Source organism: Mya arenaria, chromosome 6 (genome assembly GCF_026914265.1).
Source record: "Mya arenaria isolate MELC-2E11 chromosome 6, ASM2691426v1".
NCBI lineage: Eukaryota > Metazoa > Mollusca > Bivalvia > Myida > Myidae > Mya > Mya arenaria.
The window spans coordinates 69,447,421-69,519,509 of record NC_069127.1 but is presented as its reverse complement, the minus strand read 5'-3'; the positions used below and the strand labels follow the sequence as shown (position 1 = coordinate 69,519,509).

Here is a 72,089-nt window from a genome sequence, read left to right as displayed (position 1 = left end):
TTGTGAAAAAGCGATGCCGTACTGTATTGTGGTTATGTTATTATCAACTATAAAACTACGTAGCAAATGTCTACTCAACTTTTGCCATTAGTTACTGTTCTTGGCCTGATATAAGAAAGTGTTTCGAATCATGTTCAGTATTTTTTGGTGAGTCGTTGATCGAATCTTATCAAGTGTAATGAATATAGTTAAAAACGTTATCGCCAGGGGTATTGCTTGAACGGTACGGCCCCTTGTGCGTACATATAGGCCTTACTAGAATATAACCATATAGACGTATAGCTAAACGTAGAAAGTCCATTTACGTTGTATTTCGCAACCCGTAACATCTTTATTAAAAAAAAAACTGCATTCATTTTTATATTCAGCTCAGGCCTAATATGTCCAAGTGTTTTCTCTTAAGTCGATAACCATTAGGCTGAGGTCACTATAATTATGTTCAGCGCAGGCCTTAAATGTCCCTCAAAAGGTCTCTTAAAGCGACAATCAGTAGGCGGAGGTCACTATTTGTTCAGCTCAGGCTTTGTTCCCCATGTTTGTGTCTTCTTAGGTGACAACCAGTAGGCGGAGGTCATTTAATATACAATTCAAGACTATAATGTCCCTATAATGTAGGTCCGTAAAATGTAAGGCGACAACCAGCAGACGGAGGTCACTATATGTCCAGCTGAGGTCTAGTATGTCCCTTATATATTGATGATACGGCGACAACCAGTAGACTGAGGACATTATGTGTGTGTTCAGTTCAAGACTATAACGTCCGTATGATGTATTTTATAAGGCAACAACCAGTAGGCGGAGGACACTATTTATATATCCAAGGCGATAACCAGTAAACGGAGGTCATTATGAGTTCCGTTCAAGACTAGAACGTCCGTATAAGGGTCCGCCAAGGCGATAGCCAGAAGACGGATGTCATTATGCCTATAACGTCCGTATTAGGGTCTTTCAATGCCAGTAGACGGAGGTAACATTATGTTCAGCTGAAGTCTAGTATGGACCAGAGGACGGAGGTTTTTATGTGTTCAGCTCAAGACAAGAACGTTCGTATAAGGATCTTCCAATTTGATGACCAGTAGACGGAGGACAATAAGTATACAGTTCAACACTAGAATGCCCCTTTAATGAATTGTAGAAGGCGACAGCCAGTAGACAGTAACTATATGTTCAGCCGAGGTCTAGTATGTCCCTATTATGTGCCTATTTTGGCGACAACCGTTAGACGGAGGTCATTAAATATACAGTTTAAGTCTAGAATGTCCATATTATGTATTGTATAAGGCGATAACTAGTAAACGGAGGCCGTTAAGTATACAGTTTTAGACTATAATATCCCTTTAATATATTGTATAAGGCGACAACCAGTAGGCGAAGATCACTTTTTGTTCGACTGAGGGATAGTATGTCATTATTATATGTCTATTGGGGTGACAACCAGTACACGGAGGTCATTGTTCAGCTGAGGTCTCGTATGTCCTTATTATGAGCCTATTAGGACGACAACCAGTAGGCGGTCATTGTTCAGCTGAGGTCTCGTATGTCCATAATATGTGCCTATTAGGACGACAACCAGTAGGCGGAGGTCATTGTCCTCTGTACCTATAAGGACGACAACCAGTAGGCGGAGGTCATTAGTCAGCTGAGGTCTCGAATGTCCTTATTATGTGCCTATTAGGACGACAACCAGTAGGCGGTCATTGTTCAGCTGAGGTCTCGTATGTCCATAATATGTGCCTATTAGGGCGACAACCCGAAGGCGGAGGTCATTGTCCTCTGTACTTAAGAACGACAACCAGTAGGCGGAGGTCATTGTTCAGCTGAGGTCTCGTATGTCCATAATATGTGCCTATTAGGGCGACAACCAGTAGACGGTCATTGTTCAGCTGAGGTCTCGTATGTCCTTATTATGAGCCTATTAGGACGACAACCAGTAGGCGGTCATTGTTCAGCTGAGGTCTCGTATGTCCATAATATGTGCCTATTAGGGCGACAACCAAAAGGCGGAGGTCATTGTCCTCTGTACTTAAGAACGACAACCAGTAGGCGGAGGTCATTGTTCAGCTGAGGTCTCGTATGTCCATAATATGTGCCTATTAGGGCGACAACCAGTAGGCGGTCGTTGTTCAGCTGAGGTCTCGTATGTCCATAATATGTGCCTATTAGGGCGACAACCAGAAGGCGGAGGTCATTGTTCAGCTGAGGTCTCGTATGTCCATAATACGTGCCTATTATGGCGACAACCAGTAGGCGGAGGTAATTGTCCTCTGTACCTATAAGAACGACAACCAGTAGGCGGAGGTCATTGTTCAGCTAAGGTCTCGTATGTCCATATTCCGTACCCATTAGGATGATAACCAGTAGGCGGAGGTCATTGTTCAGCTGAGGTCTCGTATGTCCATATAATGAACCTATTAGGAAGACAACCAGAAGGCGGAGGTCATTGTTCAGCTGAGGTCTCGTATGTCCATAATATGTGCCTATTAGGGCGACAACCAGTAGGCGGAGGTCATCGTCCTCTGTACCTATAAGAACGACAACCAGTAGGCGGAGGTCATTGTTCAGCTAAGGTCTCGTATGTCCATATTCCGTACCCATTAGGATGATAACCAGAAGGCGGAGGTCATTGTTCAGCTGAGGTCTCGTATGTCCATATAATGAACCTATTAGGAAGACAACCAGAAGGCGGAGGTCATTCTTCAGCTGAGGTCTCGTATGTCCTTATTACGAGCCTATTAGGACGACAACCACTAGGCGGAGGTCATTGTTCAGCTGAGAACCACTAGGCGGAGGTCATTGTTCAGCTGAGGTCTCGCATGTCCAAAATATGTGCCTATTAGGACGACAACTAGAACAGGGTTGCCAGCACTTTGGTGAAATAAAATTCCCTGACTTTTCCCTGACTTTTCACTGACCAATTCATGTTTTTCACTGACCAAAATCGTCAAACACATAAACGGCCTCCTGACCTCCCCTATAGCCGTCCAATCCTCCCATTATATTTTTGCATGTAAACTTGTATTTATTTTCCAAAATATAAAACATTTACATTGTACATCAAAGTAATGATTCAAACATAGTGTTCTACTATTCTTAACTATTTCTATTCAAACACAGTGTGACTGTTGGTCAGTGAAACATGTGAAACATTAGCATGAAAACAAGAACATAGGGCTCATTTTGGCATATCATGAAATAATCACTATAAAATTAAAGACTTTGAATGAGTATGGTAAGTAAGTGTGAAAAAAAGTTAGTGTGAAAAACATAGCATTGCATAATTTAACCAGTTTCCATCATGTTTGCAAGACAAATCCTCTTGTACAATTTCTTAGTGTCAAAGCAAAAAGCAAAGCAGGTTATATGCCAATATGGTAGTTTGGTATACATGTATACTGACTAGATTTTGTTAGTAATTAAAAGCCCTTCTAGTGATCATGCACAGAAAGAAGTGAGAGTGATAAAGTCAAATATTAAATGCCTAAAGACTGCCATAGCCAAGAAAGACCTTCAATGCGTATATTTTTCGACCTTTGAAATAATTTTTCCCTGACTTTTCCCTGACTTTTCAGGATTTTCATTTTTCACTGACCAAATTTCAAAATTCCCTGACAATTCCCTGACCTTGAAAAAATACCCAATCTCCCTGACTTTTCAAGTCCGCTGGCAACCCTGTAGAAGGCGGAGGTCATTGTCCTCTGTTCCTATAAGAACGACAACCAGTAGGCTGTCTTTAGTCAGCTGAGGTCTCGTATGTCCTTATTATGTGCCTATTAGGAGACAACCACTAGGCGGAGGTCATTGTTCAGCTGAGGTCTCGTATGTCCATATTATGAGCCTATTAGGAAGACAACCAGTAGGCGGAGGTCATTGTTCAGCTGAGGTCTCGTATGTCCATATAATGAACCTATTAGGAGACAACCACTAGGCGGAGGTCATTGTTCAGCTGAGGTCTCGTATGTCCATATTATGAGCCTATTAGGAAGACAACCAGTAGGCGGAGGTCATTGTTCAGCTGAGAACCACTAGGCGGAGGTCATTGTTCAGCTGAGGTCTCGTAGGTCCATATTATGTGCCTATTTAATAGGACGACAACCAGTAGGCGGAGGTTATTGTTCAGCTTTGGTCTCGTATGTCCATTTTATGATCCTATTAGAACGACAACCAGAAGGCGGAGGTCATTGTTTAGCTGAGGTCTCGTATGTCCATATTATATGCCTATTCGGACGACAACCAGTAGGCGGAGGTCATTGTGAAATTAGTTCAAGACTACGGCTTCCGTATTAGAGTCTTCCCATGCGACATTATATTTACAGTTTAAGCCTGGAATGTCTCTATAATGTATTGTGCAAGGCGGCAACCAGTTGGCGGAGGTCACAATATGTTCAGCTGAGGTCCGGTATGTCCTTATAATTTTATCATGTCTCCTATGGCTTCAACCTGCAGGTGGATGTCACTTTATGATCAGCTTAGGTCTAGTATTTCCCTTAAATGTACCTATTCCTATTAGGGGGACACAGTAGACGGATGTAATTATTTGTTCAGTTCGAGACTAGATCGTCCGCATTAATTTCTTCTCAGGAGAGAGCCAGAAGACTGAGGTCATTACATATACAACGACTAGAATGTCTCTATAATGCTTTCAATAAGGCGACAAGCAGTAGGCAGGTCTAGATAGGTTCATCTTTGACTCGATATTTAATATGTTATCCGAGGACATTTGTTCTTACAATGTGGTAATTGGGTGTGATGTCAAAAAATGTATGGCATTATTCTATTAACATTTTGTCCTTCTGTCCATCAGCAACTGTAGTACTACCATCACTTCATATCCCTTAAAAGGGCCTTATTATTTTCGTTTAAATGATGCTGTTCATGGGTCCGTACTTATGATACGTTTTTAATGTGGTGAAATGGTGTACACCTTAACTCCAAGTAAGGAGGCTAAATGTTTCACTAATATTGCTCTTTTTGGTGACAACCAAGAAGCAATCATTAACCTTAAATCTTATGCAAATGGCCAAGTGATGAAATACAATTGCGAATGGTACAACGTTATTATTATTTTAATGGTTTTATACATAATATTTATACAATCAGTCATCAAGTTATAACATATGTGATAGACTGTGAATGGCAACACGAGACAGAGAAGGATAGAAGGGAGAAAAAAAGATGAACGGATAGAAATAGATAGAACAGACACACTAAGAAGGAAAACAGACGAGTAGAATATACACCTCCAGTTAGAGAGGTAGAAGAAGCATGCATAAGCACAGGCAAAGAAACACGAAGAGAAATATAGCGGTAGAACAAGCATGCACACACACTGATTTAGATGGAGATCACGCACGCACATGTGCTTATATACACACCCACTCACACACAGATAAAAAGAGGCAGATAACATACAAATGCATAAAAGGTAGACACACACACACACACACACACACACACACACACACACACACACACACACATTGTTGTGGTAAACAGTAAAAGTACCCGTTTCCTTGTTTGCCTTTAACTTCAATTAATTTAATTCATTAGGTAGACAATTATGCATGGTGTTTATTGTCATATAAACCATGCAAACATGCAACAACAAATGGACGTTTTAAGAAAAAATGAAATTTCATGCCGAAAAATAGCTAATATATGTCAATGAGCAAAGACAAAATAAATACATTTTTGAAATGTATGAAACTGATTTCCTTAGCATCGATAAATGTAAAATGATTTCACTGCATATATGCACAAAAGATAATTCCTTTAATATTGTTGATGCCCGGCAAGCGTGAGGTTTGGCGCTACTAACTGGTTTAAATCCTCCTCGAGTTTCACTCCCCGTAAAAAAGGGAAATTACGACATCAATCATGAAATGGATTCACTTTGGTTTTTCCTTCCGATAGCTCTGAAACTCCCTGTGCATGATGACCTCCATCTCCTCCTTAGTGCAACTCACATCTGTTGGACATAAAATATGTAGATTACATAAGGATGAGACTTTCAGAACATAACAGTTATAATTAATAATATTCAATAACAATCATATCTAATTTACTTTATAACTTTTCATTTACTACAAAATCTTATATAGAAAAAATTTCAACCAAATAAAACCATCTTAGTATCACACTATTTTTAAAGACCAAGGAATACACAGACCAAAACAGTTATTTCCACATACGACTTGAGATATCACTATATTAAGTTATTCCTACACAATCCATGGAGCCATTTTTTATGTACATGGATTTACAGTTTAGGTAGGCTAGACAGACAGACAGACAGACAGGTCATAGTGTTTCCTTTATCGACTCTGACAAAGATATTTTCTCAGGACGTAATAAGAATTGCAAAATTGCCCCCCCCCCGGTTTTATAAGTTTATACCAAGATATAAAAAATATATTAATATATAAAAAAAAATGGAGGGGGGGCAAATGTCCGCCCCCTCGAACATTGAGGGGGGGCAAATGTCCGCCCCCTCGAAAACGGCGGGGGGGCAAATGTCCGCCATGGTCCAAAAGGGGGGCAAACATCCGGGGGGGCAAATGTCCGGGGGGGCAAATGTCCGTTTACCATACATGACCCTTTAGTCAGATTAAATACTGTCAGTGTTCTATTAAATCAACATTACTTATCTGATAGTCATGAACACTTCACACACACACACAAATGTGTAAGACAAGCAATTTCACACCTCTAAAACTAAGACATTTAACTTGCACATGTGGTCAACAAGTGCTTGGAGTTCAATCTCTAACGCATATTTCAAAACATTTACAAGTGTTAACTTATAAGAATGATAAAATCTGAAGAGAATCTAAATTCTAGCAGGGACCCAGACATCAAACACATAGTCTATGTGTTTTATTGTGTCTAGTTTCAGCTTTTCAATATATCCAATGTATCCCTCTACTACACATCAATCTGTGGGGGCATATAATATAATCTTGTATTCCTTTTACAATACCCTTATGGAATAGAATCAACTTTCATAAAGCCCTGATCACACAAGTGTGATATCAAGAACATTTCACAAAAATAGGATACAAATAAGACACATATATTGCCTTAGAAGGATCAGATAGCATATATCCTAATAATTTTAGAACTAAAACCTCTTACACAAAGGATAACAAAAGCCAAATCTACCCATAAATGTTATCAAATTCAGTAAGACAAGTCAACAAATGTACCTGTTTATCATCATCAATAGGACCAAATCCACTATGTTGTATGGCTCTCTTGGCTCTCTGTGACAGCCCAGTGAAGATAGTGTAAAGATTGCTTGCCTGTTTGCCTTGCATAATCTTTAGTAGGTATGCCTGAAATAAATAATATGAGGTTGGTATATTGTAAATATCTCTTTCTTTGGATAGTGTAAACTAGACCTATTAAGAATATGAGTATTATCCCTGCCACACTGAATTAAAAGTCATAAGTACCATATACTACGTTTGGAAGCATTGTGTGCCCTGCACTGTTGTCCGGCCTTTTTCTTATAAAATAAGCGCAAAGTTTCATTGCTGTTTCTCTTAGGCTATTATGCTATTAATTATTTCATAACAGAAAGACAATGTGATATGTACTTGATTTAAATAATTCACTATGTTAAGCAGGAGTATAATATAGACTCTGTACACATGTATCATGTGTTACATTGGACTTATTATAATTCAATAAACAGCCAAATGGGCAGAGTGTATAATAAACATGTATGTACATGTATAAATATGGTATGTACAGTAAAATCAAACAATCTTGGTTCAACATTCAACAGCAAGAGTTGAAATGTAAAACTATCAACAATTACATTACCTTGACTTCCTTAGACAACAAGAACTGCACTAGGGTTTCATTCTTTTCTTTCATGTTTTGCAACCTGCAAGGTAGATTTTAAATTGCATTAACCAACCAAGAACAAATATAGTTTGAGGCAAACCATGTTATTCACTGTTTATCATCCAAATATTATTATCATTTTTTATTGCCATGGCACCTTACATTTTGTGCCTGAATCAAGACCATATCAACAAACTTAAGATTAAAGAACCTTCCAGAAGTAATAATACACTTGTTTTTGTGTATTCAACGTTTTACTTAGAATTTGTGTTCACACAGCATCCAAAGAATTGGCCTCATACAAATATAATTTCATTATCTCTATAGAGCCATCTTCGTTAACTTTTAGAATATGTTTAGAGTTCTTGCACAATCCGGATTTTTTTTTTATGTGAAACTTTATATAATTTATCAATAAAGGCTAATCTTTTTTTACCTTTCTTTGAAAGCACATCCTTCGGTCTTTTTTGCCTTGAATTCCCATTTCTCTGGTGTTTCTCCATGATGCTCTCTTGATCTTAAAAGGATCAAAGATCAAAAGCTTATGGGTCTAAACTCTGACACAAAAAAATGATGGTATATAATGAAAAGTATTTTTGTACTTGGCATATTTGGATGTGGGCTCACCCATAGGATTAATGTACACCAAACATTTTACATCTGGAACTATGATCTGAAAAATGGGTCAGTTGATCAGGATACCCCCTGAATGCCACCTGAACATAGGAATGGCAGACTAATTCTTTGAAAAGAAGCCATTACTCCAAGATTATGGTACACTGCATGCATATTTCTCTTATCCTGCTTTACCAAAGTATGAAATTTAGAAGTTACACTGCTGACAAGAATAAGTAACAAAGGGCAATAACTCTGTTTATCTGAAATATAGTTATGGTTCTTCTTGTATCAGGAAATCAACTCCTTGTGCTTAACTGATGTATAAAGTTTAATTAAATTTCACCTATTAGTTCAAGTTTTCAAGTTTTGCTCTGGACAATAAAAAATACCAAAGGGCAACATCTCTGTAATAGGTTGAATTAGAGTTATGGTTCTTGTGCACTGCACTTCCTCTCCTTGTGCTTTACCATTGTATGAAGTTTAATTTAACTTCATTTGTAGGGGATAGAACCATGGAGTACAATGGAGTGTTCATAAAGAAAACGTATGCTGAAAAAACACCAACAGAAACACAGCAAACGGGTCTTACAAGAAACATATTGTCTAATGTCATTCTTACCATTAATACCCAATGAACCTGATTTTCATTGACTGCACCAATCAAAGCATCACACTGATGCAAGGGAATCTAAAATGATAGGAGCATGGTTAAAATTCAGACTAATAGCAAATTTGATTTTCATATCAATATCATTCATATGTTTTAAATAGTTGTAATCATTTGCAGCATAATTAAGCCAAAAATATGACAAGAGATTACGTGTTAAGTTTTATGTTAAACTAATGCCCCACATGTATCCTTTAATTCATTTTGGATTTATTTGGGTAGCAAAATGCCACGCAGATACAAATAACTCTTATCATACTTTTTACCGCATAAAAATTCCTGATGAAACAACATATACCAAAAAATCAAATTAAAAAGTAAACAAGGACCCCGATGTGACAAAACCGGGTTTCAACTGATTTCTTCTATTTTTGTAACACAGACCTTGATCCTAGGGGCCCAAACACAATCCCATGGAAGTCCTCCATAAACTATTCCTACATATCAAGTTTGGTCACAGTATGTCAACCATAACTAAAGTTATTTAGTACCAAACGGTTATCTATTTTTAGTAACAGTGACCTTGACACTAGTGGGCCAAAAGGCAATCCAATGAAAGATCTTTATAAACTTGTCCTATATACCAAGTTTGGTCACACTATGTCAACCATTACATAAGTTATTCAGTAATAACCATTTTTCCATTTTCTGCGAAATATTTAGTCGAGTGAATGAAGGGTATAGAAGGTATTAAAATCCCAACTTGCCCTACTTGAACCTGCCCTAAAACTTTAACTTAAGTTCCATAAGGGGCCATAACTTGTATTAAAGATAATATGGAGTTATGTAACCTTATTGTGTAATAGTCCCGAACAACTGTGTGAAGTATTAATTAAGTCAATTGAATGAAGGATAAAGAAGTTATTAATAAATATCCCAACCTGCCCTAAAACTTTAGCCTAAGTTCCATAGTCAATCAGGGGCCATAATATGTATAATTGATAATATGGAGTTATCTAACCTCATTATGTGATGGCCTTGAACAACTGTGTGAAGTATTAAGTGAATTGAATGAAGGGTATTGGATTTTTAAGTGAAAATCCCAACTTGCCCTAAAACTTTAACCTGGCCCTAAAACTTTAACCTAAGTCAATCAGGGGCCATAACTTGTTTTTACATACATGCCATATTTTCTGGAGACCATTCAGGGGGATTTGTTCAGAAAGGCTGAAATTTAGGGGGATTTTTGGTAGTATTCAGGGGGATTTTTTTTAGCAGGTTTAAGTTGGCGAAATTTCAAAGTATTTTGAGACGAAAGTATGAAAAAGTGTATTCACATATATTTTGCTATGAAAACCTCTAACATTTTCATTATACAGAATTATTTTATGTCATGATTTATCATATTCTTATGATACACTGTCATGTCATACTGTAATACTGTAAATTAAATTTACCTTCCTCCAAAGTCTTTTAAAAAATTCTGCTTAATACTATCAGCTATGATGACGTTCAGACACTAAGAGAATGGAATGAACATCATTATTTCTTCCTTTTCCAAAATAGTAATATTTCTTTGCCTTTGATCATTACTTCAAATTAATTGATCACTTGTTGTTAAGGTTTCCTTTTGGCATTTATCAAACCTTTTTTTAACAGTAATTTCACCCTTGAGAAGTTGTTTCTTTACATTCAGTTTCACTCACATACTGTGGTTTCACTTTGTCATTATTGCCTGATGTAAAATCTCTAAAAAAAAGATTTTTTTTTTTTTTTTTTTTTTTAAATTCCGGGGGATTTTTACCTCCCGCCGGGGGATGGATCGAAATTCAGGGGGATTCCCCCCCCCCCCCGCCGGGGGATATGGCATGTATGTATTTAGGATAATATGGAGTTATGTAACCTCATTGTGGGATGGTCCTGAACAACTGTGTGAAGTATTAAGTCAATTGAACAAAGGATATAGAAGTTATTAATAAATATTCCAACTTGCCCTAAAACTTTAACCCAAGTTCCATAGTCAATCAGGGGCCATAATCTGTGTAAAGAATAATATGGAGTTATCTAACCTCATCATGTGATGGCCCTGAACAACTGTGTGAAGTATTAAGTCAATTGAATGTAGGGTATTGGATTTATAAGTGAAAATCCCAACTTGCCCTAAAACTTTAACCGGACGCCGACGCTGGGGCGAGTAGTATAGCCCATCTATTCTTCGAATAGTCGAGCTAAAAACCCTTACCAGTGACAGAATAGCATTTGCATCTATGATGTACCCCTCCTGAAAGATAACAATAGGGCTAAGATGGTCCAATATGGCTCTACTTTGAGGCAACTTCTCCTTTGTAGAAAGATTCAGGTTGCACTTTACACAGTGGATACATTGTAAAAAACAATATTGTACAAGTGTACAAAGAGTAATTTAACAGTGAAAGTTTAAAGATACACACCATAAACATTAACTTATTAAAAGCCTGGCAATTAAACAAACATCTGCCTGAATTTCTTCAACATTGAAGCAGTGTTGGTTTATACTTATTATTTTTCTCAATTGTTAAGACAGCATTAAACAGAAACCAATAGTCTGTTTTTTGTTTTTTATTAATTCATTATTGCTGCTTATAAAAGACCGCTCAAAGCTGATATAAATCTACTACTGGATGTTTCTCAGGCAGCTGTGAGTTAGGAAAGTTACAATGGTGAGGGCTCAAATCCACAACCCTTTTAGTTAGAGGCAAACACCCTTACCACTGACAACTCTCAGTTCTAAAATTCGCAACATCTTTTTCAAAAGACTTTACAGACAATATACACTTATAGCTGTGCTCAACAATTCAGTAATAGTCAAAGATATAGTACTTACAGTTGTCCACAGGCCAGAACTTGACGACTGCAGTCTGAAGAAGAACAGTAATTCCTCTTAAAATAGAACTATCAACCTCTATGAAGATGCAACACTAATAATTACACTGTGTATTATTACCAGACATGCCTCACACCAGAAGGCGGTGGAGCAATCTGCAGGTGTTTCATCTTGATCACGGCCAATGCACCCAGGATGTAACCTCGAACCACATCTTATGATTTATCACACTCCCAGTATTGTCTGTAAATAATACCATTCTGTAATTGAAATACAATTATATAAATCCTAAATCAGTATTTAAAAGCAAAATTCAAAGGTCAGTTGTTTTTACCAATTGAGGGCAATGTTCTGAAGTTTTCTGTTTCATTGCTGTTATTGTTATGTTTATACCTTTCATCATGAGGATCTGTGCATAAACAACTTGTTGGTGTCTTTTCTGCCAGCAGTTTTGGGCCTACTGGCTTCTTTGGTCCTCTACTGACTTTTGGTCGCCAGTCCTCATACCAAAATGAACTTCTTCTCCTCTGAAAGAAATGGAATATTATTATATTACTGACATCATAATTTCACAAGTGCATAATATCTACTTATAGATTATTCTTTATACAAAACAGTACCAAATTATGCAAGTAATTCTTATATGGTCAGATATTAAAGTTACCTTTGGCACTTTACGCAAATTATATTCGCCCCTCTGTATTGACTGTCCTTTTGGCCTTCGGGCAAATGTCCTGCCAGCACATTTTGGCCTTCGGGCAAATGTCCTGCCAGCACCTTTTGGCCTTCGGGCAAATGTCCTGCCAGCACCTTTTGGCTCTCGGGCAATTGTCCTGCCAGCACCTTTTGGCTCTCGGGCAAATGTCCTGCCAGCACCTTTTGTTGTCTGTGCTTCTGCTGCCGTCCCTTGGTCTACCAGAGATTCCTGTCAGATTGGAATACTTTTATTTCAACATACAATTAACATGAAATAAAATTTCTGCTTTGTATAACATTTCTGTATTTGAAAAGGTAGTCAGATGGTAATTGGAGTTAAAAAATAATTCTATTATTAATTTAAACTGTTAGACTGAGGCAAGAAGTTCTCTGCAAACTCCTGTGCAAGAAATCATAAAACAATGTCACATATGAAACACAAATTAATAACAAGATATAAAATTTGACAAACTGTTAAACACTACAAAACACTTAACCTTACATAATCTTGAAAGTTGGATTGGTTTGTGTTGGTAGCCCTCTGTTGTTGCCTTAGTACCCGGGGCTTAAATGTTGACAAATAATAATTAGTAAAGGTATCAGTTTTCCAACTAGCCTTTCCACTTTTACAAGAAGAATGAATTGGGTATTACAAAAAATCGTAACAAAATATGTCTTTATAATGTTTAATACACATTATTAATCATATATGATCAGGGTTTAGTGTAAGGATATCTTGCACCTGAAATATTAACAATATATTCATATTTGCTTAATATGTCCAGCCTCATAAGCTACATAAAGCCAAAACAATGCACCATCGATCTGAACATTGGAAATTACATATTGTAACATTTTATAAATACCCAGTAGTTCATTCTGCACAGAGTGCAGCGAAATCTCTCCCCATCTCCCAGTCTCTCAACATCTGCTTCAACACAGTAATTGGTGAAATGATAGGACCTACCACAATCAGCACATGGAATCTGCAACAGATAGCTATTAACTAGGAAATTTAAAAAAAAAGAAGAAATGAGTGAAGGTAAAAATATTCTTCAGCAAAAATTACTTACACAAAAGGACAATTTGGTACATTATTCGAGTTGTATATGATTACCGTTTCAATATCATCATCCACAGTCATTCCACACTTTGGGCAGCAACCAGTGAGGAACACTAAAAATAATAGGACGAAGCAAGTTTTAGGTTTTATCTGGCAAATTCTAACATACAATTTAAATGCATATCTATAACACTAAGTTTGCATTATAAAAAGGTAATTCTGCAAAAAAAGTACCACAGTTCTTGCAAGTTGCAAAGTTTCAAGTTAAAATCAATTCCTTCCAGGAGTTTAAGAGTTTGCTCCAGACTAAAGAAAAATATATAAATAATAGGAATCGGAAGAATAATGATAAAAACGATACATCTCCATTTCATTTAAAGAAGAGACATAAATACTACCAGTTCCTAAAGAAAGTTAGAAAAAGTGTTTTGATTACCTGCATATAATACGGTGTGCACATACAATTCAACTACAAAGTATGGTGCCTTTAGTAATTTGGAATCTCTCATAGATATTGAACCTCAACATATCATTAAAATACCTTCAAATACCATAACCTTCTTCGCCACTTTCCGCCTCATTATGTTAAGATCAGCCAGGGTAATATGTACAAGGCTGTCAGCAGCACCAGTCATGTGTTTCTCAGCAAACTAAACAATGTAAATTTCCAGCAAATTAAATATAAAATGTACAGAACATTATACTTAATATAGAATATTTTAAACAAATCAAGAAACCAACATCTTATTACACAAGATAGAACTTCAACTACAATAATAATGACCCTGGTTTGATCACCTTAGCTTTTGGTAATATAAAACCTGTTGCTTCATTATCAAAGTTTCAAAGTTTATTGGCAGATCGGCATAAAATAGCCTTTGGCCAACATAAATATGGCAAAAACATAAATCAACAAGAGATGTTTGTCAAACATTATGCTCCCCCCCCCCCCGAGCGCCATGTTGTCAGGATTATATGGACAATTGAATGAAATATGCATGGACCGAAATGACAGCTGATTTGTCGCTGACATTGGATGCCGTTGAGGCAGTTTTAAGATTATGACCATTCAAAGTTTGAGGATAGAGTGTGTTATGACCATGACCTTTGACCTCAAAATCCATAGGAGTCATCAGCTGGTCACCAAAAATCTAAATGTTAAGTTTGAGGGCCATGGTTGCAGGCATTGACAAGTTATCACACAGACAAGCTTTTTTTGTTCAAGGTCACTGTAACCTTGACCTTTGACCCAATGACCCCTAAAATCATAAGGGGTCATCTACAGGTCAGACACAACTCTAAGTCTAGTTTGAGGGCCATGGGTGCAGGCATTGTCCAATTATCACTTGAAACATTTTTGCATTCAAGGTCACTGTGAACCTAACCTTTGACCCAATGACTCCTAAAATCAATAAGGGTCATCTCCTGGTCAGGCCCAACTTACATGTCAAGTTTGATGATCATAGATTCAGGCATTGTTGAGATATCACTGGGAGAAGATTTGTTAACTTTTTTTGCGTTAAAGGTTACTGTGACCTTGACCTTGGCCTGATGACCCCCAAGTCAAGAGGGGTCATCTACTGGTCAGGCCCAACTTCCATATCAAGTTTGATGACCATAGGTCTAGGCATTGTGGAGTTATCACTCGGACAAGCTTGAAAACTATTTTACCATTAAAGGTCACTGTGACCTTGACCTTTGACCCGATGAGCCCTAAAACCAATAGGGGTCATCTACTGGTCAGGCCCAACCTTAATGTCAAGTTTGATGACCATATGTCCAGGAATTGTTGAGTTATCACTCGCACAAGCTTTGGTCTACCGACGGACCGACCGACATGCCTGTGCAAAGCAATATACCCCTCTTCTTCGAAGGGGGGCATAACTATAAAGAGGAACCGAATAATAATAAATATACATCATGTAATTAAATATGACAATATAAATTGTTAAACACTTAGAAGGAAAAAGCATAAATAAACAAAGGTTAACATAAGGAGGATTACTATTGTACAAGGAAAGTATTTCTTAAATTCATGGCTTCTTTAATGTAGATTGCTATCTTCGTTTGTCTTTTGCTTAACATTAGTCGTTTAAACATATTTAAATTTGGCCATGATATATTTCCTAGATATTTTAAGCGTAAGAGTCTAAATTTACTACAGGATAATACAAAATGGTATTCATTTTCTATAACATTAGCGTTACAGCATTTGCAAAGTCTGTTTTCTCTTGCAATACCGGTATATCTACCGACTTCAATTTCTAGCTTGTGAGCAGACAACCTCATGGAAGAAAAATGTTTGCGTAAATTATCGTTTTCAATTCTATCAAGATATTCTTGGTATTCAAAATTTGTTTTCAGTGAGCAATATGTTTCTAATTTAGTCATGCTATTTATCGATCCGCGCCAGTCTTGGATAAACTGGTCACGGAGTCTAGCTTTTAACAAAGGAAAGTATTCGGCATTTACAACAAAATTATCAGTAAGAAAATTTAATCCTAAATGGTTTATAATAGATTTCATCTTAGTCGCCCAGCAAGGGCCATTAATATTATTACACTGATCGAGATACATATAATTCATTGGAGAGTCACCATTTTTCATAATCTTTAACCAGAATTTGATTGCGCTTTCCTTGCAAACGATAGATAATGGTATTTCTCCAAATTCACCGTATACAGCATAGTTAGGAGTCTGTTTTTTGACACAAAGTAAATGCTTTAAAAATCGAATTTGCAGTTTATCAACTTCTTTAAAATTATAAACTCCCCAGACTTCTGACCCATATACAAGAATAGGCACAATCATAGTATTGAACAATGATAGCTTGGTCTTAACATCTAATTTGATTCGATCGAACAAAATCAGGAGGCTATTATATGCTCTAAGGGCTTGATCATGTAACATCTTAACAGCACTAGACATATTGCCTGAATACATAAAATTAGTACCTAAGTACGTAAAATTATCAACAACTTCAATAATCTCATTATTTATAAAGAACTCAATATTTCTATATTGCTTCCTTTTTTCAAATATAAAAACTTTTGTTTTGTTAACATTAATTTTCAAACCCCATTTGATAGAGTAATGAAAAATAGAGTTAATCTGAGCTTGGAGACTGGCTGCATCAGTAGTAAAAAGCACAATATCATCAGCAAAAAATATCATATACATAGATAGCAGTTCAAGGTCTTTAGTACAGAGTGAGTTGAAATCAATATTTTCATATATATCATTTATAAATAATATAAATAAAAGGGGAGATAAAGGCTCCCTCTGTTTCAAACTGATTGTAACATCAAACATTTGAGAATAGCTATTGTCTCTAGCTATTTTTATACAGGATTGGATGTCGCTATATATACATGTACACTTTATTTTGTTGATCATTTTCCAGCTGATACCTGATTTAATCAATTTTACCCATAATGCATCTCTATTAACTGTGTCAAAAGCTCTTTGGTAATCTATGAATGCGCACCACAGTTTTGAACCTTTGTTAAGGACTTTTTTGTATAGAAGCGTTAAGAAGGAAAATTGCATCAGCTGTTGAGTGACCATCTCTAAAACCAAATTGACCATCATAATATTTATTGTTATTTTCACACCATTTCTTAATTTGATTTCTTAATATTAGTGAATATATTTTGGCAGTAACATTTATTAGAGTAATGCCTCTATAATTTGCCGGATTAGTATTATCCCCTTTTTTAAAAATAGGGACAATTTAAACGCCTTTAGTCCAGCATTTCGGATAAACACAATTATCATATATATAGTTAAACAGAGTACAAAGATAAGGCGAAATAAAATTGTTACTGTCAATGAAAAAATCCACAACATTTCTATCGAAATCACAGGCTTTGTGGCGCTTCAGTGACTTTATGGTTTTGACAATTTCTTCTAATGATATTTCGCAGTCGAGAAAATCAATGGAGAGAGTTTCGTCTCTCGATACATTATGGTCTCTAATGTTAAATTGACCCTCAGCTTCATTTGAAACGTTTGAAAAATGGTCAAAAAAAGAATTTTCAGATACATTAGTGGATGACTTAGCAGAATTGCTGAACTTTTTTATGTATTTCCAAAATTTATGAGGTGCTGTTTTACTTAAAGATGATATCTTTTTCTTTTCTACCCCATAAAATATATGTTTAGCTTCGCGTTTTGTTTTAGAAAATTTACTCCTAGCGTTTACAAACTGTAATTTATTATCATCAGTATGATTATGATCATAAGTGCATTTCGCTGTCAAGAAATCACGTTTCGCGCTTTTACAGCTTTCATCAAATCAAGATGCTATTTTGGTATTTCTGTTTCCAGTAGATTTGCGGCTACAAAGTTTTCCCGAAACAATTTAAAGATATGTCATACATAAGATTTGAAAAGTTTTGCAGACAATCGTCAATCGAGGATTGATTGGATAATAATTTTGTATTTATATTATCAAACAGCTCAGACTTGTTTGTTAGTGATTGCAAGAAAATATTTCTTCGGGAAGTATCCCACATAATTTTGTCATATTCATGACAAGTATCATTTAATTCAAGTTCAGTGCAATTTAAAGAAAAATAAACTGGACAGTGATCCGAGAATTCTGTCAAGTCCATAACATACATTTTATTTATAATTTCATAACTATTGTGATTGCAGATAATATAAGCCACAAGTTGGTTTATTTCACCACGATCCGTGAAAAGTACAGTTACCTGCCTCTAAATGGCCATTGAGTATACAAAGATCATTCTCTTTACAAAGTGATAAAAGTCGTGTGCCAAATTGATTGCATATTTTATCATTATTACGTCTGTGTGGTAGGTTACTTGCAGTTTGACTGTACTCTGGTAAATCAATATATCGGTCAAGGTGTATTTCAGGTATATAGTCTGGGAGCTCACCCGTGCGTGAATTTAGGTCACCTGTCAAATACACATCGATTCCTATGTAAAACCAATGGTTGTTCCATGGGATAACTTTTAATAAATCTTTTACTGACTACAATATTAAATCCAGAAGTCACAATACAGCATAATTATAGGAATATAACTATAACCTTTTAAAACAAATTAATAAAAATGTTGTCAGCTTAGATGGCTCACTGAAAAAGGAGAGTTTGAGAATTGTTTTAAGTTATATTCAATTATGTCATTAAAATCCTAGTAATAAAAGTCTAAGAACCATAGCTGACAAACATCTTACAATCAAACAGAAGATGCCACAGTTAAAACTGTCTGTTTGTGATGCATGTCTCACAAAGGATGATCTCCATTCCCTCTGTATGACATGTTCTGGCTCCCCAGCACATAAAGCAATGTAACCACTGAAACGAGGCATGAAGAAAAGTTCTATATACAAGTTAAGTTGGAATGCGACAAAACCAGGAATTCAATGATTGACAGAAGAACTACAGCCTTCATTGTTTGATTCCATTCCTACTGTTTTTTTTTCAACATTTAGTAACAGCAACATTGAGATTGACCCAAACGGAATCCCATGAAAGTCCTCCATTAATTCTTCCTATTTAGCAAGTTTGGTCACAGTATAATGTCAACCCTAAATGAAGTTTTTTTAGAACCAACGGTTACAGTGACCATAACCTTGACCATAGGGGCCCCAAAGTCAATCCCATAAAAGTCAAAGAACTATGGTTGTTGGAATAGCTCCTAGAATATTTTTCATAATGGATTATGTATGCTATATATATGTAAAACTATAAACATTAGCCTATAAAACACATTAAGCAATAATTACAAGGTGCAAATATATTATTAAGTGCAAATCAGGTTGAGATATTTAACACATTGCTTTCTTGATGGTTCCACATTCAAGCACCTCCACCGCCTGTATGGGATTGTAGAAGAACACTTTCTTCTCCTCCACATCCAAAATCTGTAAATGTACAGTAGTCCATAACAGTAACTTAATGTATGGTTACATACTTGAATAAAAATCTGGTATATATTAATGTTTAAGCCTTCCAGAAAACTTGTTGTTGAAGACAACAGGAAAACTCGATCTTTCCTGATTAAACTCACCACAAGCATCCAATGAGCTTCTCTACAGTAGGCACCTACCACGAACATGTACTCATATATCTAAAACGAAATAAGACATTATTTTAAGTTGAGACAAATGAAACAAATGAAAACATTAATGTATTTCAAGATTCAGTAAAGTTCATCCATCCGCAACTTGTCATTAGTTGTATATGGGTTATTTTTTTTATTAATTTTGATAAATGTATAGAGAGCTTCTACAACTGAACTGTTTAATGAAAGAAGTATACAGTGATGAGTAAGTGCAGTTCAAATGCCATATATTCTCATAGAAACAGAAAAATGCCTACATTTGGTGGGTCCCTTGGGCGGAATGTCTTGTTCATGATCGCGTTCATGGAAATACTGTCGACGTGCAGCATTCTGCCTACTTTGCCCTCAGTCACCTCCAAACACAGCATATGCAAGTATGCGTCAATTATCTGTAAAAAGACTGTGATGTAAGTAAATCAGGATAAGATAATCGATTCAACTTAGACTAATTAAGTACCTCTACAACTCATTGTTGAACAAAAGATTATTACATGAATGTACAGGTTGACACTGATCAGGTCTTTACATAGCACAAGAGACATGCTTACTATTTAAATTCTGGTTTTCAACTTTGTCTTGAAATATTTTGCTTAAGAGGTTTTGTTTTCTGTCAACATTTTCTTTTTGAAGCTCACATCTCCATGGCAATATCTTTTAACATGTTAAATATCATGAAATTTTCTAAATTTAGAATGCAAACAACTCTCTATTATGTTATTTAGACAGTATTTCTCTGACAGCAGCTGACAAATATACATACACCAACTCATTGTTAAGTAATGTAATATCTCACATTGTCAGCCAGCCATTCTGGACTTTGGAGTGAACGAATGTCGGTATCAGTAACAGTCGTTCCATACACCTTTGCCACAGGGATGTCAAAGTCACAAGGATGATCCCAGAGGAGCTGCACAGCATCTGATATAAATAGTATCATAGTTATTACCGAAATTGTGTCAGTTCAACACAGTTTTAAGATTCAACATGGTATCACAACTTCCAATAAATATCAAATTAAAATTATGTTTGTCCTCTAAGTCTCAATATTTACAACTCAACTTCCATTCCTTAAATGAACTGCCTTTCGGCAATTGCGTTTATCAATCGATGAACGCAACATCTTCGGATATGTTCGGATTGCAATTCATTGCAAAACAATATACATGAAAAATATTGATACTGTTATTGTTTGAATTGTGGCAGCAGGTCCCGTAAAATATAAATCAACATTTTAGAAAGTATTTTTTTTAAATTTTAAATGAATAGTCGCCTTAAGTGTTTGAATTTTATGTTAAAAGTGATTTCAAGTGGCTGATCTTTTCCCGCATTATTGTTACGTTATTTGAGAAAAATAGTTCCGGTTACAGTCAGGGCATTATATTTACAGAATGGGTAGGAAGGAGTTACTGAAAGGTTTTCTTAAATGAAATGTAGTTTTTTTTTAAAAATTATTGAATAAAATAATAATGAACTATTGTGTAAATATAAGTACTTTGGACTCAATACACTTTGACCAGCCCAATTGCGTTCTTACCCCGATAATGACATCAAGCCCGCAATTCATTCCTTAAATAAAGAATACCTTGCCATCGTTGTATGAAAAAATGATGCATAACTCATGACACATATGTATCAAACAGTCCTTAAAGCTCACAATGAACTTGTTGTACTTAAGTGATTAAATCTTCAACTCAAAACATTCTTTACTCACGACTGTTCTCATCTTCACCAGCTGCAAATTCATTTTGTCTTTATTCTAAAGGTATAACAACACTTGGCCCTCCTGCAAACAGTGTAAGGGTCAATGTTTAAACAAATCAAGTGCTCAAATTCAGATATTCATGAACATTCCTGTAAACTGTCATCTCTCTACCTAATTGTAATATCACTTTTAATAATTAAGAGTTATGCCAGACCCAAAACCAATGCTTCATTCAGATCTACACGTCATAGAAAAGATGTTCTCTTCATTTAAATCCAATCTCTGATGTGGGAGTTGTTTACTCTAAAATATTATATATACTAATGGGGACAAGCTGACAATCAATACTTATAATAATAAATTTCCATTTATTTATAGACTTTTTTAAAAGGCACTAGAGTCCCGCAAGAACAGTCTTCTGTATCAGCCTCTGATAACATATTCAATGCGAAAACATGAATTGATAAACATAAGCATAATGCAGTATAAAAAATTAAATGGTACAAGTTGCAATTACCAATTAGTATATTAAATACAACTCTTTTACCTATACAGAACCTGCATGAGTATACATAAATAAAAAACAACTTAATTGTAAGAATTATACCTTTGCCTGCTGTCCCACTCCAGACTTTAAAAGGTCGTCAGCGTCTACAGGTTTAAACTAGAGCTGTCACAGGAGTGACGAATACCTCCAAATGCCGCCTGGACACAGGAATAGCAAACCATTCCTTTGAAAAGAGGCCATAACTCCAAGGTTACTGCACACTGCATCTTCTTTTATCATGTATGTATTGTTTTATTTAAATCTGTTGAGTAATTTAGAAGTCACACTGCTGACAAGAAAAATTAGCTGATGCTCTAGCTGATCTCTTCTGGAATAAGACATCTAGAGCATTCACGAGCTTTTCTTCCAACATGATCATCATCAAATTTTACAAGTACATATTTGGGCTTGAATGCATCCTTATCCACCTGGGAATAAATCCCGGGACTGTTCCTATGTGGTACTTCAGCAGTGTTCGAAATTCGCGGTAGCCCGATAGCCCGAGGTTACCGATTTTCCATCAAAACTAGCCCGATCGGGCTACCGTTTTTTCCATATGTGATTTAAAAACCCCCATATCAATTAAACAACGCGTAACGCATCATATTTTTTATATGCAAAGCCTTATTATTGAAGAATGCGTCTTTCAAGGCGACTGGAGCGACTAAGTCGCCTTCACAAGAGCGAAGTCGGATTCGCCGAAATTTACGATGATAAAAAGCTAATTACTCTGCGATTCAGGGCTCAAGCCATGTGCTGAATGTTTGTTTATTTAATCAATGAACAGAAACACATGTCAAAATTAATTTACGCCCGAAGTGACAAGTAAATATTGATCAGTTTCAATAATACGTAGCTGTGTCTGTAAGCAGCAGTCAAACTCTATGACGTTTTTTCCACAGTCTTCGCACTAATTTTTTTCAAGCACTAGCCCAGTCGGGCTAGCAGCCTGGAAAAAGCACTAGCCCGAAACAGGTTTCACTAGCCCGAACCAAAATAACTTTTTAACAGAGATATTTTAATATATGTGTAAGGTAATAAAGCTATAACACCAGTTAACTGTTTTCTCATTTTAATCTCTACTGTATTCCATCAACAATGAAAGCACAAGGTCTTCTGACATCTCTCAGTCGCTTTCTCCGTCACTATCGTCTCCATCATACATCATCTTCTTTGGCAGCAGCAATGTTGTAGTTGACTAAAAGTAATGCATGAAATGGCATAAAATTTATTTGTCAAAATAACCGAAAATAGTATTTAATAATTATTGTAAAATTCAGTACAAACAGTTATATTGTAACTGAGATCTGCCTGATCCATCTCATCTGCCTGGTCGAGATCAGAGTCTGCAAGGGTGATGATCTCCTTGGGTCTGGCCAGATGGAGTAGAGGTCTGAAATTGTGAACATGTACATTGTATTAAACATGTAGATTATTCAATTATTGTTTGTCATGCTTTTGAATTCTTATAGTTCCATATACTTTTTAATGACTATATCAATTCTTGCTTTATTTAACCTACCATCCATTCAGCATTGTTTTTGGTTGGGGAGTACTGTTTACAAATGCTACAAGTCATAATACCCTCACTGTAACAAAGCCATGGCCTGTTCACAGTCCAAAATGACTGGAACTTTCGTTTTCTTGCCTGTTCGTAAACCTTAGTTACCTCCTTTTTAGCATCAGGCTTGTCACCAGGAGCCTTTCTTTTCGGGGTAGCTCCTTCGAAATAACGTAGAAGCGACATCGTTCAGTGTGAAGAAATGACAGCTACACGAATAGACTGTATCCCGTTCTCAATTTTTCAAGCGTCCCTTAAGTACACGAAATGTTACATTTTGAATAAGCGTTTATCGATCTGATACAAATAGCGGTAAACCAGTCATAGTGCAAGTGTCTATTAAGTGCATTTCAATAAGCGTCTAGGTAGCCTGTTGTAACAGATACGGATACCGATAGGTAAAACATTTCGGATAATTATTTTTCGGGAAAAAAACACTCGACAGGTCGGGCTAGTGACTTGATTTTTTCAGTCGACCGAGCGGAAAACAGCTCGACTCGGTCGATGGTCGAGTGGGTTACGTCGAAGACTGTTTCCATATGTAATTTAAAAAAAACATGTCAATTAAACAATGCGTAACGCATCGTGTTTTTTATAAGCAAAGCCTTATTATTTAAGAATGCGTCCTTCAAGGCGACTGGAGCGACTTAGTCGCCTTGATAAGAGCGAAGTCGGATTCGCAGAAATCTACGATGATAAAAAGCTAATTACTCTGCGATTCAGGGCTCAAGCCATGTGCTGAATGTTTGTTTATTTAATCAATGAACATAAACACATGTCAAAATTAATTAACGACTGAAGTGACAAGTAAATATCGATCAGTTTCTAACACGTAGCTGTGTCTGTTAGCAGCAGTCAAACTCTATGACGTCAATAACTTCGCCCATTATGTAAATGAACGGATAACGTCGTCAGTCTTCGACAACTACGATGGCTATGAAAATCAACAATGCTAAAATAGCAATATGAACATTGATATTTTATATATTTCGTTTAAATATATTTTATTTATTAGCTAAAATAAAAAGAAAGATATTTAAGTTTTTTATGCGGACAGAAAATAATCATTCTACAACAGTTAAATGCGCAGGAAACAGGTGCCCGTTTACTTCCTGACAAATTTAATCAAAGTGAAAGGAGAACTGTTGGACAAAGTTAACTCGTTGTCAGTGAACAGTGCATTAAGGTTCTATTTTACAACTTTGAATTGCTTTGCCATTTATTTTAAAAAACAATTAAAGGAATACTGGCAATATAAACATCGGAACATTCTGTTGTAACTTCCGAAACTTGAAAGTGAAACTGAAAGTTGAAAAGGGAAAAATGTCATTGCACAATCCCTGGTGGATATCGGATTTGACAAGGATGCCTTGGATAACAGAACTTAAAGTTCATGCATAATTCTTTCATTTAAATAAATGATATGTTCAGAACCTTTTTGAAAACTTCAGTTACTAACCGTTTGATGACTACACTATTATACTTTATGACTATAATTTATTATTGACGCATTGTTCAAATTGGAGAACATTTATTGAAACTGTATGAGCGTGCTTGATTAGATGAGCGGAATCGTATTCAAACTACCAAAAATTATTTTGAACGTGTGATACTTTATAGTGTTTAAGTTTGGGCTAGTGAAATTGGTTTCGGGCTAGTAAAATTTCCTGTCTGGTAGCCCGAATGGGCTAGTGGAGTCCAATCTGAATTTCGTACACTGCTTCAGTTAGTAAGTTTCAATGCATTGTACACATTAATACCAAGTTTATGGCAAAGTTATGATACGGATTAAAGCCCCTTTAAAAGAACTAGTTCTACTTGAGGTACTTCTCCAAAGTTTTGTTAAAATATTTTTTTTTACATTACTTGTACTTAAGTTTTCTGTATGATGTTTTGTCAATGATTGTATTTAAAAGAATCATATTCTAGTAAAAAGGCTTAAGCAAATACAAAGTCAGATAGATAAAGAGGACACTGAGGTTACAACTGCTACTTACTTAAAAACAGTTAATCTTCTGATAATCTAAAATCATTAAACATGTATGATGTTGTATGAAGTTTTACAGCTGTAATTAGTAATAATTAGGGATATCACCTGTTTTGTTAAAAGACATGGTCAGTACACTATCCTGAAGGATAACCTTTAAACTAGAAGATACATGATGTTTAACCCTGGCAGTAGTCTTCAGTACTGAAAATAATAAAATAAATGCAACATCAAAACCATAAAAAAGACCAGCTATCTTAGCGATTGCTCAAATATCCCTTGATGTACAAAGAAAAGAAACTATGAAATGATTAACATGTGATATTTGTTTGGAAAAAATAAAACTGTAAAATGGTCATCATTTCATGCTTGTCAAATGTAAGTCAATTTTTTTTATATATGTGTTATATCTTTAATTTAACTCATTGACCAATAGATGATTATCAAAGATTAATTTATGCACAGCTAGTTTGCAAGATAAAATTTGTTTTTGTTCAAGTTCTCAGTATGGAAGGCATGTTATAAGGTCTGTCATATTGACTACTCTATACTTTGTGCAGGCTTATCTGTTTAAGTCAATGAGTGGTTTACCAGTTGTAAAATGAAAAGATTTGCACCGACACATGCACCTGCCTAAATAAAGTCCTAGTATAAAAAAACACTTCTGTATTAATAATTATGCCCCCAAAAAACAAACCTTGTTTTCTTTTCCAACTTCGTTTCTTACGCATCTTGAGAGAGCAATGCAACAACACTGAGGGTCTCCTCCCTCTTATGGTGGGCCGAAGAAAAAGACCAGACTGGGCCGGGATTCAAGATGCCAGCTTCCTATGAACCGATAGGAGATCAACATAGATGTCTTCATAGTCAGCTGCTTCCCGTACCAAAAACAGCATATTTCTAATAGAGGCAGCCAAAGTTTAACATGTGGATGCTATGGCCACAGGTTTTTTGTTAATTATGCCACCACTGCACATGTTCAGAGTTGCCTTCCTCTTTGCAGAAAGATTTGCAGATGCAGGTGAGTCACCAGAGGCATGGTCATGAACTTGACCTTCAACAAGCATATCACTGTCACAACACAAATGTGGGCAATTAATAAACTCCTCTGACAGTGTGTGCCAACTGTTGCCAGGAATGTTGATCATGACATGCAACATGTGCTTGCAAGGCCAGTGTGTATTTAGCCAGTCTTTACAGCTGCAGCAAGGCAGAGCTTGTCCCAAGTCAACAGTATAAACACTGTCAGAATCATAGCTGGTGACCTTGAACTTTCTTGGTCCTAGATCCTCGGCACTTATGGAAGTTGGATGGCCTGGTGTAGGCAGTCGTCCAAGACAGTGGTCAACAAACACTTTGGGTTTGCAGTGCAGAAATCTGGGAACCTCACTGGCATATTTCTTGTGTATGCTTTTGATGTTGTATTGAACATACCTAGAATAAGAAATAATACAAGCTATGACAAACAAAAATTGACCTAGTAGTGTTTTTAAGTGTACACAAATTGCTGGATGGTGTCTTTGTGAATATTGGTAAACCATAGAGCTACAGTGTCATGCAATTTCAATACTTTTGTTGGCAAACAGTTTAGTTAAAATGAAGTTACTAAGAACTAACATATGAAGTTCCACTTACGTAGATTAATCCATTTCAGATTTAATGGATCCTTTAATAGTTAAGGGCAATCTCCCCTGTATTTCTACACGACCATTTCATAAGTCTCAACATGTATAGATTGAGAGACATACATGCGAACATTTTGGAGGAGTTGAACTTCCAAAATCACACACAATTGTGACAAGAGCTCCCACTGTCACAAAATATGCCCATCCTATTTATACAGGGGTTTTCTTAAGCGGACGCCCGCTTGCCCGCGCCTGGTTAAAATCGCCGCGGGCAAGCGATTTTTCAAAGCAGGTAGCCCGCTGGGCAAGTGAGCTTTCGTAGTGAACGCTTTCCGGTAGTTTTATTTTATTTTTCTTTGGGTTAAAATATTTCCTAACAAGCGTAAGTTAAACTAATTTTGATTGGTTATTGGATTTTAAAATGCCAATCAAATGAATCGTAACGTATAGCGTTCGTCAGCCTTGGCAAGATGGCAGACGGAGACGAACTGGGCGAAACTGAACACTTTTTTCTCAATTTTCTCTTAAAGTAAACCAAAACCTAAGCCGAAAACTACCGATAATGAAAGAAAAAGTAAATATGAAAAAGAAAGTACAAAGAAAATCTTTCAATCTTCCTGGTTAAACGAATTTAAATGGTTAGAATACGAAAATCCTCTCATGAAATGTAAAGTTTGTACGAAATATGATGATGTTGGTTCTTTCGTTACGGGTTCAAATTTCTTTCGAAAAGACTCTTTAAAGGCTCATGAAGAATCGCAAGGTCATTGTAAAAATGAAAAGATAGAAAATGCAAAAAAACAAGTGACAGTGAGGCCATGGCTGGATGATGCTCGTTTGAAAACAAAATGTAGCAGTTAAGATCTGTTAAAAGTTATTCTTTGTGTTTATTAATAGATATCATTGCCTTTAATACAGATTGATTAAAATTGTATACATATAAACATTTGCAAAGATCGGGCAACCAAATTTTACAGGGGGCAAGTAGATGTTCATATTGACTTGCCCCTGGGGCAAGTGAAAGTCAAATCGTTAGGAAAACCCCTGTTATAGTAATCAAATGTAGTGACAAGTGGTTGTAGGTTACAACCAAATTGAAAGTGTAGTAATGTAAATCATAAGTTTGTTTATCTGGAATAATGACTGAGACAACGTGGCTAGTAATCAATCCCAACTAATATATTCTTTCCATAATCATTTTGACCGAATTAGCTGATGATTGGACAAAAGCTCCCGAGGCTATTCATCAGACAAAAATGAATTTAGGTAGAATCTTTAACGCAACGGCATAACTTTCGAATGTCTGAAGCAATATGTCTGGTTATCAAACATGCTGGAAGCTATTATGACCATACACATGCATTCTGATAACATTTGGTGAAGATTGGACAATGATTATCATTAAGTATACATTTACCTAATGTAGCGCTCTGGAAGGAACTTTTTAACCAAAGTAGTGACCATACTGCTCAATGACCCCATCGTATAGTTGGCCAAGTAGTTCTCTTTAAAACTCCTTGTGCTGCCTTTCCAGACCATTTGTAGTGTTCACCCACACAATCAAATATGTCTGACGGTGGTATTGTACCCATCTCTGCAAACAATAGTAAAAAAAATTCTTCAAATTATTCTATGCAATGTAAACAAAATATTGAAAACTCTTATTCTGAAATGTAAATAGATGACCTGAGAGTGACAACTACAATGTTGTGTGCTTATTAAGGTCAATTGAAGGTCATGTGCAAGTGTTTCATCATGGTACATCCATAATCAAGTTAGGTATAAAACACTGGTCTGAATTAGCAAGCATAATCAACCATTTTGATGAACAGATATATCTGTGTTCTGTTTAAAAAAAATAAAAATAATGTTAATCACCTAGTCAAAATGCAAACTGTCAAAACCGCATTCATGTTTTTAATTGAAGTATTTTCTTCTGTTAAATATTAAATTGAAAGGGTCATATGCTCTCGTAGAATCACTAAAAAGAGTATATTTAAGAACAATTATTTATGAAATAATCTTTATGTGTTTCATGTGTAAAATATAAGATATGTATCTGGTCTTAACCACTTATCAGCAACATAAAACATACATATAAATGATTTCTTAAAATGTCATAAAATCTCATAAGAACTCTCAAATTCTAACATATTACTTGTAAATAATTATGATTTATTCACTTGATAAAGTGATTCTCTATTAACATAGACACTTGTGCCTTTATATCACCTCTGCAACAGAGAGCCAGTGTCTCCGAAACCATGTGCGGAACTTGTGATTTTCTTTCCAATCTACAGAATCCTTGAGGGTTTTAACAGCTACATTGAACTCTTCCTCTGACTGAGAGTTGGCAATCCTCCTCATTCTGAAGCAGTTGTACATTTGAATAATGATTTTTAGTTTAAGGATCATACTGGCATTTTGATGTTTACAATAATAGCAAACAAAAAACAACAGGATTAGAATGCAAATACAACAGGTCCTTAGCATGTTTAATAATAAAATCAAATTTTGGGGTGTCTGTATTGAGGGCTATTCCATTTAAACATATAACCCAGGGGGGGACGGCAATTTTTTAAAATCATATATGGTAGGGTGTCTTTTTCACTAATTTGCATCTGTAGGTGGTTGCAAAATTGTGAAATTTGCTCCTGATGGGGGATGTCGAAATTTAAATCGCAAGGGTGAAAATCCCTTCAGACCAACCAAACAGTTAATTGGTGTTACCTCCCTTGAATTGTTTATACTTTGCGGAACACTTCTGTTTTTTTCCTTGATAGCAACTTCTATATACCATAATACTTTGCGGCATAGGAACTTCCGGTTTCTTTTCGGGGTGAAACAAAGTCTAATAACAGCGCTAAAATCGGATTAATTACCACCCCAGGTTTGTTATGAATTATATTTTCTCATTATATATGGCATTTCAATGGGTTTATAATACATCATAGAGATATGATTATGATATGCATAACCCTAGTTCTCACTTTTCTGATGTGATTTGCCTCATCAGTGTTTTATTTTTTTTCACTAACAAGCCGGCGCGCACCGTTCATGTCAGTAACACTCGGAAGAGGAGTTGATATTAAACAGAGATAGATAGATAGATATAAATCGCTTGACACACTACCTAGACAGGAGGTTGTGGTGGGTGGGGTAAACTGTTCTGAAAAATATATGCTGTTCCTACTCTTATTTGAATGTTGTTGTTGTTTTTTTCATGAAATAGACGAAACACTTTTGCTATTAATGATCCCTTCCTTTTATTTACAGATATGATTCAAATATGCTGATGTTATGTTTTGAGAACATTACTTCCATCAAGTCCATCATCAAGTTTGGCTGCTAGTACACCCAGGACTGCAAGCGGATAGTGATGGACAACCAGTGCTGGTCAACAAACTACTGTTGGTTGGACAGCTTTCTTTTATTTGACTACTTTTTTGGTCGGACTATGAGTGTTGGTTGAACACCTATTGATAGTTGGTCTGTAAGTGTTAGTTTGACAACTGTTGACAACGGTTGTTGGCTGGACTGCTGGATGGACAGCAAGTGTAATGGACAGCTAGTAATGTTTGAACTGCAACTGTTGGTTGGACAACTATTGTTTCTAGATGGCTATATTTGTAGATGTGACTACAAGTGTTGTTTTAACAACTATTAAGTGATTGTAAGTGGTGGTTTAACCATAAGTATTGATTGGACAGCGATTAATAAATGGACCTCTCTTGTTGCACAGCTACTGTAAACTGGACAGCGATTATTGGTTGGATTCCCATTCATTGGTTGTGTTTCTCAGACTGTTTGTTTTTCTGGCCATGATTATTGATTGTCATATAATATGTATAGAATTATAAGTACTTATTACTAAGTGCTTATTATTATTACAGGTACAATTATTCAATAATAATATTCATAATGCACAACATATTGTTTTATACTGTAAACCAAAAAAAATACTAGATCTTTCAATAAATTACAAATCTGTACAACCATGTTGTGTTTGTTTTCCAATTATTTTTTTAGATAGACACATCAACTTGCTTTAAACATGATAAATATGCCATTTAATTTTGCACAGCAAACTAACAAAGAGTTCATGGCATAAATTATAATCTTACTCTTATCAAAATGAATGATATAAGTAGTGTTACAGTTGCATCATTAAATTGTATTTCACATCAATTTCTTATGCGACATTTAAGTTTGATGAGATCTCTGCCACTTTGAAGTCAGGGTCAAAGTCCCTAGAAGAAAGAGCTTTTGCCAATTTCTGAGAAAAGGTTAAAGGGTATGTTCAAAAAAGTTAAAATCAAGTTCTCTTAGACAAATGGACTGGAGATGTGCCATGTGATTCTTCCTATAGCGGTAAATCAATAATTTAAATGTATCTTCAGCAACAAGATAGTTTGAAACATAAAACACAGTGACTATAGAGTGTAAAATTAAAATGATAGTAACTCTTCAAATCTTGGGAAAATGTTGTGAATTAAAACAGAAATGGTTCAATATCTGTATCTTTATTAACAGTATCCATAAAAGCCTAATGTAAGATCAGTGAATTAATTTTTTTACCTTTTATACTTGTACATTTTAAATCACTTCTGAAAGGGGTTATTCCGGATCTATAAACACAATTTGAGGTAGGACCCCCAAACAGTTTATTTGCTTCTGTAGGGGGGAGGTCTAGTTCAAAAGTGCCTTCCCCCCGTGGGTTATATGTTTAAATGGAATAGCTCTGATTCGAATCAGTGATTTTAAAACCAGATTTTCAATGCATCAGAGCGAATCATTGCACCTCCATAGGACATACTTGAATTGTATGATTGAAGACTACAATACAGGGATGTGATTGACCTGACAGCTAAAGGGCTGAAACTTTTTCGGCCATGGGTATACGGGGCACTCTTGGGATCAAAAGCGCACTGCTGTAGAAGAAAAAATGGCTTTTTAGAAGCTCTGTTGAGGGCTCTCCTGACTTTGAATTTGAAGTAAACTTGAATATTAACTTAGAACAACTGAAAGCAACCAAATAATTTTTTCAGGTAAAAAAAATATATATCAAGGTTTCAAAATATTGTAGTTTGTGAAAAAACGGTCCATTGCTGTAGTAGTTGATATTTGACATGTTTCTTGGGTGTACTGAATAAAGTAGGTTTTATTTGCCCACTTATAGTAAATAAATTGAAATACAACAACCAAGTATAAAATACACCCAACTTCAAATAAATAAAACTAAACAAGAGATGTTTGTCAAACATTATGCCCCCCCTGAGCGCCATGTTTCAGGATTATAGGGACAATTGAATGAAATATGCATGGACCGAAATGACAGCTGATTTGTTGCTGTTTTAAGATTATGACCATTAAAGCGTGACGATAAAGTGTGTTATGACCGTCATGACCTTTGACTCTATGAACTCAAAATCCAGAGTCATCAGCTGGTCACCAGAAACCTAAATGTCAAGTTTGAGGGCCATGGGTGCAGGCATTGTCAAGTTATCACAAGACAAGTTTTTTTCGTTCAAGGTCACTGTGACCTTGATCTTTGATCCGATGACCCCTTAAATCATAAGGGGTCATCTACAAGTCAGATGCAACTCCAAGTCAAGTTTGGAGGCCATGGGTTCAGGCATTGTTGAGTTATCACTCGGACAACCTTTTACCATTCAAGATCACTGTGACCTTGACCTTTGGCTCTATGAAACCTAAAATCAATAAGGGTGATCTACTGGTCAGGCTTAACATCCATGTCAAGTTTAATGATCATAGGTTCAGGCATTGTCGAGATATCATTGGGGGAAGATTTGTTAACTTTTTTGCATTAAAGGTTACTGTGACATTGACCTTGGCCTGATGACCCCCAAAGTCGATAGGGGTCATCTACTTGGCAGGCCCAACCTTCATGTCAAGTTTAAATACCATAGGTCCAAGAATTGTCGAGTTTGCTTTCAAGGTCACTGTGACCTTGACCTTTGACCCCTAAAATCAATAGGGGTCATCTACTGGTCAGGCCCAACCTCCATGTCCAGTTTGAGGTCCATGGGTGCAGGCATTGTTGAGTTATCACTTGGACAACCTTTTATCATTCAAGGTCACTGTGACCTTGACCTTTGGCCCAATGACCCCTAAAATTAATAGGGACAATCTTCTGGCCAGGCTCAACCTCCAAATCAAGTTTGAGGGCCATGGGTGCAGCCATTGTCAAGTTATCACTCAGATAACCTTTTACCATTCCAGGTCACTGTGACCTTGACCCAATGACCCCTTAAATCAATAGGGACCATCTTCTGGCCAGGCCCAACCTCCAAGTCAAGTTTGACGGCCATGGGTGCAGGCATTGTCGAGTTATCACTCGGACAACCTTTTACCATTCCAGGTCACTGTGACCTTGACCTTTGGCCAGATGACCCCCAAAAACCATAGGGGTCATCTCCTGGTCAGGCCAATTCTCCAAGTCAAGTTTGAGGGCCATGGGTGCAGGCATTGTTGAGTTATCAATCGGACAACCTTTTACCATTCAAGGTCACTGTGACCTTGACCTTTGGCCCAATGACCCCCCCAAAACAATAGGGGTCATCTACTGGTCAGGCCCAACCTACAAGTCAAGTTTGAGGGACATGGGTGCAGGCATTGTTGAGTTATCACTCGAACAACCTTTTACCATTCAAGGTCACTGTGACCATAACCTTTGACCCATTGAGCCCAAAAAACAATAGGGGTCATCTACTGGTCAGGCCCAACCTCCAAGTCAAGTTTGAGGGCCATGGGTGCAGGCATTGTCACGTTATCACTCGGACAACCTTTTACCATTCAAGGTCACTGTGACCTTGACCTTTGGCCTGATGACCCCCAAAAACAATAGGGGTCATCTACTGGTCAGGCCCAACCTCCATGTCAAGTTTGAGTGCCAAGGGTGCAGGCATTGTTGAGCTCGGACAAGCTTTAAAATTATTTTACCATTAAAGGTCACTGTGACCTTGACCTTTGACCCGATGACCCCCAAAATCAATAGGGGTCATCTACTGGTCAGGCCCAACCTTCATGTGAAGTTTGATGACCATATGTCCAGGAATTGTAGAGTTATCACTTGGACAAGCTTTGGTCTACCGACGGACGGACGGACGGACCGACCGACATGCCTGTGCAAAGCAATATACCCCTCTTCTTCGAAGGGGGGCATAATTAATTGTTAAGCTTATGCTTTTGTTCTGCTGAACATAATACTAACACTTTTAGAAGGTCAGCGGATTCTGTAATACCATTGGATGGTCCAACCCAGCGCTACCAAGCTTGTTCCCGATGGAAGTTGCACAAGTATGTAAAACAACCTGCAATAAGGTACAGATATTACAAATGTGTATATTATTAATTAAGATTCTTACGAAAGTCACATGCAATTCCTAAAACAAGTTTCAATCAAACAGAAAATGTAGCAACTATATAGTTTAAAGTGACACACGTATTCAAAATGAATACGTACACAGTCATGTATAACAAACATAAATTTTGAGTGATAAACCTTTAACTTCTTACTAAATAATGCATTTATAAAAAATATTAATTACTGATAACAAGATTGTAACAGTGTATTTGTAGCTGAAAACACAAAGTTTTTAAATGATTGGTGTATGCTCGAAGATTTACTGTATTCCACTATCGTCTCATAAGGTAGAAATACCGTGTTTTCTGCACCCTTCTTCCAAGTTAAACTTAGCATCCTTCATAGAAACCATCGACATTTATTCATCCTTTTTGGTATATTAAAACATTTGTATTCTGTTAAATCTTATTTGAGAGTAAGAGTGCATCTTTAACAAAGTAATTCTAAGAATTTATCTGGTGTTGTTTTTAATTATTCAATGTGACCTAGATTTTATACTAATGACCCGCTGTTTTATAAAGATATTACAAAATAATGCTGATTGAAGCAAACAAGAGGAAACAGCTTTTGCCATTTTTATTTTGAATTATTTTCTTTAAACAAGCAAAACATTTGCAAAACAAATCATTTGTATTTTGACTTGTCACAAGAAATTCAATTTTTAATAAATATAATGGTGTAATTAAAACTATTGATTAGATGCATGATAGAATCAGCTAGGAGAGCTTTAATCATACCTCACAAGCCTTTATAAGCTTTCAATTTTAAAGATAAATAAGTTACAAAATCATGAATTTTCAACATATTGATCAGAAGTATCCAATAGTCGAGAATAATTTCATTTGATTAAGCCAAGAACATAATTATATTAAATATACTCAACATTATCTGCAATAAATTTAGCTCAACATCTGCAATCCATAGCTCCCTTACCTGGTATTATGTTAATGCAATAATAAAATTCTAATTCAGTAAGTATTTACTTTTGCAAAATATGCGTACCGGGTGATAAGGATAATACATTAAATAACTGTACTGCTGAAGGGTTATACAGGAAGAAACAAAGAATATTGCATAAAAACAGAATTCCATTCAACATATTGAAAACTTGACTCCTGCTTTAGTTAGAAATAATCAAAACTATGCTATATCTGCGGTTAACACACAGCTAAACAGATATCACCTCTATATGGTCTAAACAATTATAAATGTCTTTTTTTATATGAATAGAATAAGCACTGAACATTAGGCTCCATTTATTTACTTTTTTATGCAACATTGACCTTTAGACCGCATGGCCCATGGTTTATGTGCATTGAGCATCTTTGTTAGGGCTTTTGGCTTAATGTTTCATAAAAAAGTCGGATTTTTTTAAGCATTGGGAGGAAAAAAAGGGCTCGGATTTATGATATTGTTCTTCAGCTTGCATAATTGGCATATGACAGATTTCACAACTGGGTGACAATAAAGTTCCCGGCGAATATTGATTTTTAAAATTTATTGCAAATTAGTGATTTCAACATTATCTTTTACAGCAATTTCTTATCTTTCATATTTTAGAACATTTGCAATGATTTATTCATGCATTTTTATAAAAAAAAGAATTTTGTATCACCATACCATTTGAGCTAGTGTTACAATATTGCCGGTAAAAACTTGTTTGTTTTTTTAATATTTTGATCCAAAGAAGTATTTTGTCTTGCACTAAATGGTTCATTTATCTATAAAACAGATTGTACAGACAAAAAATAAAGATTGTTTTGTTTTTCTCAAATAAATTTATTGAAACAAACCCAAATTGGACAACAAGACAGATAATATTTTCTGCAAACATAGGTTTTCTTTTTATATCAGATCAGATAAGCTATAAACATAAATGTTTTGTTGTGGTGATATAAATGTCTCGAGTATAGTGCAATTATCATTACCTTTGATATAAAAAAAAATGTATTATAAATTGCTAATTGTGAGTACCGGTATGTGCTAGTGTTACCACAAGACAGAATGAGTAACATTAGCACTATGTCACATTAGCAGTTGGACAGAATGTTTCACAACAGAATAAAATACAGACCTACCACAGACTCTTTGAGCAAATTATATAAATGATTATGATAAACACAGTCAATTGATAATCACATAAAAATCATACAATATTTGACAAAGTTGCAGTGTGACAGACATACACATTTTATGAGCTTCTACAGTTGAAAATAGTTTCTTTGACTCTTCATTTAGTTTAAATGTTGTTATAATGTTTTACTCATTTGAGATTTTAATAACCTGTTGTTACAATATTCTATTGCTTCTCATATAGTTCCTTCTAGTTTTGTTCATGTTGATTTATAAATACACTGTTGACCTAAGTTTATATGGTGTCAGTCTGAATGAAGAATCCTGGAAACACTGTTCCCGCAGCAGTTTGATTAAATAATCTCGTAAAAAAATATACCAATCTGGATAGAATAACATCCAAGACGAAAAACCAACAATATAACCAAAGATCAGACTGTTGTGTGTCTTAAAAGGCCTTGTTTAAGCCTTTTAAAAGTGACCCTCCCCCTTTTAAGGCCTAGTTTAAGGAATATTTGGCATGATAATCCCCTGCTGTGCATCTCCTTCTAATCACACTGGTTTGACAGCAGGGGCAAATTCCCTGTGTTTACCGGTAGGTTTATCGGCTCAGGGCCATTTAGGGTCCATATCTATCTTAAAATATCCCTTACTGCGCAGCAGGATACTCAGATCGGAGATCTGATATGACAATAAGGAAATTATGCACCAATCAATTGAAACAACGGCCCCCCAGGTCTGGGGGTGTACTGGGGATAGGCGGGGAAAAGGGCCGTGTTTTTACTTCCCAGGTGGCATGACTGGTGCATTAGATTAAGATCCATTTACAGAGGTTGTGTACAAATACACAGTGTCATAAGAGATTGATCAGAAATCTTTACCCGAACTGCATATGCCTACACAGTGACATGGACACTGATCAAAAGATCTTATCATAAAAAAGGCAAACAAACATCCAGAACTTTAAAACCTGTAACAAGAACCACCCCACCTTCAGTAACCTTGCATAGAATCCAACCCGACACAGTGAAAGACAAATCGTATAAAATAATGTTTAATATAAGTAAATTGCAACAGTCAAACAATTCATACGATTTACACATCATCTTCTTGTCTTTAAGGGTATGGTTCTGAAAAAGAAATTAAATTATTACATACTTTCTGTTGAGATATGAGAGTGTTCTAAGTTATATATGTCTGCCTCTAACACAAGAAGTCGTGGGTTTGGTTTGATCCCCACCAGGGGTACTTCCTCATTGCCTCACAAAAATAACACAATATGTAATGTTTTCTTCCAAGGGAGCAGATTTGAGAGATTAAATTCAGAGAGCTGTCTTCACAATCTTATAAACTAAAACAAAACACTCAAACTTAAATGCCATGAATTCAAACATTTTAAATTTTTAGCAACAGATCATTTTAGATACTACTTTTACTAACACTTCTTATTGTTTCGCTAACATTCAAAAAACAGTTTTGTTTGAAATACTACAAGAATACAACGTCAATTTATTATCTGTATATCTATTAATCAGACTCCTTTCACATGGAACAACATTTAGTTCGTCAACTTGCGCCACAATACCACTGGTCATAATGCACCAGTCAATTGTAACCACACACCCTAGGTCCAGGGGTGGGGTTCAGGGAAACTAGAAAAGGTCTTATCAGATGTCCAATCTGATAAGACCTGCTGTGTAGTTTTCAATGTTTTATTATGTAAATGGACCTAAACTAGGCCTTAAACTAATTTATCGTATTTTTTATTGTATATATATATGTAACACTGGCATTCAGTTAATGCTTGGGGGGGGGGGGGGGGGGGGGGTCAAACAGGAATCCAAAAGTAACATCAGGGGAGATGTCCTGTCATGCAATAGCAAACATTGTTCTGTCCAATATGTAACACTAGCATTTAGGTGACTAAAATAAGGTCAAGATAAAATATATAACACAAGTTTGTGTCAAAAATAAGATTTGTCAAATAAGAAACACATTGAATCACAAAATGAGCATACAAATGTTGACTTTTATCTCAAGCATTCTCTCTTGTTGTATCAAACTCTGCTTCTGTCCTATGTAACATTAGGGGAAAAGTCCTTTTGTCACATAAGCAAACATATTTCTGTCCCAATTATAACATAAGCATTCGGTTTACTTAATCAAATTCAGATTAAGTATTAAACAGTTAAGCTTGAATCAAAAGCCTACAATGGATAAAAAACAACAACAACATAAATATGTGTTTTATAAAAAAAAGAAGGTTTCTGTCCAATGTAACATTTGCAGTTATGTCCATTTGTCACGTTATCATCTATATTTCTGTCCATTTTATAACGTTTGCATTCTTAATTCTGTCCAATAAATAAAGATACCAAACACAAAAGCGATATATTTTCAATATAAACTACGTACCTAATGAATGAATACTTACAAACGACAGTTTACAGACTACTTGTTCTGTTCGAATAATTGACTCTGGAAAAGTCATCAAATTTCAACGATTTTCTCGCTTTATTACGCGCTTGTCTTAATGCTAGCGTGACATAATGTTAACGTTACATCGAAGGACAGAATGAGCCAAACTTGGATTAAGTTTTTATCAACAGTATTTACCACTATTTTTATCATTTCAATGTCAACTGTCGCTAATCGCTACCCGGATGTTAACCCTCAGTCGGTGTAAATTATTCAGGAATAGAAAAGGTGCTATCGTCACGCTAAAATGGGACAGAATCGATTTTGCGTAACATTAACACATTTTTAGAACTAAAAAACTTTACGATCGGGAATGACCAATTTCTTGTTACATGCAATACTGTTTTTATCCAACACTTAGTCTTTGTTTTCAGTGATTTAATAAAGGTGTGCTTAGGTTTAAAACAGTTAGCAGTGGATCATGTCTGCTAATGTTACACAACAATTGGAGGACAGATTACCGCAACGTTATCACCATGCGCAAATACCGAAAATTTAAGTATATCACGAACGAAATGCAATCATTTTAGATATATTATTGTTTTAATTAATATTTCTTGCAAACATTATTCAACAGATAAGAATAAAAGACTTAACTGATGTTACTGAAAAGCATCCTCAAAAAAGTGGTATATTGGTACCGGGAAGATTTTCTGTCTTTTTTGTCCTAAATATCAGCATATTTTTACATTTTTTTACCTTTTAAATTTAACACAATATTTTCATTATTTTAATACAAATCACTTCTATAAGGTGTTCTCAATGGGTTTGGAAAGGCAATTGCTGTATAAATGACGTTGACATGTAATAAAAATAAATGAAAGCAAATGGGCCACATAATTGCCTTTTTTGTGAAATCTGCCATATACATTTTGGAATATGTTAAGAAAGAAAATCAGCCTAATGGTATTTTAATTGAATTTAAATAAAACTAGAGCTGTCACAGGAGTGACGAATACCCCCAAATGCTGCCTGGACAAACCATTCCTATGAAAAGAGGCCATAACTCCAAGGTTACTGCACACTGCATCTTCTTTTATCATGCATGTATTGTTTTATTTAAATCTGTTGAGTAATTTAGAAGTTACACTGCTGACAAGAAAAACTAGCTGATGCTCTAGCTGATCTCTTCTGGAATAAGACATCTAGAGCATTCACAAGCTTTTCTTTCAACACGATCATCATCAAATTTTACAAGTACATATTTGGGCTTGAATGCATCCTTATCCACCTGGGAATAAATCCCGGGACTGTTCCTGTAGCCAAATTAACAAGTCCATCTGACAGGTCAATATTTGTAGTAAGCACTACTGTGGCAAATATGCCATACATAAGTTCTGCTGGTATTCCACTGGCATCTGGTTCAAATGAAGCATGCTGGATTTGTTTTGTTTGTTCATCTTTCCAAGTGTCAATTACTTTTAAGGTAAATATTTGCTCATTTAGTTTTTGACGGATCTATTGAACTTGACCTGTATCTTCTGATGTTACACCTGTGTACCAAAAAATGTTCAAATATGTCAAGCCTTTCATGAGTTATCGTCCGGAAACCATTTTTCTATTTTTAGTAACAGTGACCTTGACCCCACCAGCCCCAATATTGAACTTGATCAGTATCTTCTGATGTTACACCTGTGTACCAAAAATTGTTCAAATCCGTTTAGCCTTTCATGAGTTATCGTCCGGAAACCGTTTTCCTTTTTTTAGTAACAGTGACCTTGACCTTGGCCCCACCAGCCCCAATATCGAAATTGGCCTGTATCTTCTGATGTTACACCTGTGTACCAAAATTTTTTCAAATCTGTCAAGCCTTTCATGAGTTATCGTCCGGAAACCGTTTTTCTATTTTACGTAACAGTGACCTTGACCTTGGCCCCACCAGCCCCAATATCGAACTTGACCTGTATCTTCTGATGTTACACCTGTGTACCAAAATTTTTTCAAATCTGTCAAGCCTTTCATGAGTTATCGTCCGGAAACTGTTTTTCTATTTTTAGTAACAGTGACCTTGACCCTGGCCCCACCAGCCCCAATATCGAACGTGACCTGTATCTTCTGATGTTACACCTGTGTACCAAAACCTGTGTACCAAAATTTTTTCAAATCTGTCTAGCCTTTCATGAGTTATCGTCCGGAAACCATGAAAACCGACAGACCGACCGACAAACAGACCGACCGACCGACAAGCTCACTCCTATATACCCCCTCAAACTTCGTTTGTGGGGGTATAACCAGGCCAATGGTATATAAATTGAATTTAAATAAAACCCTTCTATGCATTCAGGTGATATCTATAGACCTGACTTTGTGCTTAGCTGCCCACAGCCTAAAAAAGGTTAAGCTGTATTATGTGTATGTGCTAGCGAAATTTAAGGAAACACAAGAGAGTACAATAGAAAACAAAACAATATTTATTATGTTTAGATGTAAGGAAAGCGACTGCTATCACCAAACAAATGATAAAAAGACATTGACTAAGTCACTAGGGTTAGGGTTAGGGATTATGGTGACTGATTTTCACCTCATATCAGACTTGAAACAGATTAAACAGCTATTAACAAGGAGATGCACACAATAAAAGAACGAAGGTTTGTAATCAAACACACACAGCACATCTACCCATCAATAAAGAATATAAATATGAGTACATTTATTTAAAATTTAATTGAGTGTTTTTGCTTAGACTTTATTGCCAAATTATCATCTACAAGTTGTTTCTAATCACTGCACAATTTATATTTTTAGACCAAACATGAACTGATTTGTGCATCTCCCACTGAAGCATAGAATGCCACTACATATCACTACATTATATAAGCCCTGCTCTGACAATCATTGTCTGATATTACATATGACAAAGGAGAATAAAGGCATCTCATGATGTTTAAGAATACATTGATATTACAGGGTTAGACACTAACATTTTTCACAAGGTAGTCCCTCGGACTACTGGATCCGAAATCTGGGTAGTCCAGCAAAAATTCTGGTAGTCCAAAAAATGCAAGCCTGCAACGGATTCCTTCAGTGTTTTGTGAGACTAAGCCTTCTTAGAACATTGTCAGTATATAACCCTTTGATTGGTCATGATATCTTGCAATTTACTAGTAGTTTGATTTTGAAATTTGTCTCCTTATTGTGCGAAAGGTTTTAAATCCGAAGCATATACATTTGCTTGTAAGTTTGTTTGACATATTAGTGGAAAAAACACCTCAGTTTATGTGAGTTACATTTTTTATTAAATTTAATTAAATATCGGATATATAGCTTAAGGTCACAAAAAGAATATACGTATAGATAAAACAAAATCATATTTTTAAACGACGCAAATCAAAGTAAAAACCTTTGCATTTATAATGACTATGGTCGTTTCAAAATTTCTATGCTGATTGTTAGAACAGTTTTGCATTTCATTTAATACGGAAATTTATTCATTGAGAGAAACAATAAGGTAGTTATATCAACAATGATAATAATGCATTACACTTGTATAAAACAGGTGATTCTGAATCGAGAAAGGAAGAAAAACAGCGAAATCCATTGAGTTTTGACAATGGATCTATACAAACATCTTTTTTGTTGATTTTCGGATAGGAAATTAATACATGTTTTGTTTCCCTTTATTTGAGTTTTAAAATAGAGACTGTTATTGTACTGTAACAAAATTCCAATGTTATTTACAAATAAATTATTTTAAAGTCTAGACATTTTTCTACCTGAATTATACATTGCATACAATTAATAATAATGAACTTATTTAATGTTATACTTGCTTTTATTGCTATGTTTTACCATGTCGCATGCATTTAATTTTAATCTGATTCTCATTGTCTCAATCTCAACTTTTGTATTATCATGGTCTGCTTCTGGGTATTTGTCGGAGGTCCCCAATTAAGATGTCATGTGACACTGTAGGTGTAGCCTTATCGCTATCGGCGTGGTGTCAATTGTTATTGGCCCTAGCTTCAATGTATAAAATGTTACGACATTTTGGCGCGAAAATTAACGCACACAATTCTGTCGTCGTCTGCACTTACACTGCATTATACCTGTTTTGGCAGTATGATTAATTTATCAGCTGCTCTTCTAAAAGCCAGTTTAAAAGATTTCATAAGCCAGGCATAATGTTCCTTCTGTTTGCTTAATATATAATTATATATATACACCGACATTTGGCAATACCCTAAACCATAATAACCATGAAGTATTTTCAGAAAATCTAAAAATAGTAACAACCGTCAAGTGTTTGTCTACATCGTATCTTTCATTGTTTTTGACTGAAAATGCAAGGGATTTAGAAATTCTGCCACTTGGTCCCAAATCTACCTCGCTGACATTGGCAGAGGTGCACATGTCTGACGATTAAAACACACCATAGAGTACGAAAACAGTCCACGTTGTCCGGAACTGCTCGGCCATCTTCGGCAAGCTTTACGATGAATGTTTACCGGTGATAATTAGCTTCTTGACATCACGTTTTACGCAAGTTTAAGCGTAATAAAGATTTTATGCTCAATTATCTGATGTGATATTTACTTTCTTCTAGTAGTCCGACGGACTATTGACTTAAAATGTCTTGTAGTCCGACCTAAAATCTGAAAGTCTCGGACTACTGGACTACCGTTAGTGTCGAACCCTGTATTAAGTTAAACTTAGTCTTGTCAAAGCAGAGCTCATATTTTAGGTATACATATATTAAGATCCAATCCCAGTTTTACCTGAACAACTGTAAAGTTTCTATCTGAAATTAATGACATGTAACTCTAAAGTATTTTCAAAGGAGTAGAGATTTATGACATCTTGTTTTATCAGAAAATTGTTTAAACCAGTATGTAATCCTAATTCATTTTTTTTTTTTCGTAAACAAATGACAAGTAAAATCAATTTTATCTTAAGTATACAGCCTCAGTAATTTTGAGTTAAGTGTAAAAATCATTGAGGAATGTTACATACCTGGAAAAGTATTTTCTATGGCATTGATTCCTTTACGATCATAATCTGTCATGAAGAATGTTGGGGTCCAGGAAGGGTTCCAAGCCTTGAGTACCTGAAGACCTCGCCTAATGTTGTAGGAAGACTGACGGAACTATAAAACTTCCAACAACCATATACCCCACATTTGTGTTGACACAAAAAAACAACAATGGGAGGTCATATTTGGTTGTTTTATATGTTGCATCCAAAAGACAGATTTTATGCCCATATTTGGCCAGCAAGCGTTTTTGGTCGCTGTTTTGGTGCACAAAAATAAATTCTTCCATATGATCTCCTAGCCCATCTGATTGTGAAGAACTGCCTGCATGTGCACTGTAAATTTGCGGAGAAAAAATATATTTCATTAAGACAAAGACTCCACAACCGTTATAATATTATTAGAATATAAATAGAGCAATGTGATTACTGAGAGCAGCTTTGTGGACAAGGCATATCTTCTGGATTGTTTTTTTATCAGTTCATTTCATAATTTGTTTAAATCAACTCTATATAATAACAATAATAGCAAGTTGAAACAATTCCTCATGTATTTCCTCTGGTGTTACCTTCTACATCAACACATTAAATGCTTATATAAAGCAAGTTATATTCTATGGTTTAAAAATAACAAAATGATTTCAAATAAAAGGCATGTCACTTTTTAAGATATATGGGTGTCTTAAAATGTACTGAATCAACACTTAATGGAAATGGGTTAAAAATCACTGCATTTTTATGAAACTTTTTGACAATTACAGAGCGCCAGAAAAGGTTTTAAGGAATCGGGTATTTCATTCAAACCTAAGATTTAATTGGGTGAAAATCAAAATTCATTACTCCAGTGTTTTAACAAATTGTTAGAAATCAGTATTGTGGTTTACCTGTGGGGTGTCTTCTTGTGTCCACTCATTTTAAAGTTTATGTTTGGTATGGTACTCCGATTTGAGATAGTTAATGTAAGTAATAACCAACCATGAGATTGATTGCTCTAAAGTTTTGTTATGAACTTTTTAGACATTATGCTTTTTGTGTTCTGGTACAGCTTAATATACTGTTTAAGTGACACCGTCATTTGAAATAAATTTTAAACAATCTCTGTAGAGCACTTAGCAGCTGACCTCTATATTTTTTAAAAGACATTTGCGCCCGTGTTTAAACTTTTTTGGTCAATGCTTTTTTTGTCAACACCTGATTCATAGAAAATATTGAATCACTGTCATTGTCAAGCAAACTGATGATAACTGGAAGTTAACAAAGCAGGCTCATCAAAAGTCTGTTTTTACGCATAAATTGTAATCTAATAGGGCAAACTTTCAATCACTTTGCATCCTATAGATGAAATTAATTGTGTATTTGGCCATTTCTAGTGGAATAAACAAATATGCAGCTTATCTGGGTTACTGCCATGTATGAACTTCCATTTTAGGTGCGATATAAACTTACCTAGGGATATAGTGAAAATTGTCCTGGGGATTTTCAGTCTGCCACTGGTTGATCTGCAACCTTAGATTCTCATGGTCTTCATCAGAATATGTGGATGGGAACGCGATTTTGATCATTGTGGCGCTAACGTGAATAACGAGAAAAAGCGAGAATAAAATCGCGCACTCTTTTCCCCTTGATTTTTCATGGTATTTTCGAGCTTAAAACTTAGTTATTTGTTGTCAACATAAAAAAACACGTCAATTTCAGCAATAAACCCTCTGCAACACTCATTGTTGATATTTAGTTGATCATAACCTGTTAACGTGTGTTTATTTTACCACAAGAGTTGGTCAGCTGTTCGGCTTTTGGACTTTGGTAACTACGTTTGTATGACGGTAAGGTGCAAACATTTCTGGCCGATGATGTGAGGCGTTTTTGAAATAAAAACAGTATTATTTTATTTTTTTGAAACGAAAGGACATCAATCAGAATATGCTTGATCATGAAATGGTTGTTTATAACCGATATTTGTTCACATTCTGACAAACTGCGCAGTAACAGAGACACCGTTTCCCGGTTTATAACGAGGAACATCCGGTGTTAAATTTCAACGTTTCTGGGTTCAAATTGTGGAATTACATGTGGTAAGTGCAAATAAAGTGTTATTTAATCATTAAATGATTATGTTTAATCAGTATAACACAATCTACAAGCTTGATAATGCAATTTGACAGTTATTTCACTTGGCAATCAAAGTAATTTACAAAACCCGGAAGTGAATTCTGCGACATTGTTGTTGTTGTTAGCAACCGATAATGACCGGCAAGGTAAAATGTTTAATGTTGTCACAGGCCTTGACGGTACCTTATGAAATAGAAAATTTTCAAAATAATGATCAAGATTTTGCAAATGAACTCCTTTAACTTGACAATCTTTATTTTAATGAATTTGTGCAGTCTTCTCTAAGTCAAAATATAAAAGATTCAGATGAAAGGTCAATTTTATCATGTTTGATAAATAATGATGATTTTGATTGTGAAATAATCAACGATGATTTACTTACTTTGTCAAATGATTATGATGGTACTCTGAGACCTGAAGATGTCAAGGAGATTTCAAAATGTAAACAAACTGCAGTGTATACTACTATCATATGAATGTAACTGAATAACGGTTCGGATCACATGTTTTCATAAAATAAAATACTATTTGATTTTTTTTATTTGCTATCATTATTGTCTTTGAAGGTGCTGAACCATTGTAGCCAAGATGTGCACTACCACTACTCATGGGATTTTGCCCAGCAAGTCCACTATCCACATCATGCGCAACAAGTTGGGCCGATATATTTTGCCACCCCACGGAAGTGTCAAGTGAAAACACATTCTTACTTAGATTTTTTTTTTCATTTCACATTCGATGATTGATAACGATTGGATATATAGATTCAACCATGGCTTATAAAATGTGTCCCTCATTATAACATTGCTTTCTTCATGTACTGCATATAGCTTAAAAAAGAAAAGAAAAAATGTATTAAATTTTCCAGGTTTATTTCGATAATGCTGTCGGCCAAAACAAGAACAATGCTGTGCTTTGGTATGCCATGTGATGTGTAATGACAGGTAAGTTTTCTAATCTGTTAATAATTGTTTGTCTGATTTTTTAGGACAAATGCACTGTCTCTTGAAATCAATCACATCATTGATATCTGCGATTGGTGCTTTAAATTTAAAGGATGCAGAACTGGATGTATACTTGTTATTTTCCTTTTGTAGTTTATGTGATTCTAGTAAAGATAGTTTTATATTTTAATATTTTGACTTGTATACCTCATTCAAAATAAGAACAGATTTAGCAAACATTTCGTTCAAATTGTGTTAAAGCCCTCTGTTACAAAATGTCCCATATCCATTGTTTTGTTTTTTGATATTTGACTTACAACTTCATATTTTATTTCTGCAATTGCTTGGTATCATAAAAATGTCAATAACTTAAAACACAACTTTATGAAAAACATTATTTTTTTTAGAAACATTTAGAAAATGAGTGAAAATGGCATTATCAATAGTTACCATAGCAACCATATGCAGTTATGAACTTTTCGTTAACTTTTGTAATCAAACGATGAGTGCTTATTGTTTCTATGCTATAACCTATATGTTACATGTAAATAATCCTTGACATGATACTTATCTGACATGGATATTTCATTCTAAATAAACACATTAGACCATACATTTCGTTCATTTTGATTTCTACACCTGTGTTACGAAAAGTACTATATTTTTTTAGGTTTTGTGAATTTTGACTTGAAACTTTGGATTTTTGTTCTAGAAATACTTGGCATTATAAAGGTTACAATATCTCAAAATGTCATTTTTGGGCCAGAATGATCATATTCCCATTCCCATCCACATATCTAGAGAAAATCACTATTTTACAGGCCATTGTAATTTGTTTCATAGACACATGTCATTTCAAAAACTGGGCAAGTTCTTTCATGACACGGACACACCACAGCAAATTTGGTTATCAAATTTATCTCATGAAAGGACAACATTAACAAGAGCTGTCACAGAGACAGCACGCTGAACTATTCCGCCACTTTTCAGTGTAAGGAATGAACAGTTTTGGCGAAACATGCATGGATCACTGTTAAATTAGATTGCATTTTAATGCAATACATAACATTATGTTTTTGCTGAGATATTAACATAAATGTGTTTGCATTATATTTAAAAAAAGTGTTATCTAACTTTATTAATTAAGTAGGTTAGATAGTTTGAAAGACATATCTAATGTTTCAATGCAATACATGATGTTTTTGCCGAGATATTCTCTTTAATGTGGTAACATGCAAAACCTTTACCAGAATCTTTAAGTCAAATAATAAAGGGCAATAATTTTGTATTAAACGCAAACTAGGGTTATCTAACTTGGTTAAGTAAGTTGGATGGTTGAGTATCATTGTATTAAGTCTCAATGCAATAAATCAAGTAGTTGCTGAGATATTAACCTATGTGTGCTTAGAGTGTGCTTAGATGCAAAACCTTTACCAGAATTTCTAAGTCGAATAATAAAGGGCAATTTTTGGCAATAAATGCAAACTAGTCTTGGGTGAGTAGAACAGCTCTCCTTATTCCATGGCCTTATTCTTCAAATGGTCGAGCTAAAAATGAAGCATCACTCAAGTTGCTATGCTTTTTATAATATTAATATCTGATAAATTGGTATAACCTGTTACTCACTTGTCAAGTCTCAAAGTTGCTGACATATGATTACTGATGTCCTTGTTTGAAGGGAAATACCGATTGCTCAGCTCTGATACCCCAGGAAAATTTTGCTTGGCGAAAATTCGAAGATGTCTCTTCATCTCTGACACGCTTCGAATTCCTTCAGCAACAAGAGCTTTGATTCTGTTGATGATGACTTTGTCCAATGGCTGAAATGTCGATCCAAACTGAAAAAAGAAGGAATCAGAAGGAAAAAGTCATTTCAGAGTTCATCATGTAATTCCCTTGGCTCCACTCAATGAATGTCACCATCATCATAACATGTCAACAGAGATTAAAAAAAAAAACTAGTTAAAAATTACCAAACAATACTTATTTGGTCCATATAATGATTTAAATATCTAAAAATGATTGATGACAAAATAACCTTTTTTTAAATTTATGTACACTGCTTTAAGGTGATTCCTATAATGGCTCAAACCATCATCAAACTGTTAATGGCTGATGATGGCTGCAGAGAAAACAAGGCCTAAAAAAAATAATTGTTTGGTTAGGGTTACATCCTTTTCAAAAATAGGTAGGGTAGGTAGGCTTTTTTTTTTTTATTATTATTTTTTTTTATTAGGCTTTATATAAGAATATCATTTTCATCATTGGAGAATGGTGTTAAAGCTATCTTCTGTATAAGCATTTAAGGTTTAAACTACATATTGAAAAGCAATTAAAAAAAAAAAAAAAAAAAAAAAGTTTTTCATTTTTTTTTTTCAAACTGACTATAAAAACGGTAGGGTCGGCGCCTATTCCGTAGGTAGGGTCGGGTAACCCGAACCAAATGTATTTTTTTTTTAGGCCCAAGCTTAAACAAGAGATGTTTGTCAAACATTATGCCCCCCCTGAGCGCCATGTTGTCAGGATTATATGGACAATTGAATGAAATATGCATGGACCGAAATGACAGCTAATTTGTTGCTGTTTTAAGATTATGACCATTAAAGTGTGACGATAAAGTGTGTTATGACCGTCATGACCTTTGACTCTATGAACTCAAAATCCAGAGTCATCAGCTGGTCACCAGAAACCTAAATGTCAAGTTTGAGGGCCATGGGTGCAGGCATTGTCAAGTTATCACAAGACAAGTTTTTTTCGTTCAAGGTCACTGTGACCTTGACCTTTGACCCGATGACCCCTTAAATCATAAGGGGTCATCTACAAGTCAGATGCAACTCCAAGTCAAGTTTGAAGGCCATGGGTTCAGGCATTGTTGAGTTATCACTCGGACAACCTTTTACCATTCAAGATCACTGTGACCTTGACCTTTGGCTCTATGAATCCTAAAATCAATAAGGGTGATCTACTGGTCAGGCTTAACATCCATGTCAAGTTTAATGATCATAGGTTCAGGCATTGTTGAGATATCAGTGGGGGAAGATTTGTTAACTTTTTTGCGTTAAAGGTTACTGTGACATTGACCTTGGCCTGATGACCCCCAAAGTCGATAAGGGTCATCTACTGGGCAGGCCCAACCTTCATGTCAAGTTTGATGACCATAGGTCCAAGAATTGTCGAGTTTGCTTTCAAGTTCACTGTGACCTTGACCTTTGACCCCTAAAATCAATAAGGGTCATCTACTGGTCAGGCCCAACCTCCATGTCAAGTTTGATGACCATAGGTCCAAGAATTGTCGAGTTTGCTTTCAAGGTCACTGTGACCTTGACCTTTGACCCCTAAAATCAATAGGGGTCATCTACTGGTCAGGCCCAACCTCCATGTCAAGTTTGAGGGCCATGGGTGCAGGCATTGTTCAGTTATCACTTGGACAACCTTTTATCATTCAAGGTCACTGTGACCTTGACCTTTGGCCCAATGACCCCTTAAATTAATAGGGACAATCTCCTGGCCATGCTCAACCTCCATATCAAGTTTGAGGGCCATGGGTGCAGCCATTGTCAAGTTATCACTCGGATAACCTTTTACCATTCCAGGTAACTGTGACCTTGACCTTTGGCCCAATGACCCCTTAAATCAATAGGGACCATCTTCTGGCCAGGCCCAACCTCCAAAGTCAAGTTTGAGGGCCATGGGTGCAGGCATTGTCAAGTTATCACTCGGACAACCTTTTATCATTCCAGGTCACTGTGACCTTGACCTTTGGCTAGATGACCCCCAAAAACCATAGGGGTCATCTCCTGGTCAGGCCAATTCTCCAAGTCAAGTTTGAGGGCCATGGGTGCAGGCATTGTTGAGTTATCAATCGGACAACCTTTTACCATTCAAGGTCGCTGTGACCTTGACCTTTGGCCCAATGACCCCCAAAAACAATAGGGGTCATCTACTGGTCAGGCCCAACCTCCAAGTCAAGTTTGAGGGCCATGGGTGCAGGTATTGTTGAGTTATCACTCGAACAACCTTTTACCATTCAAGGTCACTGTGACCTTGACCTTTGACCCATTGAGCCCAAAAAACAATAGGGGTCAGCTACTGGTCAGGCCCAACCTCCAAGTCAAGTTTGAGGGCCATGGGTGCAGGCATTTTCACGTTATCACTCGGACATCCTTTTACCATTCAAGGCCACTGTGACCTTGACCTTTGGCCTGATGACCCCCAAAAACAATAGGGGTCATCTACTGGTCAGGCCCAACCTCCATGTCAAGTTTGAGGGCCATGGGTGCAGGCATTGTTGAGTTATCACTCGGACAAGCTTTAAAATTATTTTACCATCAAAGGTCACTGTGACCTTGACCTTTGACCCGATGAACCCCAAAATCAATAGGGGTCATCTACTGGTCAGGCACATCCTTCATGTGAAGTTTGATGACCATACGTCCAGGAATTGTTCAGTTATCACTCGGACAAGCTTTGGTCTACCGACGGACCGACCGACATACCGACATGCCTGTGCAAAGCAATATACCCCTCTTCTACAAAGGGGGGCATAAAAATAGCAGAAGGTGGATTATCTTAACACTAGCTGCATTTCCTATCAAAAACAAGGAAAAAAGGGTATGTGTGAAAAAATATCATTTTTAATAAAAGAAGTAACTGTATTTTCATTTTCATTCTGTTCCTAGTGTTTTTTTCTTAGTCTAAAGTTAAATAAAAATTGTCAACATGAAATTTTATTTTTTTTAAAAATGATCATACCTCTCCTCTCACATGGTATTTGTGTTCAGCATTTTCTGGGGTAGAGCAATACACCCGATGTTCCAACACAGACATGACTTTGTTCTGAAGGTCACGTTTCAGCCGATCAATTTGTGTTCTACGTTGGTAGATGGAATCAGAGTGTATCTGAAATCATTCCGTAAACTTAAGCTATCACAGAAGTGATGAATTCCCCAGACAAGGCCTGGACACAGGAGTAGTAAAATTTCAACAATCATCACCATTACTCTTGAAAGACAAAGTGGAATGTGACAAAAAAGTATGTGCAGACCAAGCTTTTGTGTAGCGACAAAATTTTAAGATGAAAAATGAAATAAATGCCTCCCAGATCATTTAACAAAAAAACCCTAACTTTTAAAAAGAAGATTGCAATACATAGAAGTGCATTTAGCAGATTCCTTCTTTGACTGCTTTATAGAAACCTGAACCCTCAATCATGCATATAGCAATGTATAAATGGCTTAATCTTTTAGCATATCAAAACCTTAATGTCTGATTCAAGATTGGCCACATGACATCTGGTTAATTTGTGTTGCATCTTTGATATTCATTTTTTGAACGGTCGCTTTCCTGGTGATAAAGATGGCAATTTTACATGTTTTTCAAATGATGGTGCTAGTGTTGTTGATTATATGGTCGCGTCTTCCACGATGGTATTCCGGCGGAATTTTATAAAAACACACTTGCTGATATTGCACCAGTTCTTTTGTTTTTGTTTAATAAAATACTAGAAACAGGTAATTTTCCCGTTTCGTGGGGCAGCAGTATTATTACGCCAATACATAAGTCTGGTCCTTGCAATAAACCTGGAAATTATGGAGGCATTTCGCTAACGAATACATTATATAAAGTTTTCACCAGGGTAATTAATAAACGGTTGTATGAAAGGGCCGAAGAAAATCTGAAAATTGATGAATCTCAGGCTGGTTTTCGTCAGGGTTATTCAGCTGTTGACAATGTTTTTTGTCTACAAGCAATGACTCAAAAGTACCTTTCCAAGAAAGGTGGCCGTTTTTATTGTTTGTATGTCGATTTCCGTAAGGCATTTGATAAAGTTAACCATATTAAGTTGCTTTCATCCTTAAAAAGAGTTCTGAAATCAATGTATTCTTGTCTAACCTCTTGTGTCAAAGTCTCAAATAGTGTCACGGAGTCTTTTGCCTGTAACATTGGTACTAGACAAGGGGATAAGTCAAGTTCAACAATATTTGCTCTATCTATAGACGAGTTATCGTCTATTTTAAGGCTAAATTGTGGTTCAGGCATTTTTATAACTAATGATATTCCAGACATTATATGTTTAATGTTTGCCGATAATATTGCCAATTGTGCTGAAACTGCAATTAAGTTACAACAACAGGTAAACGCAGTCGATCAATTTTGTTTTAATACTGGAATGGAAATAAATCTGGATAAAACTGAAATCATTGTTTTCCGTAATGGTGGTTCTCTACGAGCATATGAAAAATGGTTATATCGAGGACAGTCAATTAAAACTACTTCTGTATACAAATATATGGGATTGTTGTTTACTCCACAGTTGTCCTGGAGTTCAGCTCATTTTAAACTAGCTTCTCAGGCACAAAAGGTGATTTTTACTTTGAAAAACTATCAAAAACCGTTTGGTTATTTTCCAGCTGAAGATCTTTTCACGATTTTTGATACTATGATTAAGCCAATACTATGTTATGGCTCCCAAGTATGGGGATATGAGTATAGCCAAACCATTGAAATGATTCAAAATAAATTTTGTAGACATTTTTTACATGTAAGAAAAACTACGAATACTTGTATGGTTTTAGGAGACTGTGGAAGATTACCATTATGTATAACATATTTTACAAATTGTATACGGTATTGGTGTAAATTATTATCTATGCCATCTGGAAGGTATCCAAGGCAATGTTACATAATGTTAAAGTCCCTAGATGACGCGGGAGGGATCTGTTGGGCTACCAAAGTAAAAAGTCTTGGATATCACAAGATATTGGTGATTGTAATTTATTTGTTAAAATGTTTAGAGACAGGATAATTGACTGTTTTACTCAAACTTTGCACGATCATGTGAGTAATGCCAGCCGATGTTACCACTACAGCCACTTTAAGAGTTTACTTAACATCAAACCATATTTGTTGATAGAGATGCCACTAAAACATAAAATTACATATGCTAAATTTAGATGTTCTAATCATGATTTGCATATTGAACATGGAAGGCAATTAAGCATTGCTTTGCATGATCGATTATGCAATTTCTGTCAACTGAACTATAATATATCTGAAATTGATTGTGAATACTAGTGTTTTAGCTAAAGCGGAATGCAAGGGCGGCCCGCCCTGCCCTTTTTTGACCCCGCCCCGTTGCCCCTTTTTACACGCCCTGTCATATTTTCCCCACCCCCTTACGCCCTTCCGGCCATTCAGATTGTTGTTTATCAAAGTTATGCCCTAAAAGTATTTCATTGGTCAATGTCGCCGTTTCCTATCTGTCACAGATCAGTGCGTGCTAAGGCACACGACCGTCATCACCGCGGGTTGGATTAACGGTAATTCACGCTCATAATCAGGGTGCTAATTGCTGTTTATTATGACACATTATTCCTTGTCTTGAGACATCGAAGTTGTACCTCTAAATGTCGATCTTTGATGCCAATGTTGTTACAAATTTAATTAATTTAGCCATTAATAATCAGTAATCTCCTAATCACATAATTGGGTCGCCTATCATCCAATTATCGAAACGTCCCATGTTAACCAATCAGAGAAGACACTGGTGAAATGATTAAAAGTTTGCTAAATTGCGATAGAAAAAGCGAAGAATTGATGAAAAATGTTGTCAAGCATTAGTAAACAATTGATACTTGCAGTGTAAAAACAAGGCACACTTTTTAAAACATTGTTTCGTTTGAAGCAGACGGTCATTGAAAAACAGACAGTGGTGCTAACAAAATCAAATACTCAAAACTTCATGACCAATATTTGATAGTTTTTGTGTTGAATGTTCATAATAAAAATTTGTTTTGTAATCTCAAAACTTTTTTATTTGCTATATATAGCGTTTACTTACAGTATTTTCCTCATTTGTACGATGTTTAAAAGTAGAAGATTTGGCGGGTCTTGCCATTTTGTCATAACATTTTTCGGAGTTTATTTCTCGATTTTCTAGTTCTATTATTAAGTGATAGTGAGTTTTTCATGAAGGATAGAGGTTTTAAATGTCATTTTGTTTTAAAATGTCAGCATATTGAAATTTATTTAACCAAAGACAAGTAAACAACAGCAAAGTTGAATGTGACATTCGATTAATTAAGATCGTACCCTATCCTGAGCGTACCAAAACAAGATCCGCCCCCTGCACTTAAATGTTTTTAACAGCTCATATATAAGGCCATTCTGATTGTTTCAAATGGTATTTTTTTTTTATTTTACACGCTTTTTGGAGGTAAACTATAAATTGCAAAAAGGAGACTCTAGACAAGTACACTTTTGATAGGGCAAAAAAGAACACTTTTTTGAACATTCCATCTTGTAAAAGCAATCAAAGTAAATGTGAATTTTATGTTTTGTGGCATGGCACAATATTTATCTCAGGTTTTACGATAAGTATCTCTTCTCCTTAAAGTCTCCCCACTTCTCCATAATTTGACTGGTGGGAGAAGTGACTTCTCCCCAAAAAATCAGCCTTGTGAGAGCCCTGGTGACAACAACCCGAGATGTTAAAGAAAGTGTCTGAAGTGAAAATGAACAAGAAAGACGAATTAAGAGTATTCTGTAGGGATATTACTACAATGTGTGCATAAACATGCATGTACTTTGATAAGGTACATGGTCATTTTACAACAATACAAAGCTAATATTGTGCGCATTGTTTTCCCATTTAAGAAAGCACCATGCCCCTATTTTGGCCCACCCTGCCCTTTTTTTTGGCCCACCCTGCCCTTTTTAATTCCTGGCTAAAACACTAGAATACCATGCCTTTTTTCGTTGTAAAAAATATACACATATAAGGAACCAATATTTGTTAAATTGGTATGAATCTGGTGATGATCTGAATAGTTTTTATGCCCTACTATCCACAAATGACTTTAACACCATAAGAAAATTAGCAGTGTACATATTTCATCTTATGAATTGTATCAAGGAATAAGAATAGTTACACTTTTTGTTCACTTTTTCATCTCATGTATAAATGTACTATGACACAACTTAAAGCATTACGTATGATGTTTACTATTTTGAAATGTATTTTGGGCCAGAGGCCTTTATTTACTTAATAAACTCTTGACTTCACTTGACTTGACTAATGGAAGAGATCTGGACAGGGCTTTTTCACCTTCTTTGCTAGGGGCCGAAATAAGGCTACTTCACAATTGGGGAGAAATGGCATTTTTTCCCAATTTCCAGATATTTTTTTCACAAATCCCAGATATTTTTTCCAAAAAGGAAGATCTTACTTCAAAAATTGATTCTGCTTGAGCAAATTATTCTTTTTTATCTTTAAGTTGACATAAGAAGAAAGCTGTATAATTTAAACGTTATTCGAGGACCAATCACTCCATAGAATAATATTATCAATTTCCCATTTTGAAACGTTAACGCATTTAAATTTCCCAATTTGCAGAATTTCACGCGTTTAAATTTCCCAAAATGAAAAGGCTAGGCCTCTTCACAATTTTTGGTGAAAAGGCCCTGAATGCTTAACATTTCATGTAGAGCACCAGTTGACGGTGATATTTTTCAGAGAGCTACAAAACCCACAGTTGTAAATGCTCTTTTTGGCAACTATTTCACACACTCTAGAGAGGTGTTCACCTTATACTCAGGAAACCTGACGATATATCACAGCATGATGAACGCAGGGCAATTCCGTTTGTGGGTAGGCTGGACAAGCTTCCTTCCCTTTTCTTCGTAAGGGTGATCAACCTTAAAGATGAAAACAGTTGTTACTTTATTAACTTTTAATCCGCCTCCAAAACACTGATCATATGCATGTCAGTCTTACATGGAAAAACAACCTATGCCCTGACAGAAAAAATGTGATAGTTGTTCACAATGATATAAATCATATAAATTTCAATTTACACTGGAAGCATGGCCTATCGTGAAACTAGGTTTTCAACTTGTTTTGGAAATCAAGGAGGGGCAAAATTGTTTAAATAATAAAGCACAAGTAAGCCTGATTGATATTGGTATTGAAATCTTTGTATTATTCCAATATTTACAAAAAAAAAACAAAAACAGCTTAACACAAATATTCACTTAGTTTAACTATAAATATTGAGATATTGCGTGACATTTTTATTATTTGATTGACCAATTTCATACAAATAATAGGCAATGTTATCAGTAAAATTCATTATTGTATTTCTTCCCATGGTAAGTGTTACTTAATCTGTTTTGTGACACAATACCCTTTCTATCCAACACAGACATGTATACAGGTTTATCGGTTAACTTTAGCTTCATTTAATTGAGTATTCAGGGTTACTTTTCATTATTTTGTTATTTCTTTGCCATAGTCATAAAATCGTCAACACCTACCTTTTTTCTGTCTTCAATCTTTTTCTTTTTACCCCGATTTCTATCCGGCCCATGAAAACATTCACGTCGCTGCTTCCCAACAATTATAAAAGGAACTCCACCATAGGAAATTGGGTTCGAGTCACAAGAATGCTCCCTCCAAAAAAATGAATGCTTGATGGATCCAGCTGAATAACAAAAGTAAAGACTGTCAGCAATTTGGCCCCTGTAAGCATATCCTACAACCCTAATTTCATTTTTTAAGGATGAATAATTATTTTTTTACTTCCAAAAATGGCCATTTACCTATAACAATTTATGTCGTAACAGATCTAGTACACCATGGCATGCAAAATGCAACAGTCAATTGTGACCATGTCCCAAACAGATCCAGGATAAACCGGGGTAAATGTGCTATGTTTTTAAAAGTGCCAATTAAATGCGGTGGTTTAATTTCGAACCAAAATAAAGTGTGATGCACCATGGCTTTGTGCCAGGAAATATCTTTTCCTTTAACTGAATTTATACACGTTTCAGCCAAGCCTTTCCAGAGATTGATGAGATCTCACGAGATATTTAAAAATGATGACGCCTCATCCTGATTCTCGCCAAATTTGAAAGGTCAGTTTAAAATTACAGGATGTCCCGGGAGTAGAGGGGCATTTTAACAGCAGTTTGTACCTGAACGGCAGGTATTTTACCTAGAATTAGATGGACCTGCTATTGCCCTGAATTGTTGGGGGGGGGGGGGAGGGGTTACAATTGCCAAGTGCATAAGGAATCTGTATGCTAACTTGAGTTTATGTTACATACAAAATTGACATTTTATAAGGAAATCCCAGTTGATTATCATATAATTCATGTTTAAGAGGACCAAATAATGCACCAGTCAATTGTAACCACACCCAGCCCCAGGCTGGGGGACTGGAGTGTGGACTTTGACTTTCGCTCCACACAAGCCCTAGTAAAATCCCCACTCTTTAGAGATGAACTGATGGTAAAATAACTGCTAATAAATATCCAACTTTTTATTATGAGTTTGACGGGTTTTCTTCATTTTATTCTGTCAATACATATTGATATATACATGAAGGGCACCTGGAAGGCTTCCGGTCACAATTTTAAAACAATCGTGACCATTTTGACCATGGCCGAGATCTTACGATTGTATTAACAAGGTTATCTCGAAGCTTGTCGGAGGTGGCCGAGTTATTACGATGGGATCGAGTTGTTCCCCTTGGCAATAATTGTTGTCTGTGTCAGTCATCTTTTGTTTTATTGGAAATGTAAACAATGTGTTTTTTTTAATGCATTAAATTCTTATTTTGTGCAAAATAACTTTCAACTTCTTACATGGTAGAATATGAATAAACCTTGATGATCAATTTCAACCATAAAATACCTCACTTAATACAATTTCAATATTTTAAAACACCCCCGGTTTTTGCACAAACCCGTTTAGACATTAGGGATTGGAAAATCCCGTATAACACGTCTATTATGCACTAGTCAATTGTAATTAGGCCCCCCAGGTCCGGGGATAGCTGGGGAAAAGGGCCGTGTTTTTACTTTCCAGGTGGCCCCGCAGCCATACATGCCATATTTTCTGGAGACCATTCAGGGGGATTTGTTCAAAAAGCTAAAAATTCAGGGGGATTTGGGTTGTATTCAGGGGGATTTTTTTAGCAGGTCTAAGTTGGCGAAATTTTAAAGTATTTTTAGACGCAAGTACGAAAAAATGTATTCACAAATTAAATTAAATTTACCATCCTCCAAAGTCTTTTAAAAAATTGTGCTTAATTCTATCAGCTTAATGACTTTCAGACAATAAGAGAATAGAATAAATATTATTGATTTCTTTCTTCCAAAATAGTAATATTTCTTTGCCTTTGATAATTACTACAAATGAATTGATCACTTGTTGTAAAAGTTTCCTTTTGGCATTTCACCCTTGTGGAGTTGTGGAGTTGTTAGTTGTTTTTTTACATTCAGTTTCACTCACATACTGTGGTTTCACTTACTTTGTCATTATTGCCTGATGTAAAATTTCTAAAAAAAAAAAAAAAATTTTTTTTATTTTTTTATATAAATTCGGGGGATTTTAATCACCCGCCGGGAGACCGGGGGATGGATCGAAATTCCGGGGGATTTTTCCCCCCGCCGGGGGATATGGCATGTATGCCCCGCAGCCCGCAGGGCCAGGTGACAGCGGTGGTTTTGACATAGTGCCAAATTTAGTCTCTGGGGTGCGGGGGCATTTGGCCGGGGTTTAACCATCAGTTTGTCCCCGCCAGGCCAGGATTTTACCCGGGGTTGGCTGGACCGAAAGTCAAAGCCCCGGCTATTCCCCGGACCTGTGGGGGGCCATAGTTACAAATGACTGGTGCATTATTTTAGATAACATTCAGCACTGTGGGACCAGTGGTCGAAATTAGCACAAGCCCACAAGCCCTGCACTGGTAAAATGTCTTTCGGGCTTGCTCAAATTCTGAATTTATATAGCAGGGCTTGTTAAAAAATTTGATGCCAAGCAATAGTATAAGAATTTGGGCTTGTTCATCCAAAAGGCAATTTCGATGACTGTAGGACCACCTGGAAGGTATAAATACTGCCCATTTTTCCACTGTTCCTGTACATTGGGGTGGGGGGGGGGGGGCTGTGGTAACAATTGTGTGGTGCATAAAAACAAACATACAGAATTGTTTTATTAAGAGGTAGTCATTCTAAAATGCCGTCCAGGCTTCTTTTTTTTAATGATGGTTAGCCTGGACCAGGCTAACCATCATTAAAAAAAAGAAGCCTGGACGGCATTTTAGAATGACTAATTAAGAGGTACATATGATCTGAATCTCTTACACTCTAATAAAGAGCAGACAGTCCAAGTGTGGTCACATTTGTCAAAACATTATCCATACAGAAAGCAACACAATTTTAATCTAAGGAATGTATATACAAATTCAGAGTAAAAATCCGCGGGCAACAAATCATTCTATTCTTTTAATAGCGGGAGGGGTAAATTAAAATATTACCGAAAATAATTGAAATTATCGAATTTTACAACAGTAAATCTGTCATATGAATTTGCTTCGAAGTCATTGATGTAGTTTTCGGCTCTTTGGAAAGCATCTGTGCCCTCAAAGTAACCATTCACGCCAGTTCTTAAAAACCTACGAGTTGAGTTTTCCGCCATTTTGAAGAGTTACTGTATCAAGGGAACTCACTCTTAGTAACCCGTGTGACGTAAATAATAAGCCACGCCTACGACCCGCCTTCGCCAGATACATTACGGTGAAAACCGTTTTTTTTTTGTTATATTCAAGTTAATCGCCAATTAATGTCATTTTGTATAACAATCTAATAAAACTTGTCAGTCTCGCCACCGGATGCCAGCACTACGGTCCGCCCACTCGTCTTTTCCGCCAGCCTCCGCATGTGACTTTCCGCATTTCCTGAATTGGACCAGCCTATAACTGTCAATGAAATTCATATTGCTGTTAAAGCACTGAAGCGTAATAAATCGCTAGGTACTGATTTCTTGATAAATGAATATTTTATAGTCTTTTGATATTTTGTCATCGCATTTGTGTGATATTTTTAACGGTATTTTAAATACTGGATATTTCCCCGATAAGTGGATGGAAGGAGTTATTATACCGTTACACAAAAAAGGAAATGTAGACGATGTTAATAGTTATAGGGGAATTACTCTCCTTAGTTGGAATTTAAGACTACTTTTGTGTATGAAGATTATTTGGATTTATAACCTAAAAGCTAACGACTATTTTTCTGCAGACTTAGACTTTCTGCACACCCGTTAAGGATTCAAACGGGTAGATATAATCGTAATCGTATACAACGTGAAGAAAGATATTGTTTATGCTGTAATTCAAGAGATATACAAGACGAATTTCATTTTATATGTATGTGTACACGTTTTGAGACTATAAGAAAGAAATACATAAAACGGTATTATTATTTACGTCCGTCTGTTTTTAAGTTCATCGAACTGTTAAACACAAGAAATAAACAAGAACTTATAAAAATATCCTTATTTGTCAAACAAGCTCTGAGTATTAGAAGATCAACTTTAAATATTGACTTATAATTATAATAGTTTTGTTCATCCTCACCTGATTTGAATATATTTTTTGAATGTATTTATGATTCTATTTCATATTATGTATAACCTATATGTCATACCGTGTGTTCGTTTATTTGTTATTCATATGTGGTTAAGAAGATGATGCTCTTTGTACAAGTCTTAATAAAATATCTGTTCTGTTCTGTTCTGTTACATTTTCACAGGCTGTCCCAAATTGCCGCCCCCTGTCTCGTCGTTTCACGTCTTGGCAAAAAAAAACAGCCACAGCAGTGAGGTATGTAATGTAAAAGTTTGTTTGGATTTGGATCCATCATAAGTCGAGGGTAAATAAATATACCCAATCCCCCCTTTAATGAATTGAAAAGAACACGAATGAAAAGATACGAATGTCAACATTATTAGGAAGGACTTGTATGAACCAAAATTAACTTTATGAAAGTACCGAAAAGTTAACATTATGCTTGTGTTTGAAGGATGTGTCTGTCAGAAACTAAAGTCAACTAAAAAGCCAATCAATGGCAATACTTGTTTAATATATATTTAAAGTAAATTTGAAGTAACCTTATTTTGTGTTGGTCGTGAGAAAGTATGACTTCCATTGAGTGAACGGAATTTGAGGTTTGTGCTGAAACACCTCAAGGCCCTTAAATTATAACCAAATTTGCGTGTTTACAGTTGACTGGTGCATAACTTGGTATTTATATGAACAGAACAGAACAGAAAAATTATTTTGACTTAAGCATATTAACAGCTCATCGTCACATTACACAACATACATAATACGCATACACATACAGATAAACAATAAATGGATGAATAAATGCATGAATCATTATTCAATTTCTATATATATTGATAGAGAAAAACAAACAAACAACAACAACAGCTTTCATCTCGCCTATAGATACCTGTGAGAGTGTTCACTCTCTACTCTATATGGCACAATGCTATTCAGGGTAAATACGTAAGTTAAAATGGAAATGATATAATTGTCACCTATATAGTTCCAGGTAAGAGCCATGGTTGCTATTTAATTATCATGTGTCATCACTTAGTAAAGTTTAATACCAATGGAATATGGTACTGTGTTTTTAGACAATGGCAAGTTTAATGAGTTCCTCACAAAATGAATCAAAGCGCTGATAGCGCTGCATGATCAGGGTTTTATACGGGTTTTCACCATTATTATTCACGATCATGTGTGTATTAATAAGGTGCTGATATATAGCACAGCGAATCTAAGTTTCCCCGTGTAAAACAACCACAGGGGCCGCCCCAAGTTTATTGAAGCATGATGGTAAATGACAAATTAATATTTTATTGACAATAAAGTTAATGTCGCCGTGTAAGCAGGCAAACCAGGATGGAGAATGTAACCAATACCAGCATAACTCCATCCAATGGTGTTACAATATGAGTTAGACTTGCCGAGGATTTATTAACCAAAGAAATAAAATAGAAATTGGGCGATCATCCAGGGTGAATTTAAAACATACACTAAAACCGTTTCCGTTGGTAATTGTATGTTGGCATTAACACAGACTATACTAATTATTAATTATTAATACACACATGATCGTGACAACGATCCTTTTCAGGGCCACTCTTAAAATTTTAAATAGTATTTTAAAATGATATACATTATTTACATAAAAATGGTTCTCAGCCGGGAGGAACAATAAAAAGATAATATGCAACGGCTGGTGAATTATTGAAACAGCATAGAGACAAACTCCACGAAGCCTTCCTCCCCGTAAATGTGTGGGGTTTAATAATAGGAAATGAAAATATAAAAAAGGGTGAATGCTTGTGCTATTCCCAACCAAGAAAATGAAATATATACTAATAAAACTCTACTCATTAGCAAGAGTTTGCCTATGTTTGCCTTGTTATTCACAAAACAACTTCGAAAATACAACGGATTAAAGAGAAATAGTTATTTAATTAAAATGATCAAAATTAAAGTAATTGATTTCAAACAATTGTAGATGAAACACATAAAAAAGTTATTAAATCCGGGATATTTTCTCATATTTACACCAAACCAGCAAAAAATATAACTCAATTCATTTCAATGAAAAAAGAAAACCACAAACATCCGTCTATACGTACACTATAAAAAGTATATAGAATAAAGTTAACATTAAGTCTTGAAAAATCTTTAATTTCAAAACTTTTTTTCCTTCATTGTCTATATGGTCAGCTTTTATACATTATTAATTATAAAGCACAGTTAAGAGACCAAGATTATATAAACATTTTGGACGCCAATATCCGCAATGCGTACATTTTGTAGATATGAATACGAAATATTTAGATAAATTGGATACACTTTCTACAGATTTACAGATATCAATAATATATAAACTAATCACAACGCTATATCAGTTCTAATAGGCCCGTGTGTCTAGGTTTATAAAATTTCTCAGCAATGTATTTGAACCAGCGGCAAATGAGGCTCCCAAGATATTCTACTTATTCCTAATGAGAAATTAAACAGTATATTCTATCAGATAATTGTCCTGCATGCCTAGCCTTAAAGACATGAGTCTAAAGCTTAGTCCAATAAGTTGGTAACATATCTCCACATCAAATACCATCTCGCATCAAGAGCACAACAGAAACAAATTCGATGCATTGTCTTATTTGTCTTTTATTAAGTCAAAATGAGTGTTTTGTCATTAATATTCCAGTTCAGTGGTTAACCTAATAATATTCATCATTTGTTTACAAAATTGTCCAAGATTATTACATATGTTGGCCAGCCAGCAACAAAATATATGTTTTTGTATTGTCATATAAAAGTTTCCTACGTCCTAATATGAGCACAGGGACATCAACTGTCGCCGTTTCTCGAACATGGCTTACATGTTCGTTCAATATGTACCGTAACATAAATATAATATATAGTTTGTGAGATTATACGCCACGTGATCCAAAGGGACCAGCAAACATTATTATTATAAAATAAATCTATAAAATCTGTTTGATAAAAAACGACCTTTATAAACAAACAATTGTATAAACGGATAAAAGGAAAGAACGCATCAAGATTAAAGAAAACAACGTTAATTTATACCGTCAAACCTTTGGGCTTTTTCAATGGGTATTAAGAACTGTATAAACTCGAAGGTTGTTTTTACGAACCTTAAGACGTAATCAAAGCTCAATAAAAAACGTTTCGGAAGATGTTTTTTTCTAAAATAATTCAAAAAGTCAATGTCTATTATTAATACATATAAATGATATCATGTAGGAACTGTATAAAACCTAACAATTACATTACATTGGCTTATACGATAACCCGTCAGTCAATCAAATCACAGGAATTTTAGCATTCGGAGTTCCTCGGCCATTTTATCGACAACCTCGGATGTTTTGGACGGTTTACATACTCAAAAAGTGGTCCGCTGCAAATAGTTCGCGTAGAAAATTTATTTAGCCGTTAAATTTTATTTAACTCTTGGTCATTGTTTGCAAATATACACTTTACTGGTAATCAATTTAAACTTAGATAAATAAATACAACCATATAACACTTTAATAATGATATAATTAAAAAAAATACGAACTACTTCAACTGATGAACGGCATACACCCGAGGTTGTTTCCAAGAAAAATTGCCGAGTTTCGAATGGAATTTTAGCTAAGATACTTCCGGTTAGAGTTAATCCACAAGAACATACTCTTTTGAAAGGGGTCAGGGGAATCGCCGGTAAGTAGAAAAACTTATTTGATTTTCATAAGGATATACATATAGAGTATGCGTAGAGGGTTGGTGCGGCTACGGTTCATACTATATTGCGTTGGAAGGGTGTATTACGTACACCAACATATGTTACCTGTGGGCAATGACCTAATCATGGGAGAAACCATGCAATGCTTTTGTACGCTACTGCTTCTGATATCATCAAACTCTAGTAGTGTTTAAATTTGATGATAAATAAAATACCTCCTCTTAGTAACATCTTACGAAGATTATCTCTCAAGCTGGATTAACTATAATATTTTTACATACTACACGTCAATGTAGCAGTGCCGTAGGAAGAGACATACTTGAACCGAGGCAGAAAATGTTAATTGTTTTGTTGTTGTTGTTTGGTTTGTTTTTTTTTGTTTTTTTTTGGGGGGGGGGGGCGGGGTCCGAAAATGTGTTTGTTTCTAGATCAACTGTGGTGCGCTCTGGGATTTTTTCTCTTCAGTTTTAGTCAATATTTTTACCAAAATTTTCATTAAATTGAATGATAGACAGTGCCGTGGTTTCCCTGGCACAGTATTTTTTACTAAACTCGATGTTTTCCATTGACCACAAATAATTTGACGCATCAGTAGCTGACTGGCCAGACGATTCATTAACAGTATCACTTAGTACGTCGTATATATGCTCCTAATGATCCAACAGGGTACTAATGGACTCTATTCTCAATAACCATCTCGTATCTGTGAGTGTGAGGAGAGTCTGCCGTTTTAACACATTGAATTATGCCAGCCTCGTTTTCCGCCTCACACTCTGATGCATCGGCTAAAAAGGTCCTACACTGCTTTTTTTACACAATTTGTCTGTTAAGATTATTTTTTCCTTTTTGAAGTGTAGTGAAAAAATAGAGTAAATGTTGAAAGGTGCTCATACAATTGTTAATTGGTGGAGCCTGCGTGCATGATTAGATTTGCCACTCCTGGTCTATGCAACAACAATCCCTTTCCCTCGCCACTTCGTTAGATCTAAGTCCAGCTGTGTAGGCTTTCAATAAGATTGTTTGTAATGGTCTTTGCATCACTTCGTGGCAGTTCTAAAAACAATTATTTCCTTATCAACAATATACCGCAAACAGACGCTAATGCATTTGTTCAGTGACACTAATATCAGTCATTTCATCAGCTATGATGCCAAAAATGCAATCTAATCACGTTAATAGTCAATCAAACATGTCATGTTTCCATTTTGGAATTGCGATGTATAGTTCGCTTTCTTTGGACTACTTTTCAGATGGTTGGAAAGTTTTTCATCATATCTGCTTATCCACTACATAAAGAACTTAAAATTGCTATCCTCGTGGTTTTGGTCTTTTAACCACCTTCCTCTAAGAGGACTTTCTCGTGATGAAAGTTTTATAATAACTAGGTAACAATTATGGCCATAAGAACATGTCTGTTTTAGATTATTTTATCGGAATACGCTGTGCTCAACAGTGCATTTATTGATTCCGTTTTTCCTGTACAAACTTTTTATTAATATCACACTAGCGGTTACCTCAGCAATATGTGTTTTAGAACAGCTGTGACTTGGTAAGATACCCATTTTAACCCCAACAGCATTTTCAAATCTTTAAATGGTGTACAAGTAAATTCTGTGTGCCGAGCATCTGTATGTGCAAACACAAAACAAGGTATACACTAAGCACCATCTTCACTATCGGAATACCGTAGCCAGTTACAGTGCGTCTCCCAAGAAATGTTGAACCTTCTCTGTTTAATTGCAGGACACTTGGATAGTTTATTTGCATTGAAGTTAAGAATGTTAAATATCTCTTCATACGACAACTGTCTTTGACGTGAAACCTAAATTGCTAAATCCGGACAAACACCTGTAAGAAGTATGGAATAAAACATTGGACCATGCAAAGTTATTACCCGTGCCCCTGTGAAACCGAAAGTAGGGTGTTGTATTGAATTTTACATATATTCTTGACAAATTATTGCAATCTGTTTGAATATGATATATAAATGAATACATGTTATATGTATGGTGTGTACATAATCAAACCAATGGTTCATTTAAGCCCGCAGAACATGCAGAGGCGGTGGGCGAGCCAAGACATATTGATATTGTGTAGCTTATTGTGGAGTTGCAGTAATTGAAAAATGGGCACATTACAAAAAAAGACATAGCTATATCAATCTAATGTTCCGTGGTGTACTTCTTTTGCACATGACAAACCTCCCTTCTTTCATCAGTAGAATGCACATTAACTGGATTGTTGTCCATCGCCGATTTGTTTTCAGCAGAGAATGACCGGTGCATGTGCAAAAAGGGCACCGTTTCAGTAGATTTCGCAAAGAGGGTACCGATATGGATACGCACCGTGAGATAACTGTGGTCTTGAGCCACATGCTACCAATGTATTAAAGATGAGCGCAGAATACGGTTGCTGCTTCGTAGTGTGATTCTAAGTAACCAGAGTGCCTCTATCATCATATGTACCAGATACCGGTAGTCGAGGGGAAGGTCGCCCTTGGACGCTAGCGAGCGCGTAATATTATTACATTAAGACTTAAAACAACGGTACATTTAACATACTTAAATAATCGAATTAAGTATCTCTATTTTGCATACAAAATGCAAATTATCGCCCTCCATATTAAAGACAGATTGTATTTGTTTACAGTTTATTGCATTCTGAAACTATATTTATTTTAAGTGAAACGGCACTTGAACTAAGCCTAAGTATAATCAGTTTTATATCCGTTTAAACCGTATGTTAAATAAAAACTCACTATTAACGATGTCTTTCGTCGGAGCACATATTCCGTAAATTCAGAATACTATTAATATATCGATTTCTTGAATAGCGTAACGTCGTGAAGCGTGTATTGGGGATCTGATTTTAATGAGATTGTATGCTAGCTTATGTTGAATTCATACAAATACTTAATATATCAAATGCTACGTGGTTTTGGTCTACACATAGAATTGACTTAGACTCCCTGCGACCGAAAGTCGTTGCGTTTTTTACTCGCGTTGCAGAACGCTACTGTTTCGAAAATTGATGGCATTGCCAACCAAAACGTTGATGGCAATACCAAAATCTTGAGTGGCAGTCATGTGACCACCACCCAAAAAATGAATATTTAAAAAAAAAAATAATAAAAAGATTTTAAGTGAGTAAAAAAGGCATTTAAGGCAGTGGTCATAGACATGGAAATGGACAAACTGAGGGGTTGGAATATAACGACAGATAAAAGTGGGAGCGACACAGAGTTCGAGTATGGTGACATTGAGACAAGTAATTGTTTTCGGACAGGTGAACAATGGCGGACAGTGACAGGTAAAGAAAACCATAATAAGAGAAAAAGTACAGAGACAAGTATGAACCAGTCGCATAATATATCAGCATGACCTCTGATTAAAAACTCAATAGCTTGATCCTGTCAGTTATGAAAAATGCTGAAAAACTAGATAGAATAGAGGTGTCACAGCACAGGTATACTGGTATAGCGGAAATACAAAAGGTAAACAAATACATAGATCATATATCCGAAAGAATGGAATGCATAGAAAATTAGTTTATGGCCCAAGATCTTAAAAAGATAACGTTTCATTCCATTGATGCTGAGGCACGAAGTAGGAGAAATAATGTCGTGTTTTACGGAATTGAAGAGGGGTGAAAGACGAGACGTTTTGGGGTGATTGTAGGGAAATGCTAAAACAGCTCATGCAAGATGAAATGGGTATTGATACACAATACATGTGCATTCAGAGGGCACACAGGATACCAACTTTCACGAGAAGGGGTACGCAGAACCCACGATACAGAAGGCCAATCATTGAACATTATGTTCAGAGACTATATTGGCACTGAAACGGTAACAGGAAACCAGCAACGTCTGATAGGAACGGCATTTAATGTTGATAGAGACTATCCAAAAGGGATTAAGGAGGCCAGAAATACACTGTATAACCTAGACGAGGCCAGAAGGGCTAGATGGGAAGGGAAGCATGTACAAATAAGGTACCCTGCAAAGTTGTTTGTTGAAAATAGACTCGTAAAAGATATGTTTCCTGGGTGGTATGAAATACTTAAAACCCCAAGAATTGACAGTACATGGAATAAAATATCAGAAGAAAAACATCATCAAACTACAGAATTGAGAGATCAGGGAGAAACCATGAATTCATCGCACGTGGCCGCGATAAAATAAACAGCAAAATACCTTACCTGACAGTCCAAATAGTAATTCTTTAGTCCAGAGGAAAAGCAGGGCCATTACTAAATCACCAAATGTAAATTCCAAACACAGCACTAGTTCACAACACAAAAATACGAACTCAATTACTTTAGAACAGCATCGTTGTGAGGAAAGTAAATCAGCCGAGCCGGGGAGAAGGAGGCGTGACGCAATGAAGGGGAAAACCGAAAACCTCGGGAAACCAAAATCGCAAGAGCAGACTAGCCAATCAGGAGAGAGGAATACAGGTCAAAATCAAGCACAAGGGTCAGGCACCGTGTAGAACAGCGGTTGTGAGAATTTGCATGTGTGTTTACTAAACCGTAAAGGATTATTAGCAGGGGCGTAGCTAGGCCGTTTCGAAGTATACGCATAATTATGGTTGAAATGGGCGGAATTCCCTTAGGGGGGTCAGGGGGGGGGCTCTGCCACACCTGGAGCTCTCGGTTTTGTCATAGGTCAGAATGATACTGTATAACAAAATAAATTTCTTAGTACAGGATCATCAGCATTTAATCAACGAATATTCAATTCAAAAATGCTATGTCTAAAACGGCTTCGTAGGAAATTAAAAAATGGTTATTGTCTTAAATAACGAAAATGCATATGAACATTTGTTAAAAGGTTTTCCTTAGCTCATTTAACATGTTCAACACGAAATAAACTTCTATTTCATAACAAAAAGTCGTTTAAAGTAAGCACTGAAGGAAATTGTCAACGATTACCCCATAAAATTACACCCGAGAGAATAATGCAGTACATCAATTCTTTTTCTGAGCGAAGATGTCTATTATCCGTTACGTTTTGATTTCCCGTTCACGGTAAACGTTAAACAGTCCAAGACCGGACAAGTGACGACAAATATAATTTTGGGAGGGGGGGGGGGGGTATATAAAAAAGATCCTTCACATTGTAACGCAATGTTACAGATGGTATACTCCAGAAAAAGTCAAGGACAATTTCTGTCGTATTTATAAGTATAAACACAAGCTGCAGTGAGCCATTATCATTTTACCGAGTCGTGAACATTCATGAAGCATATTCTAAACCCGCAGTATATTCGACAATTTTGAGAAATGGGTCTTGTCAATACCTGTAGAGAATATTTGTTTATCTGATATATGAAATAAATAGCTACCAGCACATCTTTAAAATCAAAATATATCATGAATATTAACAGTTAAAACAGACACCTCTATCTTAAATGTGTGCTTTATCGTCCTCTAATATCAAATGCTACGGGGCCAATATACATTTAATAATGCTGCACAAATAACCTAAACAAAATGTACCACCTTGGGAAGGAAAACTCATTTTGCTGCTAAGATGTTTAGTTTATCAGCATTGTCAACTGTTTGAAGATTATCTTTGAACATGTCAAGATGAGTAGGTTCAAGGTTGGCGTTTGACATTTTGAAACTTGCCGCTTAGTAAACATCGTTCGGATATATTCAGTATTTATCCACGATTCATTCATGACTGGACAATTAGAGAAACCACTCGCCAGGCTTGTATAACTGGCCCTGTATACTGCATGGATAAAAAGGTGTTCCCTCAACTAAACGGTAAACGAGGCTCTTACAGAATAATAGGATTTTGTTAGATTTTATTGTCTCACATATTCAAAATAGGCGGCCCGCCAACGCTTCACCCCCCTTACCCTTCAGTTTTTATTGCATTTTTGGCCCCAAATATTTTCTGATTTGTGCGCGGAATTGTACGCACGGGCGTATTGTGCGTAACGGCAGCTACGCCACTGATTAGGGAAGTCATTTAATAAATTAAACTCTCAGGAATACCGTAATTTATTCATGTATAATGATGTTTTATTATTAACTGAAACATGGCTAGAAGAAAATGATAATTGTGAAGTAAGAGGGTTTTCATATTATAGGCTAGATATAACAAATGTAAATAAAAAAGTAAAAGGGGGAGTGGTGGAGTGATGATTTATTTGTCAGATAGAATTCAACATGATGTGCAATTATAAAAAATAGTGACGACAGCATTATTTGGTTAAACCTTAATAAAAACATTGTAGGTACTGGGAATGACATATTGCTTTGTTTGTGTTATAATATACCCTCTGGATCAAGCACGGAAATAATGTCAGAACAGTGTATTTTTGACACTATATTAAATGACATGTGTTACTTTGATAATGTATATGAAAATTGTAATTACCTTATAGCTTGAGACTTAAATAGCAGGGTAGGGTTGAGATGTGACTTTGTACAAGATGAAAACATTTATAATTTATTTTTTTTGCCAGATATGAGTATGAGATTGACTGTAACCTACATAGAAAGAGCCAATAAAAGGTAATAAATGAAAATGGCAGACTTTTATTGGACTTTTGTAAGACTTCTGGGTTAAGGATTGTTAATGGAAGATGCTGTGAGGATGGAGAAATTGGACAATTCACTTGTGTTAAGTCAAATGGGTCATCTGTTGTTGATTATGTCTTATGTAGACAAGATATGTTTTCTCTTTTTGATAAATTTGTTGTTGAGGAACCAAATATTTTAAGTGACCAACCAAATATTTTAAGGACCATTGTTGTGTTAATTTAACAT

The 72,089-nt window shown here is 35.7% G+C and overlaps 1 long non-coding RNA gene and 1 pseudogene across 1 annotated transcript; both read right to left on the bottom strand.

The window, feature by feature from the left end:
- Window positions 1-7,823: 7,823 nt before the first annotated feature.
- On the bottom strand, window positions 7,824-12,055 carry LOC128239413 (uncharacterized). The gene is made up of 5 exons (XR_008261875.1): window positions 11,937-12,055; window positions 11,316-11,354; window positions 9,086-9,154; window positions 8,285-8,365; window positions 7,824-7,888 (listed from the first exon to the last, which is right to left on the bottom strand). It is a non-coding gene; the product is annotated as an uncharacterized LOC128239413 (long non-coding RNA).
- A 6,990-nt stretch (window positions 12,056-19,045) lies between these two features.
- LOC128239412 (uncharacterized) lies at window positions 19,046-60,643 on the bottom strand (annotated as a pseudogene).
- Window positions 60,644-72,089: the final 11,446 nt, after the last annotated feature.